Source organism: Adiantum capillus-veneris, chromosome 3 (genome assembly GCF_014529385.1).
Source record: "Adiantum capillus-veneris isolate H3 chromosome 3, ASM1452938v2, whole genome shotgun sequence".
Taxonomy (NCBI): Eukaryota; Viridiplantae; Streptophyta; class Polypodiopsida; order Polypodiales; family Pteridaceae; genus Adiantum; species Adiantum capillus-veneris.
In genome coordinates, this window is record NC_140933.1 from 80,026,946 (window position 1) to 80,099,034 (window position 72,089).

Here is a 72,089-nt window from a genome sequence, read left to right on the forward strand (position 1 = left end):
GCAGTAACCTGACATCAGAGAACTGGTCTACGTGGACGAGGCTGCGAGCTTATTAGGGAAAAAAAAAATTCACCTGATTGACCGAAGATTGTGCAAACATGAAAGTTTAAAGACTCAGATTTTGCATCTAAGTATTGCCCAGCTTATGTAGCATGGTCGCAATGGAAGATTAAACACAGATATTATTGCATTGTCAGAGGGTTTCTATCCATTCAAAAGAACCATAGCCCAACCAAAGATGCCTAAATCTGATTCCTCATGGACACACACTCTCTCTCTCTCCAAAATAGTTTAGCAGAGTGGCTATCCCAACAGGGACAAGGTCAAGGAAGATAAATTGTGACTCTGGCTGCAGCTATTACTGAGCTCAGAGCTAGTCAAGGCCACGCTTTCCTATGCGAAGACCCACAAGAGCTCAAAGCATGCCGGAGACCCGAGGCTGTGCTAGATATCAAGACAGAAAGCGAGAGCCTAAAATCTCTCTATGATGATAGGGATCTCCTAGTTTGATCATACGTATATACCTTGTAGCATGCTAGCAGCATGATCAACTTCACTAGCACGCGCACGCACGCACACAAAAGCAGATAATTTTCTGCTGAAAATATGTTTCCATGTCGCTCCGAGGTTACAAAATGTTGATAATGCCAGAGTTCTGGATGATTGTCCTACCACTTCGTTACTAGAACAATTCCATCCTGAGCAAACATACATCTGCATTCACACGCATGTGCACCAACACATGCCTCACACGTACAGGAGGGAATCAAGCAGTAAATATTTGTGGCCAGGGCACCTTGCGATGAAGCACGCTCACTTCCAAAAACTGAGCACCCAGCTCCGGACTGCTAAATCACAGCTCGTATTTATAAGTGAAGTCTCATCACCACACATTTGTTGTTATAAAGTCCCAATGCTACTCTAGTCGTAGAAAAGAGTCGAAGTTACACAGGCTACAGGACTTCATACCACAGTACCGAAAGCTATGCTAAGCAACATGTCCACTTAAGAACTCGGTGTTAAATCCTAATTGGGCTCTTGCACCCTCTCAAGGTAGTGGCAAAATGGAGCAACATACATCCAGTATGCTGGTACCGTAGGTAGCTCTCTAAGATTTGAAGACTTTGAACCAGCTATGGCATTTTGAGCTGTTCAAGGATCTCTGTTTGGATGCACAGCACCATTCCTCATTCCCTGACAGACACCTTCCACACATCACAATATGAAAACCCCTCCTTGATACGCCTCTTCTCATAGAAATAAGGCCCTGGCCCTGCATTAAAATCAGAATGCCGGAAACTTAAACAGCAAATCTAATAGTGTCTCCAAAGACTACAAAAAGTTTTATCCACAATGTACTGTTGCTTACTCTGCATTGGTTCTGCGCCAGGAGCAAGTGTGATCATGACTTATGCACCTAAACAGTGTACATGAACCACAAGCCACCATATCCCACTAAGCCAATAGGTATCTGACAAAACGCACTGAAGAGTGAAGCTACGTGGCTCTCCCAAGTGTTTCTTTTGATAGTTTCTCCATGCCTCCTAGGGCTCCTGCAAAAGAAAAGTTAGCGAATGAGCCAGCCAAAGTTAAACAAAGACAGCGCGACAAACTAGCAAAGCAAAGTAGCTCTCTCAAACCTGTTCCTTGGTCTTTGGTAGATCACCGTCTTCACTTTCCTGACCTTCAGCTTCTTGCTCTTGGTCTAGGCCACCTTCCTGACGTTTACCTTCTTTTTCACCTTCATCTTCACCTTCTTCTCCAACTTCCTGTTTCCCTCCCTCTTCTCCTTCCTCTTCTCCTTCCTCGTCTCCTTCCTCCTCTTCTTCCTCCTCTTCCTGTTCACAAATTTTTGTGATCATGTACACTATAGACCATAGTTCTAATATCCAAGGCATAGAAAACAAGAAACTACCTCCTTTTCTCCTATGTCAACAGCTCCTGCAATGGCATCCTCAAAATCCTTTTCCTACAATCCACTCCAGCATTAAAACTTCAGATAATGGAAAACAGAGAAACCACTTGTTCCAATTAATTCCTCCCTTGAATTGCTAAAGCAATTACAAAGCCATCCATAAGTGTTGAAGAAGTTGCATTTAAAAAACCATTGATGAAGCTAACAAAGTGCTTAGTAAGTTTCAAAAGCTCACAAGCCTATAAAATGTAAATATAAGCTAAAGCCACATGCCAATCTAATTTTCTAACGCAAAAGAAATATAACTGTATGTGAAAATATGTAACATCACCAATAGGTCAATGTCTTCGCCTATTTAGCTTTGATGCCAGCTGGCAAAGGCTACAGCCAGAAGACATTTTCTATAATATAATCTTACTTTACATGTTGATGTGTTTTGTGCAGGCAAGGCACAAATGTTTTCTTACTACTGGGCTCATCAATGTACTATGTTAAACTTTCCAAGTTACAACGCAAGTACATTGAAAGCGCGAACAAGCTTTTTGTGCCTCCTACACAAACCTAATTGATTCAAAGAGTGGTAGTTTTAACGAGCACAAACCATGGCAGTCTGACTAGCCGCTTCCTTCTCATGAATTTTCTTCAATTGTTCCTTGCTCATTAGCCTTCCAGCCTGTTAGCAGTGTCATAAAACTCTAGAGACATAAGAATGTTACATAAGATAAAACCAAAATCACTGCTGAAGGCAAAGAGTGTTCCAAAGGACTGATAGAAACCATATGCATGCATTCGTTCATGTGTGTGTGTGTGCGCGTATGCACACTCAAAATTGTAATTGTATGGGAATCAACCACAACCACAAAAAGAACAAACCTTACGAAGAGACTCCAAAAGATCTTCATGGGGCTCATGAAAATTTGGTCCCCGATAATCAGCTTTTGCATTTGGATCCTGATAGTAGTTGATTGTCGGGTAGACTGGATCACCACCCCAAACTGAAGAAAACAAAAGAAACAAGTATGGAACACTCTTCAAGCAACTGAATATTCTTGACCAATGCATAGTGATACAAACTCTTACAGCAAACGGAAAATCATCAATACAAGCACTGCAGTATGTTGGTTATCAAGACTACTGTCATACACCAACACCCAATCTCCCTTCGCAATAGCAAGGTCTGAATCAGCACATCGGTGTTTTTGTCCACTCTTTATCCTACTGCTTTCATGGCCTTACCTTTTCTTCTCTCATGGGCAGAGCTCCACCTATGGAATTTCTTACAGAGTAGACGTTGGTGTTGCTCTCGGCTCCTCTCCTACTGCAATTGGATGAGTATCAACATGTGCACATGTATACAGCCAGACCCCTCATGGACCAGATACACCATTCGCATGACATTGGCCAAGTGGCTCTCATAATCCCACATCTCAATACTATTTATTATCTATGTGCATGCTCCATATGTGATGCATGGTAGCACTTCAAGAACCACAGTTCTGAGCAAAATAACCAAATATAACCAATGGAACTTTGAAACAAAGAAAGAAAATAAGAATCTTTCTTCTGTAGCAGACGCAAATGACTCAACTGAATATTTAAAAGTTTTTAAGCAATCAGAACGCAAAACAAACCGTGCAATGGTAAAATGGACATCTTGCAATCACTGCTTTTATCTGTAAGTTAAGCTTTAGCAGGCCAAGTCCCCCATTTATGCATTTACAAAACACAAAACTGTGCACTGTGCTTGCACTAAGATGATCGAAGTTCGTAGTAGCTCCAACAACTTTGGGAATGCATCAGCAGTCAAGCTAACAAGACATGGGGGTCAAAAAAGTATGCCCAAATGCACCAGCATTCGACTGTTATAACCTACCCAGCAGTCAAGGTAAAAAAGCTTTCTAGTGTGTAAGGAAAGAAGAACTCTATGTGGACTCTGGAGAAGCAAAAAACAACCACCAATCATGCTTTCTTCTTTCTATAGAATCTGATCTGATTATGGGAGATTAAACATTGTACCTGATTTTTTTTCCTCTAGGGTCATACGCATGCATAGTGGGTCCCTTTGAATGCGAGGATCAGTTCCCATCATTACACGATACTCTGCCAATGTCTGGTGCTCGAACATCTGCATTAACTGTACAGATTCACCCTCTCCTGTCTCTTCATAGTGTTTTTGCACAGCTTCTTTCGAAGTATCTTTATCCCAAGCTCTCACCCACTCTTTGTAGTATGCCATTGCACCTAACTCTTCTCGTCTTTTTTTCTCCATATCAAGCCTACACGCACCAAAGAAATTAAGAGACGTCCAGAATTACCACTTAGTTCTCGTCGAAAAAAAAACACCTGGAAGCTGTTATGCAAGTTTGACAACAAAGCCATCCAAAATGAAAAAGATCCTACCTTTCTTGCGAGAGAGCTTCTTTCCGAGCACGGGCAAGAACTGTTTCAGTCACAGTAGGTTTGTCACTAAATAGCTTTATTTGTCCCCTCTTTGCAGCTGCCGTCGCCAAGACCTACCAAATTAAGAATGCTTTCTTGAGAATTCAAAATACGCAATGGTGCAACTCCTTAGATTGAACTATGTTATTCATACTGCAAAGGGATCCGTAGGAGGTCTGCTGAATTCATGCCAAGGCTCCTTTTCTGGAGGGATTTTACGCCAATTGAACCACAGCTTGTCATCAGGCAAAGGCTTCAAGTCCTCCTGTGGCTTCTCATCCTTTGGCTTCTCAGGCTCTTTTTCATTGAGGTCCTTGTATGTGACATACTCATTCCTATATTCATCTTCATCATCTTCCTCATTAAAATTATAGACTTGCACACCTTCAAGAAAGCAGGTACCTCAGTTACGTAAGAATAACCATTAAAGTTTCTTAAGAAACTGCTTTGCAGGTACTAGTTTTGAAGTAAGTAGCAAAGATTCCATGATAAGATTATCTATATATGTTGCATTCTCAACGATTTTATATAAAGAAATATATACATACAATGAAATAAAGATGATAATTCTGCGAAAACATCAACAAGCCAAGCTTCAGAACATACTAGAACTGGTAAACTGTCGAAATTCAGCATTCAATACTCTTTTAGGTCTAGGCATACGCAATATTTGAAGGTTGGAATATCATCACATGCGCATGTGGTTCCGCGTGCCATGGTGACTTCAAAGCATCCCAAGGAAAACTAGGCAACTCTAGGGGATCATGTCTGGAAAGTCTACAAGATGATGTCTGGTAACAAAAGTAGAATCTCAGGCACTATCTGTTAAGCCACGGTAGTTTCTGTATGGTCATATGGCTGTGCAGCTGAACATGTGGGGGGCAGTTTAAAAATTGGCTGTTTTCAATCTACTGATGTGGCAGTTTATTGACGTTGGGGACAATTTTTTGACTGTTTTGGGTGCCTTGTTCGCCTTGAGAGCCTTCGCCTCTTGTAGTGTGAAGGCAAAGGGCTTCAAGCGTCTTGGGCGTGCACACACACATTGGGATAAAGCATCTCAAGAGTAAAGCACTCATCCATCTGCTTGGGATGCTCATGCAATCCATGTCAAGCATCCCAAGGAAAGACAAAGTGCTTTGATTGGACTTGCCGCAATTGTGGCAAGACTGCCTAAGCTGCCTCACGCGATTAGAGGACCAACTTGCCAAGTTGCCGGGAAAAATTTCGTCAGGCACTCATGTCCTGAAGAATGTCCAAAAAGCCACTCTTGAAAGAACTCGAAATAATCCCAGGTGCAAGAGGGCCGTGGCGGTTGGCGAGGATGGCAAGCCAAAGTGTGTGTTTCGAGAGCATCAGGAGAATGCTCCAATAGCTACCGGTACTAGTTAATCTCCCAATGCGACCCATGATCCATCCCTCTTCTGTCAAAGGTGTAGCAGAAGGTGAATAGGATGACGGCAGAATCTGCAACCGGTAAGGAAAGACTTGATCAAGGACAGCCAACGAACCTCCAATCTACCACGATTAACCTCCTCTGAATCAGCCTCAAATTGCGGGCAGCCCTTTGTAGCAGAGATGCAAGGCCTAGAGCAGTCCGTCCAGTGTGGATCTGCAAGAGCAACACACAAACAAGAGAGAGAGAGAGAGAGAGAGAGAGAGAGAGAGAGAGAGAGAGAGAGAGAGAATTTTAACGTCTTAGGAAACTATCGATGCATTGCCATAGACACGAGATACAACCCGGGGGGCGGGCGGGGGAGGGGGGGGGGGGGGCTGGGGGGCTATATAGGGACCACCGACTCATGATCGAGTACCCCATAAAAACCCCACAATCCACCAATCCAAGGTGGCATTGAAGGATAAATTTTTAAGTCACCTGAGCTAGCGGTTTGGCGAAGATATCAACAGGGTTATCTGACGTGGAAGAGTACTCGAGCCATATGGTACCATCAAAGGTCCTCTCTTGAAAAAGTGCTACCGTCTCTCTGATTTTTTCCAGGCATGAAATGTCACGAGTCTGTGGCAACTAACTTTACTTGTTGATTTCTTTTCGGGGGAATTTTCTTGGACTTGTTTTAAAGCACCCCTCTGGAAATGCCAATGCCCGAGTTGCATGGTGTGAGGCGGACAGTGAGAGTCTAGGTCGGATGGCCAATGAGCACTAAAGTTGGACAAATGGACTAAGGTTAGCCACGGTAGGGCTATGAGTGTAAATCACCTGATAGCTGGCCGACATTGCATTTTTCGATGTAGTTCTAGTGGTGATTGATGGTCATACGACCCATGTGAGTGCCATGGAAGCATCTCCTAAAATTTAGGAAACTGCTATTTTGGAAAAAAAAAGTGTTCGCGTCATTAGCTCTGGAATGACAAGTTACTCTGCCGCGAAGTCAACTGGGCAACCGGTCGGGAGATTTTTAGGCGGCAACCCCGAAACGGGCAAAAGCTTGTAATTGTGTCAAGTGACACATTTCTATGCACTTTCCTCATGCAAGAGAAGGTAGCGCTGAATTTATAGCTGGGAGGCTCATTTTGGAGTTGTCTGTCACAGGTTAAGAGCTATGGAGTGCTTTCTTTCCCTCTTATGCACAGTGCGGTGCCAGGAGTGATGCCCTGCACGCTACGCACTGCTCTCTCCCCCCCCCAACGAGCAGTTATGTATGCCCCTCAAGTGGACTTCTCGTTTGACCAATGTACAGTTGTGTGGGTTCATGCACGATTGCCGAGGCAAGAGCCTCTTGCACAGGTACTGGATTAGCTAGTGGCTAACCCCTACAGGTACAGGTGAATTCGGAGAGGTTTCACGCGAGAAGTCTCGTCCGATTCAAAGGGCAAGTAGCCCTCTAGGTGCGGGAGCTCGAGGACTTGCTACGGATGCGACCGGCACGCGAAACGGAGCCCAAAACAGGGAATTACAGCCTGCTGTGTATTTTTGCAGGTTTAGGGTTTCGGCCCTAAACAGTCCCTAATACCCCCAGGAGGTTCGGGGACGCGAGGGGACCGCTGTAGAGGTGATCTGGCGCATTTTCGGGGCACGAAACAGAGAATTCAGCGTGCAGCAGATTCTCGCCAGGTTTCGTAAAGTGTCCATATGCGTCAGGAAAGTCATCTATTGCGTGGGGAAACTGACTGTGAAGCGTCCTAGTACAGTTATGCTGTTGAAATCGGGCCAGAACAGATGGATTTCAGCCCGGATTGTGCGGGACAGCTTGTAGGAAATCACAGGTTTTATTCCCTCTGTTAAGAATAAAGAAATACCGAAAGGGGCGCCAACCTTTGGGGCCTACAGGTGTGGATGTCTGCTTGGGAGCATTCTAGCTTCCTGGCCGTGCTTTTGTTTGGAAGTGTAATCCCATTCCCAGTTACAGGTTCCTTTTAAGTAATTGCTTTGTCTCGTTTAGTCAAGTGTTAAGAATCGGGTGAAAGCTAAAGTCCACCGCCCCACGGGCCGGTTTCATGGCTCCATTGCCGGGACAAGATCATTTTTCCTTCAAGAAGTGAGCCTTGGTTGGTTTGCGGCGAAGACACCAACAAAGGGAAGGGCATTATGGAAGAGGGTTCCTCTTCGAAGGACAGGCAGGAAACTCCTATGGTCTTCGAGATTGGCGAGAGCTCACGGCCACGTCAATCTGTACCTCCTGTTGATGTGACTGTCCCTCCAGTAGTACAAGGCTTTATGATTGGGCAACTTGAGGATGATGCATTCAAGACTCAGTTAGTTGCCGCGGTGAATGTGTTTTCACAGCTAGTGCAAAATCCAAGGTTTATGGAGTTCTTGCAAATGCCACCAGTGCAATAGCAAAATAGGCAACCTACACCACATACAGAGCTTGTTGAGGCTCAAGCCCAAGTACTTCATGCGACTCAGCAGGACAGGGAACACTCGCATGTTGAGGAGTCAAGGGCTCCAAAACAGGTTCCTCCCGTGCTTGAACAGGTGGCTAGAACGCCTATTCCACAGGTTATGCCAGTTCAGCCCGCCACCTTTCAAAGCCGCATGCTGTCTTGAATGGACAGGGAACTGGATACCAAGCTATGCACCCACTTTCTCCACCACCCACGGTACATCCTGGGTATTTCGGGGGTGGATCTGTGTTCCAAAGTATGGCTGGTTATGCGCCTGGAAGTCGTACATACCAGGAATAGTGTTTGGGGGTATGCAAGGCATGATGCCAAACCCCATGTATGGTAGTATCGACATGCAGCAAGGTTTTCAATGCAACCAGGGCCAGTTTGAGGTGCCACAGGGTCATTTTGGCATGGCTTGTTTTTCTAGATAGCAGCCAGATATTGCACCTCTGACGCAAAATGTTAATGGCAAAGATGTGCCGATCATGCCTACTACAATGCCCATGTTGCAGACTATTCCTTATGACAATTTGGGGGCACTAGAAAAGCCGAAAGCTTACAAAGAAGGTGGTGCAGCTGTAAAGTTCAGCACTTTTAGTGGCTTCGAGGATAAAGCAAAGGCTCTCACTTTCCTCCAGCAGTTTGATACAGCTTATGCAGGAGGGAATTTTACAAAGGCCTCTAAAGTAAGAAAGCTGCCACTTTCTTAAAGGACAATGCGCTTACATGGTGGACGACACTGCTAATGCAAGGACAGGCACCTGCCACTTGGGTTTACTTCAAGCAAATGTTTGCATCTGCACTTAGGTTTACTTCAAGCAAATGTTTGCAAATGGTTGTTAAATGAATTTGAAGCCGACGTCGTGATAGATTGGGACCAGCTTACTTCGGCTACATGCAAGAGCTTGTTGGAGTACAATAGGAGGTTTTGTAAAGTGTTACTCTCAGTGACCTCCTACAACTTTGTGCCATTGACAGAGCAGATAGAGAAGTATTGTTGTGGGCTGCCTAAGGGCTTCGTGATTACTGTACCAAGAACAGAGTGGCTACCCTCACTCAGCTTATGGAAGTTGCTAACACTGGTCTTGCCTTGTTGAAAGGAGAAGACAGTGGGTTTCCGAGCAACGAGAAAGGAGGGCAGCAAAAGAAAAATTCAGCAAAGCAGCCCTTTACGAAAGCCGCTCCTGAAGCGTTCCAGGGGCCAGCGAAGTTCAATAAAGGCGAGACTTCTAGAGTGCACGCAAAGAAGCAAAAAAGGAAGCCTTTTATGCATAAGACGCCCGAGGAAAAGAAGGTCTTGATGGCTGAAAACAAGTGCTTTATATGCGAGCAGACTGGTCATTTTGCAGCCAACTATCCACAAAAGAAAAGGCCAGCTGACTCAGATGACAAAGAGGACAGGTAAGGAAAGAAGCCTATGCCTTCGGCAGGTTTAGTGCCAGACATGTTGGGCGACAGGCCTAGTACAGATGCCAGTGAGTTATGCAGAGCGTGGGGTAAAGTTAGAGACCAGATGGCACTCATCTTCTTTGATCCAGGTGCCAAAGCAAACTTTATCACGCTAGAATTAGCTATGAAGCTGGGCAACAGAGCTGAAGAGATGGATCATGGGGTACACCGCAGAGGCAAGATTGGCATGCCCTCGCCACTCAGAGTGCGTCACTCCCATCATTGGAAAGCTGCGTCTACATATTCAGTCGTATGTGGACACAGAAGAGTTCTACATCATGCCGTTGGAAGGATGTGATGTCTTGTTGGGGATCCCGTGGATGTTCCGAGTGCAAGGAGTCTTGGATGCCTACAACAAAAAGATCACTGTACAGCATAGGGGCAAAACTCACATCTTGGATGTAAAGCTAAAAGGAGAGTCAGTCCCTATTGTATCTGCTTCTGCTATCACTTCTGTAATAAAGAATCATCTTTCTGCGTACTTGATTTTTGCACGTGATGTTTCAGATAGTTGCCAGTCAAATTTATATGTGTTAGATAAAGACAGGTTAGCATTTTTGCAAACGTTTAATGGCTGCTTTTCTAATTCATTACAGTCTCAAATACCACCGGAGAGGCCCGAGGATCATGCGATTGATTTGGTGCCAAGTTGTAGCCCACCAAATAGGCCACAGTATAGGGTTAGTGAGGCGCAATGGAAAGAGATTATGAGCCAAGTGGAGGAGCTCTTAGAGAAAGGGTTGATTCAGCCTAGCTCGTCACCCTATTGCTCTACAGTGCTCTCAGTACAGAAAAAGGATGGCTCCTGGCGCATGTGTGTTGAATAAGAATACCATCAAGAATAGGTTTCCTATTCCAAGGATTGATGATATTCTTGACCGCCTAGAGGGTGGCAGTTTTCAGCAGGATCGACTTTAAAAGTGGGTACCATCAGATTCAAATTAGGCCTGAGGATGTGCACAAGACTGCATTTAGAACGACATTTGGTCTCTACGAGTTCTTAGTGATGCCATTTGGTCTTACGAATGCTTCTGCTACGTTCAATAGAATGATGGATAGGATCTTCCGTCCATATCAGAACTTTATTGGCACATTCTTTGATGACATGATAGTCTACTCGAAGAATGAAGAGGAGCATAGGCATCACTTAACCATTGTGTTCGAAGAGTTTCACAGGAACAGATTGCTCATCAATGGCAAGAAAAGCGAGTTCTTCTTGGAAGAGATCCACTTTCTCGGGACACATTGTGTCAAAAGATGGTGTCTGAATGGATCCTGCGAAGGTTTAAGCAATCAAGACATGGCCAACTTAAAGGAATGTGCACGATGTCCGTAGCTTCTTAGGGCTATGTTCTTACTACAGAAGATTCATTTGCAACTTTGCAAAGATTGCTTCACCTTTACATGCTTTGCAAAAGAAAGAGGTCACTTTTAGATGGACCCAAAAAGAGATTTCAGCTTTTAATCTCTTAAAGGAAAAGATGACTTCATTGTTTTGCCAGACCTCAGGAAGTCATTTGTGGCCCAGTGTGACGATTGTGGCAGTAGCATTGGTGCACTGCTAATGCAAGATGGCAGGGTAGTAGCCTATGAGAGCAGAATCTTGCAAGGGCCAGAGATGACCATGCAGGTCTATGAAAAAGAGTTATTGGTTGTGATTCATGCGCTCTTAAGTTGGAAACACTACCTGCTAGGTGTTGATTTTGCTATCCAAACGGATCATCAGACCTTGCGATACTTTCTAACACAGTCAAAGCTATCGGAAAAGCATATGCGATGGGCAAACATTCTTTCCATGTTTCACTTCCAGATTGTGCATGTGGAAGGCAAGAAGAATGTTGTGGCTGATGCGTTATCAAGAAAGCCACAAATTTCAGCTGTGTCAATTCCTTATCATCATGAACTTGATGACATGAAGGAACACTATGCGAGTGACGAAGATTTTGCAAGGATCTTCGAACAGTTACAAGGACAACGTCATGAGCACTACCTCCTCAGAGATAGTTTTATGATGATGCATGGCAGACTCTGTGTCACTAGGCCATTGCGACATAAGGTCATGGTAGAGAGTCATGTCCCACCGTATGCAGGGCATCGTGGTATAGATGCTACAGTGAAAGCGGTTGAGACATTCTTTTATTGGCCTACCTTGAGAAGAGATGTGGATGCCTTTGTGCGAGCATGCCTGATTTGCCAAAAGGTCAAGTTTGACAGGCAAAAGGCACCAGTGCTGCCATTGCCGATTCCAGATAAACCATGGGAAAGCATAGCTATGCATTTTATCTTTGATCTTCCCAGAAGACAAACAGGAAATGATGGAATCTGGACCATTATTTGCCGGTTCACCAAGCAAGCTCATTTCATTCCTGTGAGGAAGAAGATAAAACCAGATCAGATGGCACGTCTCTTTATGTGCAATATCTTTAAGTACCATGGTATGCCACAGTTGATTGTCAGTGACCGTGACCCACGGATGACAAGTCTATTCTAGAGAGCATATTTGAGTAAGTTCTCATCGCTGTTTCATCCACAGACAGATGAGCAGTCAGAAGAGGCAAATTCTACTGTCTTGCATCTGCTTAAGTGCTATGTGTCAGAGCACATGGCGAAGTGGGAGCAATATTTACCGTTGGTTGAGTATGCGTACAATAATACAGTGCATTCTTCAACGGGCAAAGCACCTTTTGAAATTGTCGAAGGTCATGTGAAAGTTCCTCCCATTCTACGTACCAAGGAAAAGATCTTTCAAGCAGATCAATATGTACAGAATATAGATGAAATGTACCAAAACATAAAGCATGCCCTTGAAAGGACACGGGCAGAGCAAAAGAAAGTTGTTGATCTCCACCGTCATGAATTGCTGTTTTCACTTGGTGATTGGGTACTGTTGCGGTTTGAAAAGGCACGATTGAAGAAGCGAAAAGGTAAAGAAAGTCTCTTTACAAAGCTTAGTATGCGTTATTATGGGCCTTTTCAAGTAACAGAGAAGATCAGTGACGTCAGTTATAGGCTCAAATTGCCTGAGAACTGGAAGATTCACAATGCCCTTCACGTGAGTCTTCTCAAACCATTTATTGGTGATGTGCCAGAGGATATGCCACTTGAAGAGCAGCAAAAAATTGAAGAGCTTGATGAAATTTTGGTCCCAGAACAGATCATGGCACACAAGGAAAGAAAAATCAAAGGCAAGGTTACAAGGCGATATTTGGTGAAGTTCAAGAACTATCCACCTATGGATGCAAAGTGGATGGAAGAGAGTGAACTGTTCATACATGAGTTAACAAGTGTTGAATACACAAGAGTGTTAACTATGAGCATGTATGTCTCGTACCACGTCGACCAGGTGTGTACACACGAAAAGGTGTTGTACACACTAATGGATTGATATTCATGCAAACGAGGACGTTCACGATTTCAAGAGGGGGGTATGTCACGAGTCTGTGGCAACTAACTTTACTTGTTGATTTCTTTTCGGGGGAATTTTATTGGACTTGTTTTAAAGCACCCCTCTCGAAATGCCAATGCCCGAGTTGCATGGTGTGAGGCGGACAGTGAGAGTCTAGGTCGGATGGCCAATGAGCACTAAAGTTGGACAAATGGACTAAGGTTAGCCACGGTGGGGCTATGAGTGTAAATCACCTGATAGCTGGCTGACATTGCATTTTTCGATGTAGTTCTAGTGGTGATTGATGGTCAGACGACCCATGTGAGTGCCATGGAAGCATCTCCTAAAATTTAGGAAACTGCTATTTTGGAACAAAAAAAGTGTTCACGTCATTAGCTCTGTAATGACAAGTTACTCTGCCGCGAAGTCAACTGGGCAACCGGTCGGGAGATTTTTAGGCGGCAACCCCGAAACGGGCAAAAGCTGCTTGACAAGTTACTCTGCCGCGAAGTCAACTGGGCAACCGGTCGGTAGATTTTTAAGGGGCAACCCCAAAACGGGCAAAAGCTTGTAATTGTGTCAAGTGGCACATTTCTATGCACTTTCCTCATGCAAGAGAAGGTAGCGCTGAATTTATAGAGCAGGGAGGCTCATTTTGGAGTTGTCTGTCACAGGTTAAGAGCTATGGAGCGCTTTCTTTCCCTCTTATGTACAGTGCAGTGCCAGGACTGATGCCCTACACGCTACGCACTGCTCTCTCTCCCCCCTACGAGCAGTTATGTTATGCCCCTCAAGTGGGCTTCTCAATTGACCAATGTACAGTTGTGTGGGTTCATGCGCGATTGCCGAGGCAAGAGCCTCTTGCACAGGTACTGGATTAGCTAGTGGCTAATCCCCCACAGGTACAGGTGAATTCGGAGAGGTTTCACATGATAAGTCTCGTCCGATTCAAAGGGCAAGTAGCCCTCTAGGTGCGGGAGCTCGAGGACTTGCTACGGATGCGACCGGCACGAGAAACGGAGCCCAAAACAGGGAATTACAGCCTGCTGTGTATTTTTGCAGGTTTAGGGTTTCGGCCCTAAACGGTCCCTAATACCCCCAGGAGGTTCGGGGACGCGAGGGGACCGCTGTAGAGGTGATCTGGCGCATTTTCGGGGCACAAAACAGAGAATTCAGCATGCAGCAGATTCTCGCCAGATTTTGCAAAGTGTCCGTATGCGTCCAAAAAGTCATCTATTGCGTGGGGATACTGACTGCGAAGCGTCCTAGTACAGTTATGTTGTCGAAATCGGGCCAGAATAGATGGATTTCAGCCCGGATTGTGCGGGACAGCTTGTAGGAAATCACAGGTTTTATTCCCTCTGTTAAAGAATAAAGAAACACCGAAAGGGGCGCCAACCTTTGGGGCCTACAGGTGTCGCTCACTGCTTGGGAGCATTCTAGTTTCCTAGCCGTGCTTTTGTTTGGAAGTGTAATCCCATTCCCAGTTACATGTGCCTTTTAAGTCATTGCTTTGTGTCGTTTAGTCAAGTGTTAAAGAATCGGGTGAAAGCTTAAGTCCACTGCCCTGCGGGCCGGTTTCATGAAACACCAGAATCTACGCAATAGCTATACGACTCTGATAGTTCGAATAAATTGTGGTTGTCTGCTACATAAACCCAATCTCTGAAAGCAACCTCTATAACCAAACAGACTCACATGTAGCACTACAAGCAGCATGATACTCAACCTCTGTAAAAGACAAGGCAATTGCAGATTGCTTCCTCTTGCTCCATGAAATCGCTCTTGAGCCAAAAGAAAAGGTGTGGCTTGTAGTCAATTATCGTGAATCTCGATCTCCTCTCCAATTAGAATCACTCCCAAATTTTGTACCTCCAACGGCATACCATATGCTCGATGACTTTGATTGCTTCGAGTACCACAAGATCCAAAAGGCCTCTTGAAGATGTGACTTGCCGCGCTTCTGTAGAAACGAACTCAAAAGTCCCACCGGGAACTGATGTTACAGCGAGTGTTCAACAACCAAATATGAGAGCCAACCAGTTTCCAACACTTTGTAACATCAGCTACATCCAAGGGGTCATATGTCACAAATTGCTGATATGTCAAGCAACATGGAGATTCCGGTCAAGGGGCCTAAACCCTAAGAAGAAGAAGCGGCAAAAGTTTTCACCAACTTACAAGTCCTCGCCGAGGGGCCTAAGTTTAAAGAAGAGTTCTCACCAACTTATGGGACCCCGTTCGATGGGGCCCCAAGCCACTAGAGTTAAAATAAACCAAGACACACACACACACACACAGAAGACCTGCCCGATCGGTTGATGGCGTGGCATGATTGTATGGAAAATCCTGTAAATCACGCTGACATGCCACGTGGCAGTTCCCGGTCTTGCACTGACTTGCTAACGTGGCAAGCTGTACGGCAGTCCGCATTTTCCCTAACAATGCTGACGTGGCAGCTATACGGATTACCTGCTTTTGCGTTGGACTACTTTTTGCAGGCCAAATGCTTTTAGAACTCGAAACTTTTCATGTAATCGCTTTTAGAGGCCAAGGGCCTTTAAATATGAGCGATGGGCTCTCACTCTAGCAGTCTACCCACGGGAGATACAGAGTAGAGCCATGGGAGTTGTTCCTTGTTAATGCAATATAAAGAAATACCGTAAGGGGCGCCAAGGTTTGGGGCCAAAGCTCTCTTGGGATGAAACTCCGCCACTCCCCGTCTCGTGTGTCGTGCATCTCTTTCAATTCCGTTGTTATTTTGAAGTGCTTAAAGTCGTTCGATCTGTTCTTTTCTGTTGGCACGTGGTGCTCGTCCCATTACATCATACACGGACAACTTCTGGTTGGTATCCGTCAAAGTAGAGATAGGGTTGCAGTCAAATTTCAATCATACCAAAAGCCTCCAACGTTTCTTGGACATAGCATCGTTGAGAAAGAAAGATGCCCCCCTACCTACCATATCTCCAGTCAAAGAAAATAATGAAGTAAGCCAAAATCTGCTATCTTAAACTCCTTGGTGAAGGTCTCCATCATGCAACCGACATGCTTGTCATGGCTACCTGTGATAACAAGATCATCCACATAGAGGATAACAAGTGTCACCAATCCTCCCTCTTTAAAAATATAAAAATGAGGATCTACACGAAAAGGATGAAAGGAATGTCGTAGGAAGAAAGCATCTATCTTTTGGTTCCACACTCGAGGAGCTTGCTTTAGGCCATAGAGAGCCTTCCACACCCTATAAACCTCGTTGCCTGACCCTAGAAGTGAGGAACTTGGAGGTTGCTCCACATACACCTCCTCCTCTAAGGTTCCGTTGAGAAAGGCTGACTTCATAGCAATTTGAAACACGGGCCAACAATGATGGGCTACTGAAGTAAAAACTGGCCGAATAGTCGTCATATGTGCAATCAGTGAAAAAATCTCGTCATAGTCCACTCCTAGTCGTTGAGAAAAGCCCTTGGATACGAAGCGAGCCTTGTGCTTGTCAGATAAACCATCTGATTTGTACTTGATCTTGTAGTTGTAGACCCACTTAACACCAATGACCTTATGAGGAAGGATACCCGAGTAAAGCAGCTCAATTTATCCACAAGCAACATAAAGTGAGGAGTTTAGCCTAAGGATCAAGGCTACAGTTTGCATAGGTCCCCAAAGATCAGTGTCAACCTAGTCCAAAACTATAGTAACTCTGCATGTATAATGCTTCAGAATAGCCTCTCTATGATGCTTCCCAAAAATGCAAGAAGTGCTTTGTCCTTGACTCCTTGGTTACTCCCAACGTCGAGTAATCCATCAATCATTTAATCGCGAAAAGCAAGACGAAGAGTATCAATATTAAAATGGCGAGACCAATAATGCTAGAGATCACTTGTAGAAGAACCTATAATCAAGAAGAGAGCTTGGAGCTTGTAGAGACTACACCCCACCATGCCCCCTTTGATCTCCTTGCCTAAGCTAAGATCCTAAAGAGCAACTGAATGCTCCATGAAAAGCACCTCCATACTAACTTGCACACCTCGTGCACTAATATAAGATGGAAACCCAATTCCTGAACATAAAGAACCTTGAAGGGATGCCTCCCCTCTTATGGTGTAGAATCAGCTCCTTAGTGTCCTTACTATGAATAAGAATCACGGATCTGTCAACAATAAAGACAAAACTACAATGTCGCTACATGTTGAGCAAGAAGCTCTGTGAAGCATCACTATCAACGATCCAATCTCTCAAGTCTTGAACCACAAAAATTCTCTCAACCTTAGATGTTGCAAGAGAAGTTGTTGGGAAATCATCTCCAAATGGACAAATGTTACAAAACGTGATGACATGGCACCCTCGACAAAAGAGGAGAGAGAGATGATCGCAAATTGCTAACATGGCATTGTTGTACGATGTTGACGTGGCATCCCATAAATCGCAACAGACTTTTAGGGCGTCCAAATCGTTGATGACATGGAGTGGCAAGTACTTGAACCCAGAGTAGTCAATTTTAACAGTTGCTTTTGATAGTGCTAACTTTTTGTATATGTTGCTTTTAAGCTAGGGGCCTTTCAAAAGGTTCCTAGGGGGTGGGTCACTTCTGCCAAATAAGCTTGGAAGCAAGAACTGCACGGTGACTCCCCGACGATTGTACAATGTGATTCATCGATATAAAAATAAGAACTGAAAGGGGTGCCAGACTTTGAGGCCAAACGGCTGGGAAGAAGAACCCAACCGCAATGGAGATTCATATAACAACAGAACAACTGACGAAGAGTGGGATGATCAACTCGACGAATCTCTTATCAAGAATCCATAGCTTGCAAAGCTGCGATGGAATTTGCAAGTGTCGGCACTTGTGTGAAGCACCTTATGAAGTATTCTACAGATCCTAGATATGGGACATTTCTGAAGAAACAACCAATTCCAAACTTTTAAGAGAGGTAGCAGGTCGGCGGTTGCCAATCCTCCTCTCAAGTCGGCAATGAAAGTGAAAGCAAAACCGAAATCAATCAAGAAGACCTCTCTTTCAACATCATAGGAAATAAATCAAGCGATGAAGTGGAAGATCAACAAAAGAAAGACTTTTGCAAGGGACGGAAGTCTGAGTCTTTCCCCGATTATCTTGGCCGGCATTCAACTTTCAAGGATTTAGCAAAGAAGGGGTCTAAAAAGGAACACCGTCAATGTGTTCACTTTGATGACGACTCTAGGTCTCCTCCTCCTCCTCCTAGTTCTAATGCTAGTGAGAAAGACCGGCAGAAGAAACGAAAGTGCCAGAAAAGCTAATCAAGAAGGAGATACAAGAGATGATGTTGTTTAGATACAGAAACTTTTTCTAACAACTCTTAACACCTATATAATCACTCTTGGAAAAAATACGAATCATCTAATTCAGCAACCGAAGTACGAAAACTTAGAACGGAGAAAGGGCATTTTTGGGGCCATAAGACTACCCATAAAGCCTTGTCATTTATTTAGCAATTCAACACCGCTTTCTCCAAAGGAAATTTTACTAAAGGTTCAAAAGGTGGCAGTCCATCTCAAAGTGAATACACAAACATGGTAGTATATGCTTTGATTGCACGGTGAAGCGCCAAGGAACTAGGTCAAATTCAAAAGGTTGTTTTCATCTATTTAGTTGACTCCCTAGTTTGAAGCCAATGTTTTGATTGCTTGGAACCACTTGAGAACTACCCATAAAGCCTTGTCATTCATTTAGCAATTCGACACCGCTTTCTCCAAAGGAAATTTTACTAAAGGGTCAAAAAGTGGCAGTCCATCTCAAAGTGAATACACAAACATGGTAGTCTATGCTTTGATTGTACGGTGAAGCGCCCAGCAACTCGGTCAAATTCAAAAGGTTGTTTTCATCTATTTGGTTGACTCCCCAGTTTGAAGCCGATGTTTTGATTGCTTGGAACCACTTGAGAAATACCCTTTCAACCTACAATTAGAGATATTGAGATATATTCCTACCAGTGGCTTCTTCCACAAAGTGTCATTAAGGGAGCAAATGGACCAAAGAAATCCAAGGTTACTGTCTGAAGCAAAAATCTACAAGTATCCAACAACCTATGGACCATGCTCTAGACACTTTATCTATGATGTCGTGATCACTAACTTATGCCATAGACAAGCAAGTGTACATGGCTACTCAGAGAGAGAAGCAAGGAAAAAAGAAATACAAGATACTAGTGAGGGAAAAGAAGTCCACAACCCCTCAATTGTCTACCCAAAAAAAAGAGGAATACTATAAGCAAGGAAAGTGCTTCAAGTGTCGTGAAACGCGGCATATCTTAGCCCAAGTGCCCTAAGAAAGAGGAGAAATTTGAGGACAAACCCAAAACTTCTTAAGCAGCGGAGCAAAGAGCTAAGAAAGGGAAAACGAACGCCAAAAATCTACCACAATTTAGGGGGATGCTTGAAGACCACAAGGATGCAAATATAGAGCTCTACATGGCATGGGACAAAGTACAAGATTAAAAAGCCCTAATTTTCTTTGATAGTAGAGACAGGGCCAACTTTATTTCACCAGAGATGGCTCTTGCTTGGGAATCAAGCCTGAGGACATGGGACTACAAATGGAAGCAATGTTAGCGACACCAAGACATGAAGCCACTCCTATCATAGACGAGTTGCTTCTGCATTGTCAAGGTTACTTGGGATAGATAACTCCAACATGTCATAGAAACAAGGGAACAGGGAACGGGCCCCTAGGGCCAGCAAACGACCGTTCACGAACGTGGGTGGGTTGGGACGATAGGGAGCGGACTTGGGCCTCAAGCTCTTAGCACACTTGCAAGCTCTTCGGTCTTGACTCTTAGAAGTTAGCTCACTTGGGCCTTTGCTCTTCAAGCATCAAGCTCTCAAGCTCCCTCTACTCTCTCTCAAGCTCCCTCTATCTACTCTCGAGTCTCTATCAAGCTTAAGCTCCTCTCTCTCTCTCTCTCCCCCCCCCCCCCATCTCTCTCTCCAACTCTCAAAAGCTTTGGGCTCCCTCTAGGGTCTAGAGTCTATCTACTCTCTATCCGGATTTCGCATCAATGGCATCCTCTCAAGCCAGCACCTCTTGAAAACAACCCACCGTGCAAAGATGGACATGGTGGGATGAGGTGATTTTCGATGGTCAAGCATAAGGAGGTGGTGCAAGAACTTGGACTTGCAAGCTTTGCTCCTACAAGAGGACCGCAGGCGCCAACAAAGTGCGCACGCACTTTTTGCATGAAGAAGGCCAAGAGGTGAGGATTTGCATACACGTACCACCAAAAAAAGAGCAGAGCTTCTTGAGAAACTCTAGGTGTTTGAGGCCACCAAGCCGGCGATGAGAGGCCGATGTGTTGCCGTTGATCCCTCCACCATGACAAAGAAATCGGCACCAATAGAGATGGAGGGTGGCTCCAAAATTGGGGAACCTTTGAGCTCTCAAGCACATCATCATGCTCCTTCCGCACCGGGTGTCTCCGTTGCCAACAATTCCTATCGCCAATCAACCCTTCATGAAAATTGGAATTTAAAAATTCAAGGATGGGGTGGATAGGTCGGTGGTTCACTTCTTGTGAAACAAATACATTGCCTTTCGTGCGGCTCCATGAGTACAAAATTTCTACTTCTATGCACCATGGCAAGGCCTCTTTGATTGCATACTAATTGGATTCTCTATTTATAATAAGTCTAGAGATTTCAAAGCTATGATTACAAAAATTGGGGAGTATGGGCCCTCTTATGTGCTCCCATCATTGGAGACACCCTCCACTGCTTTGCTTGATAGGGAGAAGCAGAGTGTAGAGCAAGCAACGGAGACAATGAAGGAACTATGGGCTACCAATGGGGTCTCCCTCATTGTCGATGGATGGAGCGACACCCGCAAGAGGCCCATCCATGGAGTGGTGGCCTATTCCCGAGGGGAAATGTACTTCATCGACTCTCATGATGCATCCGGCAATGGAACGGCCACCGATGTGCTTGCGCCGAATGAGTGACGACCATTGAGATCATTGGGCCTGAGAATGTGATGGGCATGGTTGTGAATGAAGAGGCATCAAATAGGGCGGCCATAGCTATCATTGAGCGTGTGTACTCCAACTCACCTTCTCATTTTGCATGACACATTGCCTCAACACCCTTCTCAAGTACACAGGGGCATTGTCAAAAGATTGCACCTACCGTTGAGTAGGCCAACCATTTGGTCACCTTTGTCCTCAACCACCAAAAGTGAGGCATGAGTTCTCAAAGCGAAGCTCTCTCTCCCTCTTGCAATATTCAGAAACCCACTTTGCGTACAACCTTGGCCCCTTGGCCGCTTGTGATGGAGCACTAAGAGGGCTATTTCTCAGTGATGAGTACGACCACATAGCAGTCTTCATCCGCGGTTGGCAGAGAGTGTAGATCTTGAATTGACGATACCGAATGGTGGGAGAAGGTGAAGAGCTTGATGCTATGGTGAAGCCCATTGTCCACCTGCTTCAGGTAATTGATGGCATGCAACCATGCATAGGCAAAGTCTATGAAGCCGTGGATCGGATGATTGAGAAGCTCAACAATCTTGTGGCGGATGAGGATGACCGCGAAGAAATCAAGTCCTTGTGTGTTTCTAGGTGGAATGCCTACTACTCTCCCGTACATGCAACGGCCGTCGTGGTCGACCCTGAATTTCAAGGCAAAAAGCGAGATAGTGATACAGAGGTCATGAATGGGTTCAACCTTGTCTTGAACCGCCTTTGTCCTGACAAAGACCATCGACGCAAGGTTAGGAATCAACTCTCTCTATCGGCAAAAGAAGGGCACCTATGGTTCTACTACTGCACAGCTGGATCGCACGAAGATTGGGGCGTCACTATGGTGGGAGGATTATGGATCATATGGGCCTAAGTTGCAACAATTTGCCGATCGTGTTCTTAAACAATCCATGAGCTCCAAATATCCAAGCAAGTTTGGAGTGTGTACACCAACATTGCCTCTAGGAAGAAGAACCGTCTTGGGATCCAAAGGGCCAATGATTTAGTGTTTCTAAGCGCTAACTTGAGTATGCTTTGCAAAAGACAGACTTAGGAGGTAGATCCTTTCACTCAGTGAGAGATGACACAAAATGAGGCCACTTCAGCCGATGAGCATTCAAAGGACGAGGAAAAGGCGGAGGCGGTCCCTGATCTCAGCCTTGATGACTTCGACTTTCAGCATGTGGAGATTCATATTCCGCCTTCTCATGAGGCAGGCGCTCCCCAGATTTGATGTGCTATTGTGGGCCGCCCCCTCCCTAATTAGGCTTTAGCCTTTATTCACCTCTTTATCACTTGCCAGTTTGAGCCCTTGAGGCATGTACTTATCGACTTATATTCACCATCACGCCGTCAATGTTTTACTGGCGTATTTTGCTCTAAGGTGCAGCGGAATGAATGATGAACTTTGCTCAAGATGAGTGCTCCAAACTGTGCTCAAGGTTCCTTTTACTTATGGAAGAGAGAGCCTTCCGTTCTTAACGAGAGAGTGCAATGGACACAACAAACGTGAATGGACACTGTGCGTGAAGGTGCATGAGACTAAGAGATAGAGAGACAAGAGAATACGACACCAGAGACGTTGTAAAACCCTCCTCCGAAGGCCCCACTCTCTATGGCGAGAGTAGTCTACTATTGATTGCACAAACTTGTACAACTCTGATGCACTTGAAGACTTTGATGCAATGACAACTAAGACGATGTCAACGGTGACGACTTGACTCTTTCTTCGATCGAAAATGGTGATGAAGTAGCCCCTGTCTTGGCTGAATGCTATCACTGCAAAAATCTATCTGTTGGTACTATGAATGCGGCTGAAGACCACGGCGGTACTGCTGTCCAGTAACGCTATGGATGGCTGAAAACTGTTGCTTCAAATGCTGGAATGTCAGCCCCAAAAACGCTGGTTTAGGTTGCAAGAAAAACGCTGAATCAAGCTGTGGGAAAAACGCTGGTTGTGGAGGCTTGCTTGCTGAATTCGCTGGTTATAAGCGAAGCACTGAGGCTGAAAAACGCTGCAGGCTGAGGCTTAAAACGCTGATTTGCTATGGTGAAAAACGCTGATCTGCTGTGGTGTAAAACGCTGATCTGCCGAGGCTTATGGCAATGATGCTAGGTGCTGAAAACGCCACGTGAACTGCTATGTGGAGCGCTTGTCTTGCTAGTGGAAATCGCCACCAAGGGAAAGGAGTCTTGCTTGAGAGAGAGAGGGGGAACCTGCTGCCCTTTGGCCTGTGTTCTCCTTGCTCTTCTTGCTCTTCTACCAAATAGTGCTAGCTTAGGTTTGCTTATATATTAACTTACCCAATTTGCCCTACTCAATTCCCAACAAAAGTCAATAAATAAGTGAAAAATGTCAAAAATAGGGAAAATAAGTTTGCTCCTAATGGAATCTATTGGATTCTGATGGTAATGCTGATGATCATGCTGTGTGCAACCGGAGGATATGCATCTACTCTAAGTGCCTGGGCATGCACGGTCTCCGAACAGACTCAAAAGTGAACACTTCCTAAGCTAGACTGACTGGACTGACTGAACCCTTGTCGTGTTGTAGCTTGTCCGCGGACACATAGGGTTGGATGTGTCACGTGACATCCCCTCCTTTTCAAAGTGAGGTACTGGTACCGAACTGAATGGCGTCAAGGGAGATCGCCAACAACTGCCGGAATCCTCGAAAGGACTCTCCGCCGGCCAACTCTGAGGTGTGGGTCATGCGATACTTGAACTTCATAAAGGTCTGCAGCGCTTGCTTCTTTAGGCCGCGCCGAAAGCGACACAAAGTCATGGGTAGCTCCTTCGATGCTTCAACTTCGTCTAGAGTTATGCTTCTTCCGTCTTCAAGAATCTCCATGGCTGATAATTCCTGAAACCACTTCCAACACAAAACCATGAACATACCTATTCCATGTAAAGTGAGTGGAAAAAATATTGTCTTTTGAACAAACTGTGCATGCAATGTAGATGAACATAGAGACGGAATGCCAAACCGTTCACCACACACACGCAAACAATGAGATCCAATCTTGTCTTGCTAATCTAAATCAATCAACTATGGCAATTCACAACGGAAATGCCCATGCTTGGTGCTCATACTTTCTTGTGCTCTTTCTACAACTGTCGTGCCTAGGAAGAGACATGGAATATGACTTCCTTGAATGCATACTTTTCAGCTTTTCATAAACAATCCACATACATTCGTGCTCATTCATGAGTGAAACGTGCTCAACGTACAATATGTCATGCCTAGGAAAAGGGATCACATGAAGATGCTGACTAAAATACAGGAAACGATCACGAATGGAACACTCGAACACTGCGTGCTGACTAATCATTCGAACACATAGTACGTCATGTGGGGATTCTTGGGACCTAGGCTCAAGAGCCAAGATCGGTTCTTCCTGATCGAACGAATATTCAACGAGGTTAGCTTTGCTAGAAAAAGCATCAACTAAACCATCATCCTTGTGAACAATCACATCATCTTCATACAAATCATCATGCTTGTGAAAAATCACATCTTGATCATCATGCAAATCATCATGCTTGTCCTTAGCATCCAAATCATCATGCTCATCATTATCATTCAATTCATCATGCTTATCATAATCATGCAAATCCTGTGTATCATGCTTTGGAGAAGACGAACCGAGAGTCTCCTTCTCCTGAATCCGTTCAATCTTCGCCTGCACATTAGAAATTAGAGATGGAGAATGAACAACTTGCTCTCCACGAATGACAATGGGAGAGTCACTTTTGGCATTGAAAGTGAACATATTTTCCGCCCAATCAATGAGAGGGTTATGCTCACGAAACCATCGAATGCCTAAAAACATATCATTTCCTGAGAGAGAAGAGACTACCAATTTTCTACGGAAAGCACCTTGTTGAACTGTAAACAACACATCAAGGCACTCCTTCATGATGAGAGAGTCCATACCGGGAGCGAAGCCTAAAACCTCGAGAGGAGATTTCGGACTAACCTCTAGGCGGGCTTTCTCAACAAGAGAGAGACTAATCACATCATGCATACTACCTGGGTCAAACAATATGACAAAACGCTGCCCCGTCATATGACCATAACATTTAATGAGAGACTCATCAATGGGAGGGTCATGAGAGACTTGGGGCACACTCATGTTGTCATTTAATGCATTGACAGAGGAAGTGGGTTCTGTGGATTCTTTAGATTCATTCAATTCAAGCTTAGGCCATGTTCTTTTTATGTGACCCTTAATGTGACAATGAAAACAACGACCTTCCTTAGAATAAGTGCTTTGCTCTTCCGACGTGATATATCCTCCTAAAATTCCTTGTGCTCCCTTTTCATCTGGAGTGGGCTTAGGTTTAGCAACTGTGTTAGCTTTACCCTTAGGTTCACTTTGAGAGTTCTTTTCTGAGAGACTATTCGAAGATTGGTTAGAAGAGTTACCGTTCTTACCATTCTTACCGTTCTGAGGGTTCTACGAAGTCTGAGAGGTACTTGTCGAAGTCTTGCTTTCCTTAGGCTTTCCCTTGTTGTGCTTCATCTCCTGTGCGAGAGCAATCGCTACCGCCTTGTTGAGATCGACTGGATCGAGCACCTCGACATCATACTTGATATACTCGTCCAATCCATAAAGGAATGCCTCCTTACGCTCCGCATCCGATTTGCCTAATTGAGTGCCGAGCTGCAAAACACAATTAGAGAAAGACATAACTGGCATACCATTTTGCTTGAGACCGCGCCAATCGTCCTTCAATCGTGCGAGGTACTGAGGTGGCATAAACCGCGCCTTGAGCTTGTCTTGGAAATCAGTCCAATTGAAGGAAAGGGACGTGAATTCGTCGGCTTCCTCCAGGTGCGCGACTAACTGTGCCTCTTGCCATGCGTGGTACCAATTGATGGCATCACCGGCAAGGTATATAGCTGTCGTCAAAACCTTGCTATTTCCTGTCTTCTTCATTGTCGCAAAATAAGCATTAAATTGATGCAACCAAGAATGAATAACCGTAGCATCCATCTTACCATCATATTTACTGAAAGTCAACTACTCTATGACTGGGTTGTTGGAGTCCGCATCTCGGCTTGCGCCACTTGAGGAACTACCAACATCTTTGGCTCGTTCGGACTTCGAGGCAAGAACCTGTCGAACCAATTCTTGAGTGCGGAGGTCCCGAACCTCTCGATCGGCCTCCAAGGCCGCTCGTCTTGCTTCGGCTGCCTCCTTTCTTTGTGCTTTTCTTTCTTTTCGTGCATTGCGCTCGCGTTCCAAAGAAATGCGAGTCGCTTCTTGTCGTGCCATCATGTCCATCATCGACTTGACCAAAGCCTCCATAGGATTCGCTACAAGTCGTGGCGTAGATGGAGAAGGGGGAGGGTTGGAAAAACCTCCTAGTAGGGAAAATTCTTCGTCGCCTCTCTCATGCTCATCACTTCCAAGCGAAGTATCCATTCCGCTTCGAGTGATCACCATACACTATGATCTTGGGTTCTTAAGTTCATGAGGAACTTGGGTTCTTGTGGGTCTTGGGTTCTTGGCTTCTTAAGTTCACAAGAAACTTGGGTTCTTGGGGGGTCTTGGTTCTTGGGGTTCTTGAGGGTCTTGAGGGTCTTGAGGTTCTTGAGGTTCTTCTGTTGCTTGCAATCTGTGTTAGAGAAGGATCTTCTCTTCACCCGAGTTTTGCTCTTTTCTGGGGCGCACCCCTTGGCGACCTTGCGCTCACACCAAGGTTGCTTTTTCCCACCTCATGTCGATTGGCCGGCCGCTAAGTGCACGGTCCGCTCTCAATGAGTGAAAAGAGGCACAAGGGGAGGCTGGACAAGCCCTTCTTTCTTGGGTTTCTTGTCACTCTTCAAAAACACGATTAGGAATCGACACGCCTAAGTGAACTTGGGTTCGTGCAACCTCAACAAGCAAAAAAAAATTATGTGGTTCTTGTGGTTCTTTCCTTGAGTGATACAGAACACTGCCAAAGCTCTGATACCAATGTAAGGTGCAGCGGAATAAATGATGAACTTTGCTCAAGATGAGTGCTCCGAACTGTGCTCAAGGTTCCTTTTACTTATCGAAGAGAGAGCCTTCCGTTCTTAATGAGAGAGTGCAATGGACACAACAAATGTGAATGGACGCTGTGCGTGAAGGTGCATGAGACTGAGACATAGAGAGAGAAGAGAATACGACACCAGAGACGTTGTAAAACCCTCCTCTGAAGGCCCCACTCTCTATGGCAAAAGTGTTCTACTATTGATTGCACAAACTCGTACAACTCTGATGCACTTGAAGACTTTGATGCAATGGCATCTAAGACAATGTCGACGGTGACGACTTGACTCTTTCTTCGACTGAAAATGGTGATGAAGTAGCCGCTGTCTTGGCTGAATGCTATCACTGCAAAAATCTATATGCTGATACTCTGAATGCAGCTGGAGACCACGGCGGTACTGCTGTCCACTAACGCTATGGATGGCTGAAAACTGTTGCTTCAAACGCTGGAACGTCAGCCCCAGAAACGCTGGTTTAGGTTGCAAGAAAAACGTTGAATCAAGCTGTGGGAAAAACGCTAGTTGTGGAGGCTATATGCTTGCTGAATTCACTGGTTATAAGCGCTGCACTGAGGCTGAAAAACGCTGCAAGCTGAGGCTTAAAACGCTGATTTGCTGTGGTGAAAAACACTGATCTGCTGTGGTGTAAAACGCTGATCTGCCGAGGTTTATGGCAATGATGCTAGGTGCTGAAAACGCCACGTGAACTGCTATGTGGAGCGTTTGTCTTGCTGGTGGAAATCACCACCAAGGGGAAGGAGTCTTGCTTGAGAGAGAGAGGGGGAACCTGCTGCCCTTGGCCTGTGTTCTCCTTGCTCTTCTGCCAAATAGTGCTAGCCTAGGTTTGCTTATATATTACCTTACCCAATTTGCCCTACTCAATTCCCAACAAAAGTCACTTAATAAATAAGTGAAAAATGTCAAAAATAGGGAAAATAGGTTTAATGCATTGGAAAATGCTCCTAATGGATTCTGATGGTAATGCTGATGACCATGCTATGTGCAACCGGAGGATATGCATCTACTCTAAGTGCCTGGGCATGCACGGTCTGCGAACAGACTCAAAAGTGAACACTTCCTAAGCTAGACTGATTGGACTGACTGAACCCTTGTCGTGCTGTAGCTTGTCCACGGACACATAGGGTTGGATGTGTCACGTGACATCTGCTATTATGAGTCATGTTTCTTGTTTATTTTAGTGCAATTCAATGCTTAAAGTATTCTTAGCTCTACGATACATACATGTAGCTCAAAAAAAGAGAGAAAATTTACCGTTCCAAGCACTAACCCTGTTCCCTAACTTTTGTCATCCACGACCCAACTCCATTTCTTGTACCGTGTTTCTATGAACATTATGCCTTTGGAAGGGTGTGATGTACTTTTAGGAATGCCTTGGCACAATCAAAACAGTGGCATGGTGGGGCTCAAAAGATTCAATTTAAAGAATAGTATGAGTCGAGGAGTGGTCATTGATGTAAAGCTCAAAGGCGATTCAGTGCCCCTTGTATCAACTTTGATCATTTCAAAATTACTAAAATCAAGTCTTTTTGTTACTCAATCTTTCTCAATAATGTGAATGACAACAAGGATTCCAATTTGTCAGAGTGAGTCTAAGTGGCAAATGTTTTTTGAAGGTCACGTCTATTGTTTCTCAAAGAGTGTGCCTCACAAGTTACCACCGAAAAGACCAAAGAATCACACCATCGACTTGATCCCTAATAGTATTCCTCCGAACCAACCCCCTTACAAAATGAGTCGTGCTCAACACGAAGAAATCATGAGCCAAGTACAAAATCTTTTAAAAAAAGGTTTGATCAAACACGATACCACACCCTTTTGTTCTTTAGTATTGCTTGTTCAGAAGAAAGGCCGATCTTGGAGGATGTGTATCGATTACAATGCCCTCAATAAGCTTACCATCAAGAACCTTTCCAATACACAAGATCAATGATATACTTGGTAGATTGCAGGGCTCTACTTGCTTCAATAGAATCGCTCTTTAGAGTGGCTATCATTAGATTAGAATTGCTCTTGTAGATGTACACAAGACCGCATGCAGGACATCCTTCGGATTGTATGAGCATTTGGCGATGCCTTGTGGTCTCACAAATGCTCCTGCAACATTCAACAGGATGATGGATCGGATCTTTAGAGTATCGATAATTTGTGAGAACATTTTTCAACAATATCACTATTTATCATAGGACATTGAGAGCATTTCTTGCAAATTCCCCAAGCTTTACAAGAACACAAATAGGTTATCAATGAAAAGAAAAGTGAGTTCTTTCTATTGGAGATACACTTTTTGGGACGTAATGTTTCGTCCAAGGGTGTGATTACGGATCCAGCTAAGGTGGCAGCTATTTGAGTAATCACTTCCGGCGAGGAATCGGACAGAAACACAAAGAGAACTGCAAGAGTTGAGCTTGGGTAAGAGAAAAGCCTTAGGTGCTCAATTGCGCAATTTGGATCACAAGGAGATTTTACTTTTTGATTTGGACAAGTACATCAAATACGACGTGAAAGTCTTACAACCCACTGACTACAATGACGCCGTCAAGATCACTCTCGAGCAAGAAATGAAGGCTGAAGCACAACAAAGGTAAGCCTCAGGAGAACAAGTCAAGTACCCCTTAGAACCAACAGAATAGTAAGAACAATGGTAAGAACAACAACAGTAATTGCTCGTCTTCTCAATCTTCCACTACACCTAGAGCAAAAACTCTTCACCTAACAATGATAATAAAGGAAAGGCTAAACCCAAGAAACCCCTAGATTGAAACTTGATGAAAATTTTGCTCTAGGAATAGTAGGAGACTGCTTAAGCCTTGAAGAACAAACCGAGTATGGAAAGGAAAATGTTTTATAAAGGTCACATGAAAAGAGATTGTCATAAGAAAGAATCCATAGAACTCACATCTTCTGTTAGTGTCATAAACGAACAAACTAATGTGTCCCAAGTTTCTAAGGTCACATACGCACTGCACTTGCACCACGTGGACAAGCTACTGCTACAATCTAGCATTAGTTTTAGTTAGCTTAGGACCTAGCCTGGCACTTTGCGAGCCTCTAGCAAGACGTGCATGAGCGGGCAAGTCATAGTTGCATACCTTCACTTGCACAGTTAAGTCACTTAAGCATATAGGCATATGAACAGTCACTTAAGTCATTTATCAATAAGTGACTTTGACATGATATTTATTACAAGTAGGGCAAATGGCTAAAAGACCTATAAAAGAAGCCCTTTGGACGCTAGAGAAGGCAGAAGAAGCAGAAGACGAAGTAGTATCGACAGCACCCTCTTCTCACGAGTACCCAGCAGCCATCAGCGTTTTCAACCAGCCTTGGCATTTTCTCACAGCCTCTCCCACCAGCTTTTTTCAGCCCTAAACACCCTTGTTAGGTACAACGGAATGAATGTTTGCACTTCAAGGTGGAAAGATACGTAGTGTACGATACGGTTTAGGTACGTACGGAACGTACTTCCGTACTAAACCAACCTTTAGGTACGTGATAGGTACATACCATTTGTAAAAAAAGAAAATTACACTAAATTTAAGTTCACAGATCTTTCAAAAGAGAGTCTTTTGTAATCCTGGTCGATTAAAAAAGCCTAAGGCTCTCTCCCCTTCACCCTATTATCCCAATCTGAAAGCGCCCTTAGCGCGAGTGGTCTGTGGAGAAAACACCCAAAAACAAAACACACCACAAAAAAAAACTTGCCGTACGATACGTACTGTACCGTACGGAATCGTTAGGTACGTACGTACGGATTCCACCTTGTTGCGCTTTGCTCAAGATGAGTGCTCCGAACTGTGCTCAAGGTTCCTTTTTAGTTCTTATGGAAGGGAGAGCCTTCCGTTCTTTATGGAGAGTGCTATGATCACGAACAAAGTGAGTGGATATTGTGCGTGCAAGTGTATGAGACTGAGAGAAGGAGAGAAGAGAGATACGACACCAGAGACGTTGTAAAACCCTCCTCCGAAGGCCCCACTCTCGTCGGCGAGAGTGGTTTACTTATTGATTGCACAAAGTGGTACAATGACGATGCAATGGACTGATGCAACTTGGGACTATGCCGGTGACGACGGCAGGGATGACGACGACGACTCAAAGGCTGAAATCTGCCGTCTTCTATCTGCTGTCCATAAAAACGCTATGGCTGAAAATCCGGGACTGATTTCAATGGCTGAAAATGACTGTTTTGGCTGCGTTTTTGAAGGTTGAAAATCGGGATCTTCTGCAATGTCTAAGGCTGAATTGACTGCTGTCCTTAGCTGCTGAAACCGCTGACTATCTGCTGCAAGAATTTCTGAAAATAGAAAACGCTGCCAAGTTTGGGGATCATTAACAAAAACGCTAGGCAATCTGGGACTGTTGGCGATGATCAGGGCTGAAAACGCCAGGCTAGGGGGGAGGTGCTGATGAAGACCAAAACGCTAGGCTGATGGAGGTTGGAAAACGCCAATGCTTGGACGTCTTGATGGTTCTTGCTGAGAAGATGCCTGTTGAGCGGGGAGCTCCTGCTGCCCCTTCTGCCATTTAGTGCTAACTTGGGTTTGCTTATATATTTTCTTAGCAAAATTGCCCTACCTACTTTTGTTGGGAAGTCACTTAAAAATAATAAGTGAAAAATGTCAAAAATAGGGAAAATAGGCTAAATACACTGGAAAATTTCCCTGACTGAATCTAATGGATTCTGATGGGATTACTGATGATCATGTTGTGTGCAACCAGAGGATATGCATACACTAAGTGACTGGGCATGCGCGGTCTACGAATAGACTCACAAAAGTGCCAGATCACTTCCTATTCTAGACTGACTGGACTGACTAAACCCTGATCATGCTGTAGCTTGTCCACGGACACATAGGGCTGGATGTGTCACGTGACATCCCCTCCTTTTCAAAGTGAGGTACTGGTACCGAACTGTATGGCGTCAAGGGAGATCGCCAATAGCATCCGGAATCCTGGAAGGGACTCTGCGCCGGCCCACTCTGATGTGTGGGTCGTGCGGTACTTGAACTTCATAAAGGTCTGCAACGCTTGCTTCTTTAGGCCGCGCCGAAAGCGACACAAAGTCTTATGTGGCTCCTTCGATGCTTCAACTTCGTCGAGTATCATGCTTCTTTCTTCTTCAAGAATCTCCATGGCTGAAAATTCATGAAACCATCTTCAACACAAAACCATGAACATACCCATTCCATGTAAAGTGAGTGGAAAAAATCGTGTCGTCTTCAAAGACTGTGCATGCAATGTAGATGAACACATAGACGCAGTGCCAAACCGTTCACTACATACACGCAAACAATGAGATCAAATCTTTCTCTTTTGATCTAGAGCAATCAATTGTGGCAATTCACAACGGAAATGCCCATGCTTGGTGCTCATACTTTCATGTGCTCTGTCTACAACTGTGTCATGCCAAGAAAGAGACATGGAATGTGACTTCCGTGAATGCAACCATTTCATCCTTTCATGAATCATCCGCATACATTCATGCTCATCCATGAGAGAAACGTGCTCAACATACGATATGTCATGCCTAATAAAAGGGATCACATAAAGATGCTGACTAAAATACAGGAAACGATCACGAATGAAACACTCGAACAATGTGTGCGTATCAATCATGCGAACACAAAATACTTCCTGTAAGGGTTCTTGAGACCTAGGCTCGAGAGCCAAGATCGATCCTTTGTGATTGATCGAATCTGCAACGAGGTTAGCTTCGCTAGAAAAAGCATCAACTAACTCATCATCCTTGTAAGAAATCACATCTTAATCATGCAAATCATCATGCTCATCATTATCAATCAAATCATCATGCTGCTCACAATCCTGCAAATATTGTGTGTCATGCTTTGGAGAAAAGGAGACTGAGAGAGTCTCCTTCTCCTGAATCCTTTCAAGCTTGTCCTGCATACTAGTAATGAGAGATGCAGAATGAACAATGTCCTCTCCATGAATAACAATGGGAGAATCACTTTTGGCATTGAGAGTGAAAGTGTTAGCCTCAAAATCAATGAGAGGGTTGTTATCACGAAACCATCAAATGCCCAAAATCATATCACATCCTGAGAGAGGAGAAACAACAAATCTTCTAGTGAAGGCAGCTTGTTGAATTGCAAACAACACATCAAGGCACTCCTCCGTGATGAGAGCATCCATACCGGGAAGAAAGCCGGAGACCTCCATAGGAGATCTCGGACTAACTTCGAGGCGGGCTCTCTCAACAAGAGAGGGACTAATCACATCATGCATACTACTTGGGTCAAACAATATGACAAAATGTTGCCCCGACGTACGACCATAACATTTAATGAGAGAATCATGAGGGTCATGAGAAACTTGGGACACACTCGTGTTATCATTAATTGCATTGACAGAGGAAGTGGGTTTTGTGGATTCTTTAGATTCATTCGATTCAAGCTTAGGACATGTTCTTTTTATGTGACCCTTAATGTGACAATAAAAACAACGACCTTCTTTAGAATAAGTGCTTTGCTCTTCCGACGTGATGTATCCTCCTACAATTCCTTGTGCTACCTTTTCATCTGGAGTAAGCTCAGGTTTAGCAATTGTGTTAGCCTTACCCTTACATTCATTGGCAGAATTCTTTTCTGAGAGACTGTTGGAAGATCGGTTAGAAGAGTTGCCATTCTGACCAGTCTTACCGTTCTTACCGTTCTGAGGGTTCTGAGAAGTCTGCGAGGTACTTGTGGAAGTCTTGTTCTCCTTCGGCTTTCCCTTGTTGTGCTTCATCTCTTGTGCGAGAGCAATCTCTACCGCCTTGTCGAGATCGATTGGGTCGAGCACCACGATATCGTACTTGATATACTTGTCCAATCCAAAGAGAAATGCCTCTTTGCGCTCATCGTCCGATTTTCGTAATTGAGTGCCTAGCTGCAAAACACGGTTAGAAAAAGACATGACTGGCATACCATGTTGCTTGAGATTGCGCCAATCCTCTTTCAATCGTGCAAGGTACTGAGGTGGCATAAACCGCGCCTTGAGCTTGTCTTGGAAATCAGCCCAACTAAAAGAGAGGGACGTGAATTCGTCGGCTTCCTCTAGGTGCGCGGTTAGCTATGCCTCTTGCCATGCATGGTACCAATTGATAGCATCACCGGCAAGGTACATAGCTACCGTCAAAACTTTGCTATTTCCTGTTTTCTTAGTTGTCGCAAAATAAGCATTAAATTGATACAACCAAGAATCAATAACCGTGGCATCCATCTTACCGTCATACTTACTGAAAGTCAACTTCTCTGTGACTGGATGGTTGGAATCCGCATCGTGGGTTACACCACTTGAGGAACTCCCACGATCTTTGGGTGGTTCGGTCTTCGAGGCTAGCACTTGTCAAAGCAATTCTTGAGTGCGTAGCTCCCTTTGAGCTTCACGCTCGGCCTCCCTTTCTGCTTTTCGTTCATTTCGTTCATCGCGCTCGCATTCGAAAGCAAGGCGATTGGTTTCTTGTTGTGCCAACGCAACTCGATTCGCTTCTTGTTGTTGTATTACATTTCTTTCAGTGCGCTCCAAAGTAATGCGAGTCGCTTCTTGTTGTTATATTGCATTTCTTTCATTGCATTCCATCGTAATGCGAGTCGCTTCTTGTTGTGCCAGCATCATGTTCATCATTGACTTGACCATCATCTCCATAGGAATTAGTACAACTCGTGGCGTAGATGGCGAAGGGGGAGGGTCGAAAAAATCTCCTAGTGGGAAAAAATCTTCGCCACCTCTCTCATGCTCATCACCTGTATGCGAAGTATCCATTCCGCTTCGGGTGACGACCATGCACTATGATCTTTGGTTCTTAAGTTCACGAGGAACTTGGGTTCTTGAGGGTCTTGGGTTCTTGGGTTCTTGAGGATCTTGAGGTTCTTGAGGTTCTTGAGGTTTTCTTTCGCTTGCAAACCGCGTTTGAGAAGGATCTTCTCTTCACCCGAGTTCTACTCCTTTCTGCGGGCGCACCCCTCGGCGGCCTTGCACTCACACCAAGGTTGCTTTTTCCCACCTCACGTCGATTGGCCGGCCGCTAAGTGCACGGTCCGCTCTCAATGAGTGAAAGAGACACAAGGGGAGGCTAGACAAGCCCTTCTTTCTTGGGATTCCTGTCACTCTTCAAAAAACACGATTAGGAATCGACACGCCCAAGCGAACTTGGGTTCGTGCGACCGCAACAAGCCAAAAAAAAAATATTGTGGTTCTTGTGGTTCTTTCCTTGAGTGATACAGAACACTGCCAAAGCTCTGATACCAATGTTAGGTGCAGCGGAATGAATGTTTGCGCTTTGCTCAAGATGAGTGCTCCGAACTGTGCTCAAGGTTCTTTTTTAGTTCTTATGGAAGAGAGAGCCTTCCGTTCTTTATGGAGAGTGCTATGATCACGAACAAAGTGAGTGGATATTGTGCGTGCAAGTGTATGAGACTGAGAGAAGGAGAGAAGAGAGATACGACACCAGAGACATAAAACCCTCCTCCGAAGGCCCCACTCTCGTCGGCGAGAGCGGTCTACTTATTGATTGCACAAAGTGGTACAATGACGATGCAATGGACTGATGCAACTTGGGACTATGCCGGTGACGACGGCAGGGATGACGACGACGACTCAAAGGCTGAAATCTGCGGTCTTCTATCTGTTGTCCATAAAAACGCTATGGCTGAAAATCTGGGATTGATTTTGGTGGCTGAAAATGACTGTTTTGGCTGCGTTTTTGAAGGCTGAAAATGGGGATGTTCTGCAATGTCTAAGGCTGAATTGACTGCTGTCCTTAGCTGCTGAAAACGCTGACTTCTGCTGCAAGAATTGCTGAAAATAGAAAACGCTGCCAAGTTTGGGGATCGTTAACAAAAACGCTAGGCAATCTGGGACTGTTGGCGATGATCAGGGCTGAAAACACCAAGCTAGGGGGGAGGTGCTGATGAAGACCAAAACGCTAGGCTGATGGAGGTTGGAAAACGCCAATGCTTCGAGGTCTTGATGGTTCCTGCTGAGAAGATGCCTATTGAGCGGGAAGCTCCTGTTGCCTCTTCTGCCATTTAGTGCTAACTTGGGTTTGCTTATATATTTTCTTAGCAAAATTGCCCTACCTACTTTTGTTGGGAAGTCACTTAAAAATAATAAGTGAAAAATGTCAAAAATAGGGAAAATAGGCTAAATGCACTGGAAAATTTCCCTGACTGAATCTAATGGATTCTGATGGGATTACTGATGATCATGTTGTGTGCAACCAGAGGATATGCATCTACACTAAGTGATTGGGCATGCACGGTCTATGAATAGACTCACAAAAGTGCCAGATCACTTCCTATTCTAGACTGATTGGATTGACTGAACCCTGATCATGCTGTAGCTTTGTCCACGGACACATAGGGCTGGATGTGTCAAGTGACAACCCTAAATTATGTGATCAGCCTTACGGATTAGCAGCGTTTCAGATTTCAGCCTCAACATCGTTTCGGTAATCAGCCCTCCGCCGTTCCTGCCGATAGCAAATTAGCCCGCAGCCTCGTCGTCACAAACTGCTGACGTGTCAAGCCACTGAAGACCTAAGCCAACTTGCAGATCCCAACCGAGGGGCTTAAACTCCAAGTGAAGAAGCAAAAGCAGCAGATTGTACGGACACCCGCAATTCACGCTGACATGCTGATGTGGCCGCTATACGGAATTCCGGATTTTCCGTTGACTGCTGACGTGGCAAAATTGTACGGATTTCCGCGTTTTTCGTTGGCTGCTGACGTGGCAAAACTGTACGGATTTCCGTGATTTACGCTGGCTGGTTTTCATTGCCAACTTTTGGGAAGTTGCTTTTGAGTTTGAAGCTTTTCACTGTAACTGCTTTTCAAGCCAAGGGCCTTTAAATATGAGGCTAGGGCTAATTCTCTAACACACTTCTGGGAGAAGGTGCAGAGCGTGGGCTTGTACTGTGTTAATGCAATATAAAGAAATACCGATAGGGACGCCAAGGTTTGGGGCCAATACTCTCTAGGGTAGAATTTCGCCACTCCGTGTCGCGTGTCGTCGCTCTCTCTCTTTCTGTTCAGTTGTTATTGAAGTGCTTAAAGTTGTTCAATCTGTTCTTTTCCGTTGGCACATGGTGCCCGTCTTGTGACAATGGTATCAAAGCATTAGGCGTGTGCTTTTCTAAAAGCATACCGGTCCTACAAAAGAGCAGACAGAGCAAACCAAAGACTACTGGAATTTTATTTGAAGTATCTCCGGGTCCCGACCCCGGACGTATTAGTGACTCCCACCCTTACTTCATCGCGCATCGGGTGCGCTCCCGTCTTCACCGGTCATGTCTTACAGGGCATAAGCCAAAAAGATCACTTGCAAGAGAAGGATCCAAGATTTGTTTCAAGTAAGACCCGGCGTCCCATACCACCCGGCCTCACCTCCTCGAGGTGACCTCGCGCACTCCTAGCCTCGCGGGCTAACCACTGGCACTCTGCCAGTGGGGGTCGATAACTGCAAATGAGGCCTTGGCCTCCTTTTTATAATAATGGCCGGTCACACTGGCCGAGTTCACACTACATCCGCCCGGACATTGGACGCCCATCCTGACGGTGTCTGGGCTAGATCCCCTCTCCTATGAGCGGGACATAACACTTTCAGACTTTGAAAGAGAAATTGACTACAGGACCAGTTTTGCCTTTGCCCGATTTGCAAAACTCATTCGAAGCATATTATGATGCTTGTGGTCGTAGTCTAGGTGCGGTCTTAATGCAAGAAGGCCTTGTGATTGCCTATGAGAGCCGATTATTTTCAAGGCCAGAATTGACAGCACAGATTTATGAGAAAGAGCTTTTGGCCGTTATTCATGCTCTTACTTAGTGGCAACATTACCTACTCAGAGCCGATTTTACCCTCTTCTTTGATCATCATAGCTTACGCTACTTCTTGTCACAGAAGCAGCTTTCGGAAAAGCAGATGCCGTGGGCTAACATCTTGTCACAGTTTCACTTCCAGATTGTCCATGTATAGGGACAGAAGAACTTGGTGGCAGATGCATTGTCCCGGAAGCCGTTAGTTTTGGCTATTTCCGCGATTCATCATAGAAGCTTCGAGGACATGGTCGATCAGTAGGCCACAGATCCAAATTTTTCGGATGTATTCACACATACAGAATGGGGAGGTAGTAGCGGGATATTCCATACGGGATGGCTACTTGATGAAGAAAAAGATGTTGTGCGTTACACAACCGTTGAGCGAAAAGGTTCTACTTGAATGCCATTGTCCACCTTTTATGGGTCACCGCGGCATTGATACCACCTTGAAAGGTGTAGAGCGTTACTTCTTTTGGCCGAGACTCGAGAAGGATGTGGACGATTTTGTACGCAGTTGCTTGGTATGCCAGAAGATCAAATTTGACAAGCATAAAGCACAGGAATTGTTACAGCCTTCACCTATTCCCACCCGCCCCTGGGAAAGTATTGCTATGGATTTCATTTTTGATCTCCCGAAGACACAGAGTGGGCATGATGGCATTTGGACTGTCATCGACAGATTTAGCAAGCAAGCTCACTTTGTTCCAGTGAAGAAAACAGTCAAGCCGATTCATTTAGTGAGACTGTTCCTTTCACAGATTTTCAAATTACATGGCATGCCTGAGACAATAGTCTCTGACAGAGATCCCCGATTCACAAGTTTGTTTTGGAAGGCTATTTAGGAGAACATTGGCACACGGTTGCAGTTCTCGTCATCTTTCCACCCGCAAATAGATGAGCAATCTGAGATTGCAAATTCATTTGTACTGGATTTGTTGAAGTCTTCTTCTTTGGATCAGAAGACTACATGGGAAAAGTATTTGCCCTTGGTGGAATTTGCCTACAACAGCACACGGGAAAGACAACATTTGAAGTGTTCAAGGGTGCTAAGAAGCTACGACAAGATTCTTTTGAAGAAGACGATTTTTGAAACAAAGTCTAGAAGGCATAGAAGGCCATCTAGCCGTTTAGAGGAGGAGAGGTCGTCCTCTTTTGACAATGACTAAATCACCAAGAAAACCAAGGAGTTTAAGAAGGGAGTCAGGCCAGGACACCCATTGAGCCCTTAAGTTGAACAACAGTTTGACGTCGCCTTCTCTGGAGCGTGGTTCTCAAAACATTCCAGGGAGCGAAAGGCGGCATCTTACTTGAAAAGAACGATGAATATGCAAGAGATGTCATCATGCCTTGGCATCACTTGAAAATGATTGAGAAAGATACATTGGATGACTACTGCCAGAGATTTTGGGATACTTGTCGTAGATTCTTTTGAAAGACCAGATTGAGCGGTTTTGCTATGATTTGCTAAAGAGATTCAAGTCTGACTCCATGGGACATGACTAAGCAACGATTTGGAATGCATGCCGGCTCATTGACTTATGTGACTGGCAGGATAGTATCAAAAAGGCAAGAGTCTTCCAATGAAGAGAATGAATCAAGGGAACTAGATCATAGCTCATTACAGGATTCTGGAGAATCAGAGGGTTCTGACGAACTAAGGAAACCAGATGCAAGTTCATCAAAGGATTCCAGAGAAAGAGGAATCAAATGATAGTGCGTCTTAGGGTTTCGATGATTGACTCTGACGTGCCAATGGACAGGGAAGCGAAAGACGCTGCCCGCAGGTCCGAGGGCACAAGGAACGAAAGGAAAAAGGGAATCAACTGGTAGATCAGAACATTCCCCAGACCCAAGATAAGATTTTTAAAGCTGACCGGTACACGCGGGACGTGGACACCGCTATTGTCAAGGTCCGGAAGGCTTTAGATAAATCTCAAGAAAGACATGAGAAGGCAGCAGATCGACATCGTCGCGATTTGAAATTAAAGGAGAACGATTGGGTGCTTAACGTTTTGAGAAGGCACACCTAAGAAAACAAAAAGGAAAGGAGCAACTTTTTCCAAAGCTGGGCATGAGGTATTATGGCCCTTTCCAATAAAAGAAAAGATAAATGATGTCTCCTTTAGACTGAAGGTGCCCGATACTTGGAGAATTCACAATGCTTTCATGTGAGTCTCTTGAAGCCTTTTAAAGGCAATGTGCCCGATGATAGGGAGCCAGATGAGCAACCTGAAGTGGAGGAAAGCAAGGACATACTCGTTCCAGAACCGATGTTGGCACAGAAAGATAGAAAGATTAAAGGTAAAGTGATTAGGCGGTTCTTGGTTAAATTCAACAACTATCCTGCATTGGATGCAAAGTGGATGGAGGAGGAGGACCTAGCAGATACTCCTCAGATTTTGGAACTTTACCTTGAAGCATTCGGTTTAGCATAGTCTACTCCGATAGAACCCCGATTTCAGCATGGGTGAATCTAGTGCAGCGCGCTTGCACAAGACTCCGCTCCTTTGTCAACAGATTACCCCGATTTTCGATATAGTCACTGATGTCCCTTTGGGTTTCAAGGATATTGCTGGACTGACAGTATTCTACTGAATGACTTTATGAATTGGAATTCCCGAAAATGATATTGATTGATTTGTACTTGACTTGTTTGAGTACAGGAACTGAAAGACGAAATGACTGCAACATTTCGGTCTCATAAATCTCTATAGACATGACTGCAATATGGATTAGTCAATCGGGCATCTGTGAGGTCCTGACTATGATGTCCTGTGATGTCAAGTGATGTCCTATGATGTTCGGTGATGTGACCGTAGATTGGTACATGTGCTAGATGTGTTGTTCCTAGTGCGTCGGTACTAACAGTCAGTTTCTGCTAAGACAGTTTATGGCCTCTGTCTGTTTTGCAGACGTAATCGAGGACGATTACAATTCTTTCAAGAGGGGGGTTATGTCACAAACTGATGACGTGGCAGCCTGCAGGACCTTTGAAATGCACCGAAAGGCTGATATGACTGCCCGGAAAAAGCGCCGCAAATTGCGTTGATTGTTTGACACATGGCAGCCCGGAAGTTACGGTGCAGATTGCGTTGAGATGTTGATGACGTGGCATTTCCGTACGGAATTTATAGAAAAAAGCGCTGGCTGATTTTTGGACAGCTTTTGGGCAATGTGCTTTAATTTGAGAAGCTTTTGGGACAGTTGCTTTTGAATTGAAAGCTTTTTGAGTTTAATGATTTTGGGGCTCTGCTTTGGGCATCCCTTGTATCTTTAAATAAGTGGGCAAGGCCTCACTTCTTAGGGCATCTGGACGTAGAGTCTGAGAGTGAGCACCTACCCGCTCTCTTTGTACTTTGAACACAAATTAATACAAAAAGAAATACCGAAAGAGGCGCCAGTCTTTGGGGCCAATACCTCTTGGCACGGAACTACGTCGGGCCCCGTCGCCCTAATTGTGAATTGTGAACTGTTTTGAAGTGAATCTCTGCTGTCTCGTGGTAGAATCTTGACTTGGGGTGTCCAAGTTTGTTACACAAGCTTTCAAGAAAAATTTTGCCCGAAGTTATATGGTTTCTGGTAGCTTCTCGTAGAGTGGGGTATCCTGAAATGCTTGCCACGAAAACCCTAGTAGATTATAACTTGAAATTTCTTGACATCTCTCAGTAGGTGTCTCTTCTCGAATTGATAACCTTGGAGGTTGGTATATCTTGGGGCTACCATCACCACCACACTAAGACTATCTGTCGAGGCTTGTTTCGACTATTCAAGAGTTTATGGACCATGTTGCGGTCCGTTACAACCTGATGAAAGAAATCTAACCCTAATCTTGGTGCAGGTTTCAAGATGGAAAGCCAATCGTCTTTCGAGATTGCTTTTTAAGTTTGAGTTTTGTTTGAGAACTTGTTTGGTGATCTTGTTTGGAATTTGTTTCAAATGGATGGTATCTCTCTTGAACCTGTCTTGGTGCCGATTTGAATTGTTTGACTCTGGTTTTAATATTGGTTTCAATGATTGGTGATTTTACTCCCGGGTGAAGTACTGAGAAATGATGTTTGAGAATGCTTGTTCATACTCATAGCCCGGACCCTTGTGGTTATTTGCAGGGGGAGTATTGAATATTTAAAAAGTGTTGTTTTAACTCATGGCCCGGACCCTTGTGGTAATATTAAGAAGTATGAGCAGTGGTTACGCTTAGCACCTCCAAACGACGCAGGCTGCAGTCTAGGGGGCGTTTGGTTGTAAAAGGCCTCTATATCTCCCGGCCCGGACCTTTTTAGGTTATCCGGGATGAGTGATGAGAGAGTCGTTGAACAGCTCATGGCCCAGGCCTGGATGGTTATTTGCGGGGGGACGTTCATCGGTGACTTTATGTCTCTATGTCTTGTAACATGCATATGTGAGCATTTGTGTTGCATTGTGATGTGCCATGCATAAAATATTCCTTATTGGATCCGATACTTCTGGGAAACCAATGACCAACGATATCAAGAGATCCGACCTGGAATGAGACTCCTTATTGGATGAGATACTTCTAGGAGATCAACGACCTAGGATATCAAGAGCTCAGATTTGGATTGAGAAAATTGATTGTCCCTCGGAATGACTCGGAAATTTTTGAGCTAACTTGAGTTGTTTTGCAGATATACGGTAATTGCAGACGATTACTTTCTTTCAAGAAGAGGGGATGTCACAAACGCCTGACGTGTCAAGCCACTGAAGAACGGAGCCAACTTGCAGATCTTGGCCGAGGAGCCTAAACCTTAAGTAAAGAAGCAGAAGCAGCAGAAGAAGTTTTACCAACTTACAGAGTCTTGTCGAGTAGCCTATTTTAAGAGAAGAGTCCCCTACAACTTATAGGACCCTGTTCGATGGGGCCCAAGGGACCTAAAGCCCTTAAAATAAAGTGGGACCACACACGCACTTAATCTCTTGCGAAAAAGGTGATGATGTGGCAATTGTATAGACGCCCGCAATTGACGCTGATGGCGTGGCAGGCTGTAAGCACTTCCGTATTTTAGGTTGGACTGTTGATGTGACAGTTGTACGGAATTCCCTGTTTTGTGCTGACAGCTTTTTGGCACTAGAGCTTTTGAACACGAGATGCTTTTGAGTTTGATGCTTTTCATGTAACTACTTTTCATAGGCCAGGGGCCTTTAAATATGTGCAGAGGGATCAGTCTCTGGCACTCTTCCGGGTGAAGGTACAGAGCGCGAATACCGGCATTGTATTGAGTTCAAGCAATATAAAGAAATATTGAAAGAGGCGCCAAGGTTTGGGGCTAGTGCTCTCTCAAGGTGGAACTCCGCCACTCTCCATCTCGTGTGTCGTACAATCTCTCTCTCTTTCAGTTCAGTGTTATTTGAAGTGCTAAAAGTGTTAAGTCTGTTCTTTTCCGTTGGCACAGGGAAACCTAGGAGATGACCTCCAAAACTCTTAACATTTATGCAAGGGTGCTGACGAGAATTACAATAAGAAAGAAAATATACCTAGATGAATCCTAGAGGAAAGTGCAAGGTATAGACCCATGATAGTCACCCACAAGATGAATCCTAGAGGAAAGTGCAAGGTATAGACCCATGGTAGTCACCCACAAGACAATAACCATCAGCTCCATCATGCATAGTATTGACTAAATACGACGACATCCCCACTAACGTCGTCAGTGCCCAATAGTGGGTGTAGAACTAGGTACTAACATATGCTCCCAACACAACACACACCACACGTACACACACATAAGCATATGTCAACACAAAGTTAAGCATACTAAGTTTTTGTCATGACTACGGGGATCAAGGGTAGACTCGGCCATAATGAAGCCTAGCACTAAAAGAAGCAATAAGAAAGAAAACCTTGTTTGAAAATTTGCAAGCCTTAAGGTTGTTTCAGCACTGCTTGCACACAATCTGAAAGACTACTTGCACCTTGTGGCCAAAAAAAAGACCCTGTAAAATTATTGAACCAAAAACCTGCATACATATTACAAATGCAATGCCTCATGTGCTTCCTTCAAACCTTGATATGTGCATACACAAGGCCTTATAAGCCCAGTCCATTTTCATCCCTTTCTTAAGCAGGTCCACACATTAAAGTTCTGATTGAAATGGGATAGGTGGCAAGAGATTTTTCAAGCACTAAACGAATGACCCATCTGGCCTCACCCTTAACAAGCTGAGGCAGCCATCATGCACATAGATGAGACAAAGATGTGTGGTTGGTGACTTACTCTGCTGTGTGGAGGGTTCAGGTATAGCTTTTGAGGAAGTTCTACGCCTACTGCCAGGCTTTCCACCTTGCGTGTTGGAAGCAGATTTTTTCGGGCGGGTAGCCCGTGCACGTCTGACAATGCCTGGCATATCCGGAGACCAAAATAACGGGTCCGGCATGGTGTTCCTGTTAGCAGAATATGCAGGTTCTGGTTCACCAGAGATTGGATCATCGAATGTGTGGTACTGAGGAGGCTGTACTGGTTCATTGATTACATCATCTAGAGTGCACTTCACCTTGGGCCACTGACAGGTTGGTTCATTTGCTCGTGTTCTGCATGTAAGCCACCGCTTTCCCTGTAAAGACTTTGTATCTGCGTAACTGCAAGCAAGACGGTCTTGAAAAGGGATGCCCTGCGTTGCAACAGAACGTTCTCAGCGGGCCATATAGGTAACGAAGAGGAGTGAAGATTAATAGAAGCGTACCCTCAGCACTTCGGAATGCAACAGCCAGCTCATGGCAACTCACTGACAAATTATTGAGCTCGACAAATGGATGAAGCTCTGCTCGCTCGCTCTCTGTCTTCAAATTAAACTAGGCCTAGCCTCCCGCCGCCTCTGGCGATTGTCCATCACCTATCCCGCTTTCTTGTAGCGAAACTAGCTATGTGACCCGCGCACTGCTGCGGAGAAGAAAAACATTGCAATTGGATCTCTGTCTCCCTCATAGAATGTCTCCCTCATAGAATGGAACTATAGTCCTTTGAATCACTCTAAAAAGATAATAACGTTGAGGTATTTCTTCTCTCTCTCGTATTAGAAGATAATAATGTTCAGGTATTTCTTCTCTCTCATATTAGATCTCTATATCAAGACTCATCTAGCACATCTTTGATATCTCCTTTTTAGCTTTCTGATTGAAAGAAGCCGTAGAGAAGAGTTGGATTAAACATACTTTCAATGTTTTTAGTGATGATTGAGATCTATTTTAAATGTTATTTTAATTTTAAAATGATAAATAGATCTTTTTATTTCACATTCTGACATGCCTTGATTTTTTTTGCATTCTATTGTTTTAGAATGTTAAAGTGAAGCTTCACCTTGCATAATTCTAGTAAATTCTATAGATACACACACACATATTGATGAATAATTTTTTTTTCACATTTCATTTCACAGTCTCATAGCTTGACTTTTTTTGCATTCTATAAATTAATTCTAGTCAATATTCGAGAAAGTCTATTTTGTCAACAATCAAATTTTCTCCTCACAAAGAAGCGAACCGAAAATACTAGCATAAATTTGTAAGATTTTTCAACTATTTTCTCACATATTTCGCGGTTTTTCTTCCCTTTAACATGGTTTGCAACCGGCTAGTCTTGATTTTTAAACTGGCTCAAAGCTAAGCTGAGGCAATCTTTTTTCGGACACTGATTCAACTCAACCTAAATACTTTATCACTTTCTTATTTTTTTAGAAAGCCACCATGACCCTTTCACTTGTTCCACCTTACTTGTTCCACCTTCTTTTCTCCCTTTCTCAATTCTTTTGAGTTGAAGACTTTTTGGGTAGCGCTCTCTCTCTCTCTCTCTCTCAATGAGCACATGGAGTGCTTTCAATCAACCGGTTGCGATCGACTCATCCTTCACGTGACTTCTAATAAATTTGAGTTGTCCATATTTCCCTGCTCGTCAACCAATGACAATGTACCATATTTCTATCAGCTTGCTACTGCTGCACCATGCTATCAAAACCATGACTTGTCCACTAGACATGCTTTTTATTACGACCCTCAACTGGTTGAAGCAAAAGTGGTTTGGTTGGTGACACACTCTGGGGTCACTTTTGGACAGCTACCAGGCTACCAAGGAAATGTGCTCTCTCTCTCTCTCTCTCTCTCTCTCTCTCTCTCTCTCTCTCTCTCTCACACACACACACACACACACACACAGAGTTCTACTTTGATTTGTCATTTAATATATTATGTATGCCTCAAAAGGATGCCATGGGCATGTTCTACACTCTCTCTCTCTCTCTCTCTCTCTCTCTCTCTCTCTCTCTCTTTCTCTCTCTCTCTCTCTCTCTCTCTCTCTCTCTCTCTCTCTCTCTCGCACACGCATAGTCTATCGAGTTGTAGTTGGAGTTGATCCCACCTAAGCCATTAGCTCTTTACCCTCTCACTACCCGCCCCAACACTCAGTGGCTCGAATAAACCCATTTACACCCGCTACCTTGAGTTTTGCCACTACCAAATGCTCCCCACGAGCGGGTAGTGCATGTCCCCTGTTCGCCTCCGCTTCACAACCGAGTTACTACTATTGAATGTCACGACACCACTACTTGGCCTACCATACCTTTGTGTGATCACCACCAACTACCCTGGTCTTGGTCTTGGTCCTGGTCCTAGTGACCCACCTCACTCTCTCTTTCTCTCTCTACTTTCTAGTGGGAGAGCGTTGTGTGTGTGTGTGTGTGACACAGTGGTGGTGGTGACGCACTCGTACACACACACAATGTGCATGCACGTGCATGCGCACACACACATACACACACAGAGAAGTTGTCATGAACACAATTTTGGCTTGAAAAGACTGGATTTGCACAGTCTACGTGTTAGAGTTAGGGTTGCAGAGAAACGCACACAGCTTGGAGAAGACGAAGGAAGCTCAAGGCACACAATAGAGAGTGTGTTGCTTAGTGTGCAATGGAAATATGGATAGCCCTAGAGTGATGGGCGTATATACAATGCACGAGGGAAAAAACCTCCTAAAGAGGGAAAAAATGCCACGGCGGTCCTAGTGTGTTCACACACATCACTACCACATGTATATGGTAACAAATCCCCCCTGGAGTGATGCGGTGAACGAGAGCTAGCACATGAGTAAAGGGAAGTGCCATGCCCTAAGGACATGATCAGTCCACAAAGGGGAGTAAGCCCAAAGCTTTGCAGAAAGCTTCAAGCTTCTCACGAGACAATGCCTTTGTGAAAAGATCTGCAAGGTTGTCCTGTGTTGGCACATAAGCCAAGCTGATCTCTCCTGTTGAGAGCCTCTCCCTGACATAGTGGTAATGCACCTCAATGTGCTTTGTGTGAGCATGAATAACTGGGTTCCTCGTAACTGCCAATGTGCTCTGACTGTCAGTGTAGATAGTGTTGGCAGTGTCCTTTCCAACACCCAAATAATCCATAAGGCGTCTGAGCCATACACACTCAACCGTAGCTGTGAAGACTGCCCTGTACTCAGCCTCACAACTCGAAGTGGCCACAGTAGGTTGCTTCTTGCTCAACCATGATATACATGAACCGCCAAGCATGAAACAAAAACCACTTGTGGACACTCGCATGTCAAAACAACCAGCCCAATCTGAGTCCGAAAAAGCATGTAAGTCTGGCGGCAATGATCCCCCCTTGGGATAAAACAAGCCAAGATGTAAAGTGCCACTAAGGTAGCAGAAAATCCTCTTGACAGCCTGCCAATGCTTAGACCCTGGGCTATGCATAAATCTGCTGACCTGTGAGACTGCAAACTGAATATCTGGCCTCGTGTTGCATACATAAATGAGGCAGCCAACAGCAGTTTGGTAAAGAGTGACATCAGCAGGATCACCAGCATCATGTAGACTCAACTTCAAACCTGTTTCCATGGGAGTGGCAATAGGTTTGCAATCCTTATGTCCAAACTCACATAGCAATGTCTCTATGTAACTTTTCTGACACAAGGCAATACCACCATCACACTGCTTAAACTGTATGCCCAAATAATGATGCAACAACCCCAAATCTTTCATCTTGAAAGTAGCATTCAAATCAGCCTTAAATTCAGCAATATGTCTCTCATTTGGTCTAGTGATCAGCAAATCATCGACATAAAGAACCACACTGAGAAGTACATCACCGTCACGCTTTACATACAATGTGCTTTTTGTTGGATTGATACGAAAGCCTCGTTTGACCAAATGAGTGTCAGCTTTCTCATACCAAGCACAAGGAGATTGCTTCAACCCATACAAAGCCTTCTTACATCAGCACACTTTGTCCTCTTGTCCTTTTATGACAAAACCGTGAGGCTGCGTTACATAAACTTCCTCAAATATGTCACCATTCAAGAAAGCAGTAACAATGTTTGATTGATGTACATCCCAACCAAAATGAGCTGCCAATGCACATAGACAACGCACAGTAGTCATACGACAAGTGGGAGCAAAAGTCTCTTCATAATCTATGCCTTTTTCCTATGCATAACCCTTTGCAACAAGTCAAGCCTTATGGCGATCGATCTCACCATCCGGCTTGCGTTTCAACTTGTAAACCCACTTCGTACCAATGGCCTTTTTGCCAGGAGGCAAATCACATAAAGCCAAAGCATAACAATCTGATGCATAAGATGCATGGCGAGAGCCTGAACGAGTACGACTAGACAAAGGTGCATCCAATTTACTAACACGCAAAGTGTGCACCGGCCATTTTGGCATACCTTTCACCTGCTCATTTTCAGCCCTTTCCTCATCAAGTACATCATGTACATATGCATCAGTAATAGGCTGATCTGTGTCATAAAATCTAATATCTAACCAACCCAAATGATTTTCTCATATTAAATTGATCACTTAATGTGGGAGAATAAACGGGAACAAGTGTTAAGATATAGATATGTGCTTATAGATCTATCTCAACACGGGGCCAATGGTAAAGGGGCCCAAAAGGGAGATGGTCTATCAAAGAGCAAGGCTAACCAATGGAGCATAAGACCTTAGGGTTAGCTTCATTGAAGACCTCCAATAAATGTGTGTAAAAGTCCTTTGACCTTAAGTAAGCTAGGGCTGAGCTTGAGGTGGGAACCCGGCCCAAGCTCGAGGTGCTTGTCCTGCTTGAGGTGCTTGTCGTGCTTGAGGTGTTTGTCATGCTTGAGGTGCTTGATTAAGATTCTTGAGGTGCTTGACTGGCTCCATGCTTGAGGTGCTTGACTTGCTGCATGATTAAGGTACTTGAGGTGCCTTGAGAAGCTTGCCTGAGATGCTTGTGGGAACACCCCCTAGTTCAAGTGCTTTGTCATGCTTGGTGAGTAAGGTGCTTGATCACCTAAAGTCAAAAGCATTCCTACAAGAGGGGGGGCGAGCCCTTTTCCTAGGGGCTAGAGAGAGAGAACACCCACTCACACACACAAGGGAAGCCCCAACTTGAAGAGGCAGCAAGGACACATGTCAGGCCCCTACCCATGTTACCTTCATGTGTTGCTTGAAGCCTATTGGCTAAGCTTCAAAGGGGTCCAATGATAAATTACTTGAATTATCTAATTGATTTTGCATTTATCAAGTCCTCTCTCTCAAAGGGGAAAGGGGGACACTTGTCCCAAGGCTACCCATGTTGCTTGTAATGGCTCCTGCTTGTGATTGGCTAGGCCAGCTGGAGGGGTCCAATGAGCTTCAAGCATGAGCTACAAGGGGGGGTCGACCCAAGCTAGCTAGGAGCTTGCTTGAGGGGTATACTCACCCACACACACTCACAATCACTCTCATGGTGTGCTATGCAAAGTGCAAGAGCTCCCTCTCCAAGCAAGTAGAGGTTGAGAGCCTACACCAACACTCTTGGCTATGGAGTGCAAATCCAACCAAGAACCATGCTTCAATGCTTGAGCTTGTCATCTCCTTCTTCTTCATTACTATGCTATTATATATGCTAGCAACAAGAGTATGATAAGTGAGGAACTAGTTCTTTCTCCTATGAAATGTTTCTTCTTCCTCTTCCCTACCCTCATTCCCTGCTAGCTCTCTCCACCTTCGATGGCGTTTGAGGTCTTGGGACTGAGGCTTGGGACAATCAAAGCTTTCTTCAAGTTCATGTTATGCTATGATTGTGATGCATGAAGCTTTCCATCTTCATTGCATCACCTAGGTCACAAGGAACACAAAGAATGTATTGTAACAAGTCTCTCTTAATGGGAGAAATCATAATACAAATGCCTATTGGAGGGGGGACCGGCTCCACATAAATCCGGTCCTCAACTGTTGTCATGTTCTCTAAATTCTCTCTCTTGCAAAAGTATTGTTCATGCCAAGTTAACTAATTGCTATGATTATGTTGCTATCTTCAATTATGTCTACCCGCTATGCTCACAAAGTTATTTCTCGCAAGTATTCTCATTAATTTCCGCTATTCTCAAGATTGAATAGGCTAATTCCATTACATTGGTATCAGAGCATTTGGTTTCTCTTTTCTTGCTTAAGAAGAGAGGTCCTTAAGTAGCCTATAAATGGTTGATGTTGTTAATTATAATAGGGTAAGTGGAACTGGGATCTAATATCGGTTTTGTTAAGCCCACTATGTGGGGGATGGTGCACACCTCGGGAGCTTTGGACTTAATAATGGAATCTTTTTAGACTTGCCTACGGCTTTACCATTATTGAGCCATAAGAAGTCCGAAAGGAGCTAGCCCTTGGCAACTCTGCTATGTTAGACCTACTCCTCTAATTAACCACTTTGAGCCGTGGGTGTAGATACTTAAGAGCCAATTTTCAAAGGCTAAGAGGAGTGGCAACTAAGGTTTTGAATTGCCAAAGCATACACTAAGTACATACATAAAATTTTGTTAACATGGCTGACAATAATAAAGAGAGTAGAATGAACATTGATCGCTTTGATTTTGCACATGAAGGTGCTAATGATGATGCTGCCATGTTTGTGAATTATCTTGTGACTAGGTTGCAACAAGCTATGGGCAACCCTACCTTGCAAGCCGAAGTTACTCAACAACTTCGTGCCTATGGAATTTCCCTTCCTCTCCAAGAGGAGAGGGAGCTTAGGAGGCCTCTTGAAGAGACCCCCAAAAGAAGACTCTCTCCCATTCGAGAGGAGGAATCCAAAGAGAAAGAAAGCAATGAAAGTCTAAGTTCTTCTGAAGATGTGGCTCCACGAAGAAGGCGGTCTAGACGATCGCCTACTCCTCCCAAAAGGAAAAGAGCAACCCATAGTCCTTCTCCTCATCACTCTGAAAGGCAAGAGAGGAAACAAAGGAAGAAAAGGGCTAGGAAGAGGTCACCCTCTTCTCCTTCTTCTTCACCTTCCTCCTCTTCCGATGAAAGTTATGGCTATTCTCCTAGAGAATACAAGAGGGGAGGACATCGCAAATCATTTCCTGCATGGTGAAGGTCACAAAAGCTAAAGAAGTTCAAGGAGGGAGGAAAGAGTATCTCTTTTCTCACCTACGATGGCACCTTTGGTGCTACCGACAAAGTCTTGGCCTTCATCCAGCAATTTGACGCGGCCTTTGGGGACGAGGGCTTCACAGAGTCCTCCAAGCTACGTCATGTAGCTATGCACTTCCAAAAATCAGCTCGTCAATGGTGGGATAGCCTTCGTGGCAATGGAGAAGCCCCAAAGACATGGAAAACTCTACGAGTTTCCATCATGAAGCAATTTCTGCCAAGCGATACTAAAGATAAAGTTCTTACCGAATGGCGCGGCTTGAAGCTTCTCTCTCATGAGTCTATCAACAAGTATGTAGACAAGTTTTGGGATTTACATCTCAAAGCTACTGTCTTTCAAAAGATAGACTTTGCTGAGCAAAGACAGCAATTCTGTGCGGGATTACCTGAAGAGATGGCCGAATACATCAACTCTCAACGGCCCGGTACTATAACCGAAGTAATCCACCACACCATGGTTGCTTCACGCATCAATTTCCATCAAGGGGCTAGACGTAATGTCAAGCCCATGGAAAACAAAGATAAAAATGATGCAAAGGGGAAATCCAATGCTCAAAATAATTCCCAAGGCACTTCCAACAACAACAACAACAACAACAATCGGTCCAAGGAGAAGGGAGTTTACAAAGGTAAAAACAAACTCTCTCCTGAAGAGCTTGAAGCTTTTCGCAAGGACCATAAGTGTTTCAAGTGTGGAGAGCAAGGACATGGCTATCGTTCTTGCCCCAAGAAGAATACTCGCAATGAGACTCCTAGAGCTTCCACCATCGAAGTTCCAAAAGAGGATGCTCATTGCAAAGGATCATCACTCTCCTATGCTTGGGGAAAGGTAAGAGAGCATGATGCCTTCATCTTGTTTGACCCTGGATCTACTCTTAACTTCATATCAATAGAGTTGGCCACCAAGTTGGGCATTCAAGCTTTTGAGATGGGAGATATAGTAGTCGCTGATGCAGCTTTCAAGGGACAACAAGCCTCCATTACTCCCTTGATTGGGAAGTTGAGGCTTCATGTCCAAAGCTATGTCGACAAAGAAGACTTCTTCATCTCTCCTCTCCAGCATCAGGATGTTATCCTAGGGGCACCATGGTTTGATCGCATGGCTGCCAACATGAAGTTCCCTGAAAGGAGAATTTACTTCACTTACAAGGGAAAGAACATGTATATAGATGCTAGTGAGCGTGGTCGCACTATTCCACTTGTAAATCCTCTTTCTTTTGATAAATCAATGAAGAGCTCAGTTTCTGCGTACATGATTTATGTCAAAGAGTCTCTAAAAGTTAATAATGCTTCATCAAATGAAAATGATAGGAATCAAGAAGAGTTAGACTTGTCTACTTTTCTAAAAGGATTCCAAGATGTGTTCATCGATGATATCCCTATGGACCTACCTCCAAAACGAGGGGATGATGACCATCGTATTGAGCTCCTTCCAGGAAGCTCACCGCCTAACAAACCTCCTTATCGAGTCTCACAAGCTCAACAAGAGGAGATTATGAGGCAAGTACAGGAATTGGTAGACAAAGGGATGGTGAGGCCTAGTTCCTCTCCCTTTTGTTCTCCAGTCCTTTTAGTGCAAAAGAAAGATGGTACATACCGTATGTGTGTGGACTATCGAGCACTAAACCATATCACTATCAAAAACAGATTTCCCGTACCCCGGGTAGAAGATCTGTTTGATAAGCTACAAGGCTCTACCTACTTCAGTAGGATTGACCTTAAGAGTGGCTATCATCAAATAAGGATAGTGGATGAAGATATCTTAAAGACCGCGTTTCGCACAACGTTTGGTCTTTATGAATATCTAGTCATGCCTTTTGGCTTGACTAATGCACCAGCTACGTTCAATCGTTTGATGGAGAAAATTTTTAGACCATATCGAAAATTCACTGGAGTGTTCTTTGATGATATCATCATCTACTCCAAGTCTTTGGAGGAACATAAGCAGCATCTCCAAGTGATTTTTCAAGCATTGAGGGAGAACAAGCTTTATCTCAACCAAAAGAAAAGCGAATTCTTCCTTCAAGAGATTCAATACTTAGGTCATATTACCTCTAAAGATGGTATCCACATGGATCCATCAAAGTTAGAAGTAATAAAAGCATGGCCTAACCCAAGAAATCTACATGAGCTAAGAAGCTTTATTGGTATGTGTGCATACTATAGACGCTTCATAGCAAAATTCTCTCAAGTAGCAGGACCACTACACGACTTAACTAAGAAGAACGTTAAGTTTGTATGGACTGCTAAGGAGCAAAATGCTTTTGAAAAACTCAAAGAAAAGCTTACTTCCCAACCAGTCCTCGTGCTTCCGGATCTCTCAAAGCCATTTGAGGTCCAATGTGATGCTTGTGGTGATTACCTTGGAGCGGTTTTGCTTCAAGAAGGGCATGCCATAGCATATGAGAGCCGAAGGCTCAATGGTGATGAACGAGTCTTGGGCATTTATGAGAAAGAGCTTTTAGCTGTTCTACATGCCCTAGACACATGGAAGCACTACCTATTGGGGACTCCATTTATCCTAAGAACCGACCACCAAAGTCTCAAGTATTTCATGATGCAAACCAAGCTTTCCGACAAACAAATGAGGTGGGCAAATTTTCTTTCGCAATTTAATTTCCATATTGCTCACATAGCTGGTAAGCACAATCAAGTTGCCGATGCACTTTCACGACGACCAAAAGTTAATGCGGTGTCTATAGCTACTCACAATGATCTATCCTCTATGATAGATGAGTATGCTACTGACGTACCCTGACTTTAGAGACATACTGTCAGCCCTTGCTTTGGGGAAGAAAGAGGAACCATTCACCTTGCAGGATGGTTATCTTCTCCATGGCAATAGGCTATGTGTTACTCATTCCCTTCGTGAGAAGGTTATGTATGAATCCCATGCTCCTCCATATGCAGGGCATAGAGGTATTCAACCTACTCTCCGAGGAGTAGAGACGTATTTCTATTGGCCTACCATGAAAGTGGACATACAAGAGTATGCTTCAAAATGTGTAGTATGCCAAAAGACCAAGTATGATAGAGGGAAGCAACCTGGATTACTCCAGCCATTGCCTATTCCAAATTCACCATGGGAGAGTATATCCATGGATTTCATCTTTGGATTGCCCAAGTCTATCCATGGGAATACAAGAATATGGACAATAGTCGACAGGTTTAGCAAGCAAGCACATTTCATTCCTGTCAAAAAGACTATTAAGGCACACCAAATGGCAACTCTCTTCATATCTCAGATTTTCAAGCACCATGGATTACCCACATCCATCGTGTCAGATAGAGATCCTAGAATGACCAGTAATTTCTGGAAAGGTCTCTTTGAAAATCTAGGAACAAGATTGAATTTCTCTTCGGCCTATCACCCACAAACGGATGGCCAAAGTGAGATAGCCAATCTTACGATACTCGATCTACTCAAAACTTATGTTACCGAAGTAGATCAACGCTCACAATGGGAAAAGTATTTACCGCTAGTAGAGTATGCCTACAATAATACTGTACATACTTCTACGGGGAAAGCACCTTTCGAGATCATAGAGGGAAGACCTAAAAGTCCCTTTCTACTGAAAGTACATGGGAAGATCTTCGCCGCCGATGAGTATAGCCGTGACCTACAAGAATCTTTTCAAAAGATTAGGGAGGCTATAGCCATCTCTCAACAAAGGCAAAAAGCTGCTGCTGATAAGCATAGAAGAGCCTTAATGTTCAAAGAAAATGATTGGGTCTTACTCAAGTTTCCTAAGGCTCGATTAAGGCAAACGACGGGCAAAAATCCTACGGGCCATCAAAAGTATTATGCTAAACTAGCAAAAAGATACTATGGTCCTTTCCAAATCTTGAAGCCTATCAATGAGATGGCTTATCAACTCAAGTTGCCCAACCATTGGCTTATACACAATGCCTTTCATGTAAGCTTACTTAAGCCCTACAAAGGAGAGCCACCAATTGAACCAATTATTGAAGACCCTCCCGAAGTTGAAGACCAAGAAGAGGTGCTACAACCCGAGGCTGTCCTTCGGCATGAAGACAAGGTACTACGACATGGTAAGATAATCCGACGGTATCTTATTAAGTTCAAAAATTATCCTTTTGAAGATGCTAAATGGATGCAAGGAGTACAACTTAAGGATAGTATGAACCTTGTCAATGCTTACAATGCTACATTAGAGTAAGCAAATGTACAAATTTCTTTTAAATGACTCATGTTTTTGTCTTATACGACTAGTCCTCTTTTTAATTGTGCACAAATTGAACTAGTATGCATGCTTAGAATCATGTTTGTGATGACGACGTCTCTCAAACACCAAGTAGAATTTGTCACTCTACTTTGGGAGAATGAAATGGACTAAAGAGCAGACATGCTTGCGGCAGCTATGTCTCCCAAGCACCAAATGGATTAGTCATCCATCTTGGAAAGATGTCGTAGGGTAAAAAGGGATCCTTTACCCGCTAAGTACGATTGACTAATGACTAAGACTTTATCTCTTCTACCTTATAGTCGAGGACGACTATGATTTCAAGAGAGAGGTAATGTCATAAAATCTAATATCTAACCAACCCAAATGATTTTCTCATATTAAATTGATCACTTAATGTGGGAGAATAAACGGGAACAAGTGTTAAGATATAGATATGTGCTTATAGATCTATCTCAACACGGGGCCAATGGTAAAGGGGCCCAAAAGGGAGATGGTCTATCAAAGAGCAAGGCTAACCAATGGAGCATAAGACCTTAGGGTTACCTTCATTGAAGACCTCCAATAAATGTGTGTAAAAGTCCTTTGACCTTAAGTAAGCTAGGGCTGAGCTTTGAGGTGGGAACCCGGCCCAAGCTCGAGGTGCTTGTCCTGCTTGAGGTGCTTGTCGTGCTTGAGGTGTTTGTCATGCTTGAGGTGGTTGATTAAGATGCTTGAGGTGCTTGACTGGCTCCATGCTTGAGGTGCTTGACTTGCTGCATGATTAAGGTACTTGAGGTGCCTTGAGAAGCTTGCCTGAGATGCTTGTGGGAACACCCCCTAGTTCAAGTGCTTTGTCATGCTTGGTGAGTAAGGTGCTTGATCACCTAAAGCCAAAAGCATTCCTACAAGAGGGGGGGCGAGCCCTTTTCCTAGGGGCTAGAGAGAGAGAACACCCACTCACACACACAAGGGAAGCCCCAACTTGAAGAGGCAGCAAGGACACATGTCAGGCCCCTACCCATGTTACCTTCATGTGTTGCTTGAGTTTGACAGGTGCTTCAAGAGGCGGCAAAGAAGCATCCATATCATATTTCTGCAAACGCAGAAATATGATATTTCTGCAAACGCAGCAAACTGGCAAAATTCAGATGATCAAAACGTGCATGCCAAAGTTTTGCATCTGAAATAGCCATTGAATCTGCAACAGCATTTGCAAAATTTTGTCCACACTTGTCATACAAAGTGAGCTTATACAACCCACATCACAAAAGGCCAGATGCAACAATTTCATCACCAAAACTGAGATCATGAACTGTACATTTGTCATCCACAAATTTGACTACAAGTCCAAGTCTAGCAAGTGCGGATACAGACAAGAGATTCTTCTTGATCCTAGGTACATAAAGTGCATCAACAAGTGTGAAAGAACTGCCATTTGCAGCAGTAAGCACAATCTTTCCAACTCCTTGAACCAGATAAGAGGCATTGTTGGCACAAGTGACTGAATTCCCATGAGGGACAGACTCGAGAGAGGTAAACAATTCACGATGTGAGGTAATGTGCTTTGTAGCACCACTGTCGAAATACCACACATGTGAATCTGCAGCAACTGACAAGCATGCATCATGGACAGCAGGATTGTAAGTGCACTCTGCGCTAAAAGCCCATTCTACATCAACATCAGCATCACGGTCTCCTTTCACAGAAGACTCAACAATGGCTACAGTAGTAGTGGAACCAGCATTTGGAGTGGAACCACCCTCTTTCTTCTTATCCCCTTTGGCCTTCAACTTAGGACACGACTTGATCAAGTGATCATTAGCTTTACAATAATGGCAACGCATCTTCTTTTTGCCCTTATCACCAGAATTTACAGATGAATTGCTGCCAGCAGAAGCATTAGGAACAGAATTTTTGCCACTCGCAGCAGAACCATAAGAAGTGGATGCATTGTTGTTACCACCCTTTCTTTGAGAAGCAATAAAAGCTTGTTCAACTGTACGCTGCCTAGTCCTGTTTTTTCTGGAAAGTGACTCTTGCAACAACAATGTGCATAATGCATCAAACTTGACAACTGCAGGATTTCCTTGGGTCATAAGTCTCCAAGTACTAGCAAAAGTCTGGTAAGAATCTGGTAAGGCATCAATAACAATTTGCACAAGGGAACTGTCTGAAATGACTTCACCTGCAGAAATAAGCTGCCCATTGATATCCTTTACACTAGCAAGGAAAGTGTCCATATCATCTTCCTCATGCATAATCTTCGACTTCAGCTCTTTACGCAACAAAGCAATTTTAGCCTCATTGCGACTTGCATAAAGACCTGCTAGAATATCCCAAGCCTATTTTGCAGATTTTGCTGAACGAATGTGAGGAACAATGGTTCGCTTCACAGACAACGCAATCAATGCATGAGCCTGCGCATCCTTTACATCCCAACGAGCTTGTTCTGCAGTAGGCAAAACAACTCTAGTAGCAACAATCCTTGCAGCAAGACCAGCAACATCCTCAACATAGCCTACATCCTCAGAACCAGGACGTACATAAATGCCCTGCACAATATTCCAAACGCCCTTTGACACAAGAACATGTTGCATCATATAAGCGCACATAGGGTAATTATCCCCATCTACCCTGTCCTCAGCAGCAAACATCTTGAACACATCTGTGTTGTTGTTGTCAGCCATGGAAAATGCTTCACCTGATGTGAAAACTGCCCGAAAATAGGAGAAATGGAATGGGAACAACACATGCTATTTAGCACAAACCGTAGAAGACTATAAGACACCTATTATGAGAAAACGGCACTGACAGAAATTCTGCATAAAATGACGAAATTGCCTGTGTAGACCTGCCTGTAGTGGAAATAGAGGCCGAAATGAGCCCGAATCAAGAATCTGAGCAGACTAAGCTCTACGAGCTTACCTGAATTATTTTTCGACCTGCAAACACTCGCCAAAGCTCACTGAAATCGGAGAAAGTGAGCAAGCGTATGCTGGAGCAGCTAGCGACTAAGCCCGGGAGGATGCAACCTGCTCTGATACCAATTGTTGGAATTAGGGTTGCAGAGAAACATACACAGCTTAGAGAAGACGAAGGAAGCTCAAGGCACACAATAGAGAGTGTGTTGCTTAGTGTGCAATGGAAAGATGGATATCCCTAGAGTGATGGGCGTATATACAATGCACGGAGGGAAAAACCTCCTAAAGAGGGAAAAAATGCCCCGGCGGTTCTAGTGTGTTCACACACATCACTACCACATGTATATGGTAACACTACGGGCTCTCTCTCTCTCTCTCTCTCTCTCTCTCTCTCTCTCTCTCTCTCCCCCCCCCCCCCCCCCTCCCCCCCCCACCATAGGATGGGCCACACACTCATAAGCTTTAATTTGAAGGTTAGGATACCCACAACAATTGGAGGAAAAAACCTAGGTTTAGTATAATCCAATGTTATGGATAAGGGATATGTACAATTTTTTCTTTTAAAAAATTTATTTTTAAAACAGTACAAGAACTTTGAAACACATGCACACACCCTATGTACAACGGCCTCACAGATAGGGAGAGAGTCATAATCTATGTGCCTAAGGTCTTGGGTGCAATACCCCCTTGGAAACCTGAAGACATGTTCTAAGTCCTTAGGGGTTGTTCCCATATATGTATAATTATTACTCAAGTTCTCATGATGAGCTATGACCATTTACGGTCGGCCAATGTGTATTCATTTTTCGCATTGAAGAATCTATAAATAAATGCATGCAAGAGGAAATACTCACTCTTGCACGGGGGGAGATTGTACCCAGTGCTCGTGTCTTTCTCCTCTAATATGACTAATTTTTGAACTTCTTAAAGTCGAAAAGAATGTAGTAGGCCATATCTTTCGTTTAGCACGATTTGAAAGATTGTTCAATAGTTTATTAGATAGAGCTTATATGAATGAGTTTAAGATATTAAGAGAGAAAGTATATTCTCTTCTTTTTAAATAATACACTAAAGACATATTTTATAAAGATTAATGAATAACAGATAGTTTGACTATAATAAAAACCGTAGTTAAAATTGAGATTTTTTTTACTATCAATAATTTATATCTATGTGTTTTAGCTTAAAATGCATGGGTAGGCTTAAAATAAGTTGAAAAGTAGTGAAGACAAAAAAATAGGGTTTTTATGACTTGCGACCTAAAAGTTGTGTTTTCAGCCAAAGAAAGACGTTTTCGCAATTCTGTCCATGCTGCCTTGTAGACCAGACCTGTTCCCGTCGTTTTGTGTACTTGGAAGTCTATGTTCTGAGTTCGTTAGACCAAGTTCTGATAGAAACAAATTGCCAGCAGCAACAAGGTAACCTACAAGCAGCAACATGTTAGCTTACAAACAGATATACACAGGTAATATCTCTTTTGTTTGATCCAATCAAGAAGTGATTATACTCTTTTATGATGGTACAAAATGATGTTTTGAATTTGATTATCATGTTGATTTGGTTGCACGAGTATGTTCTTTTGGCTATTTTGTAGACGATGCAGAAACCAATGTGTGAAACATGGTCTATGCAAGGTGTCATCATATTGGGATTGTGATCATGTTGCGATTTCGATTATGATCGTTGTTGCTATCAAGAGATTGAGATTGAGAGTGTGATTGTGATTGAGATTGAGAGTGAGAATGTGATTGAGATTGAGATTGTTCACAAGATTGAGATTGAGAGTGAGAGTGAGAGTGTGATTGAGATAGCTCGGGGGTGGTCGGGAGGTTATGAAACGAGCTATGCTCTTCTTGTAATTATTATCCATACAGACTCTTTACTTCATCAATTTATTCTGCATACTCTGTATTTTTCATTATCAATGTATTTGCTTCTCCCCTGTCGCGTCACAAGTGGTATCAGAGCGGTTTCAATCCTGCGGTAGCGATGGAAGCATACGAGCAGCGGTAGAAGGAATAACCGGAGATTATTCGATGACTCAATGAAGATCTCAAGAGATGCGTGAAAGCGGATAAAGGAAAGAGAATAGCTAGTACAGGAAGACAAAGTGGAGGAGAAGATGGAAGTTAAACATGGAAACCGTCCATCGCCGTCTTCAAGAGGTGAAGGGTCAAAGAAGAAGAAACGAAAGAGGAGCGATGATCAAGACGATGACGATGCGAGAGAAGTTGCGAGATCAATCAAGTTTTCAAGAAGGCTACACTCAACAAATTTTATGGCATAGAAGAGAATTGCAAGTTTGGATTGAAGAGCTCGGAGATTTGGATTATGCTTTTGATATGTAGAGCAAGGCCACCAGACTTTCAAATGCCCGAACAAAGTCATTGACTGTACCAAGATGGTTGAATTGGAGACTATTGACGATGCGGATGATAAAGGTAAGTCATCTAACCCTTCTTTATGATGCTTTATGTCTTTGATGCATCATTTGAAAGCTTATAAAATTTGAGATTTGAAATTGAATTTCTTAATTGATTCGAGGAGTACACATTGATTCTTGCATGTCCTCTAATTTGGCTGAGAAATTAAACCTGAAATTAAACTGAGAAATCAAGAGACTTGTAGACTTAACTATTGAAAATAAAGGTTCACAAAAGAACTAATTAAAAACATGTCTTTTCTTTGAATAATCATAATTATAAGGAAAAATTTATGTCATAAACATGGGTATGCATGATGTAATTATTGGTATCAATTAGATGACTGAAAATCATGTTTTTATTGATTGTGAAGAAAGAAAAATCTCTCTTAAATCATTGGATGAGGATAGTCACACTCTTCATGGGGAAGAAAGAGATTCTAAATCTAGTTTTGACCATTAAATTGATAACGTGACTGAGACAAGAGTGTGAGACTTTTATAACTTTTGACAAATGAGCTAAAAGATAAACCTAGGGGGGGGGGGGGAATAGTGTATGTAGAAAAGCTTTTAGACGAACTCAGGGATGTTTTCCTTGATGACCTTCCATATATGTCTTCTCATAGATCACTAGACCGTGGTATAGGTCTATATCTAGAATCCGAATCGAACTCTTGATCTCCTTATATATTCAACATAGATAAACTTTAGGAACTAAAACTCAAACTTGATAACTTGTTGAAGAAAGGGTTAATCAGGCCTTGTATATCTCCTTGGGACAGCCCTGTTCTTTTCTAGAGGAAGAAGGATGGGACTTTTAGACTATGCATTGACTACATGGGTCTTAATAAACGAACCTTTAATAATAAATATCTCCTTCCGCACATCGATGAGCTGACGAGTCAACTTATCGGTGTACAAGTATTTTCAAAGTTTGACCTTCGATCTGGATATGACCAGATTAGAATTAAGGAAGGAGATAGTTTTAAAACTGCATTTGAAACATTGAAAGCAATGGTGACCGAAAATTATATTTTGGAAATTTCAAAACTTGAAAAACCTTTTTTGGTAACATGTGATGCAAGGGGGGAACAAATGGGATGTGTCTTATGTCAAGAGGGGAGAGTTGTGGCATGTGAATTTAGGAAGTTGAGAAGACATGAAGTAAATAATGAGTTTCTACTCTAGCATTACATCTCTTATCTACATTCTCATGTGGGAGGGATGTTTGAGAGGAAATTTTGTTCACATAAGGGTAACTTGTATTATCATGATTGTTTATGTGTGTCTTTAAATTTCTCTTTGAAATATCAAATTTTGTGAGAATGCCAACAAAATATTATTTTTTAGATAATCTTATTCTAAAGAAAAGATACGAAGGCAGAACTAGAACCAATTTGATTGTAGAGTTAGACAACTTAGAACTAGGATTCTTCTTGAAGTTTTTGTTAAGTGAGAGATATCATGTAAAAGATGCCTCTTGGATTGAATTTGATGTTTTGTATGTTGAGAACCCCTCTTTCCAACTCTGAGGACATAGTTAATTTTGATAAGGGGAGAATGTAATAGGACTAATTTTTGAAGTTCTTAAAGTCGAAAAGAATGTAGTAGGCCATATCTTTCGTTTAGCACGATTTGAAAGATTATTGAATAGTCTATTAGATAGAGCTTATATGAATGAGTGTAAGATATCAAGAAAGAAAATATATTCTCTTCTTCTTAAATAATACACTAAAGACATATTTCATAAAGATTAATGGATAACAGATAGTCTGTCTATGAATGGTATAATAAAAACGTAGTTAAAATTGAGATTTTTTTTTAATATCAATGTTTTATATTTATGTGTTTTAGTTTAAAATACATGGGTAGGCTTAAAATAAGTTGAAAAGTAGTGGAGACAAAAAAATAGGGTTTTTAGAGTCGCGATTTAAAAGTTGCGGTTTTAGCCAAAGAAAGACGTTTTTTGCAATTATCTCCTCGATGCCTTGTAGACCAGACCAGTTCCCGTCGTTTTGAGTACCTAGAAGTCTATGTTTAGAGTTCGTTTGACCACGTTATGACAGAAACAAATTGCCAGCAGCAACAAGATAACCTACAAGCAGCAATAGGTTAGCTTACAAACAGATATACACAGGTAATATCTCTTTCATCCAATCAAGAAGTGATTATACTCTTTTATGATGGTACAAAATGATGTTTTGAATTTGATGATCATGTTGATTTGGTTGCACGAGTATGTTCTTTGGCTATTTTGTAGACGATGCAAAAACCAATGTGTGAAACAGGATCTGTGTAAGGTGTCATGATATTGGGATTGTGATCGTGTTGCAATTTCGATTATGATCGTTGTTGCCATCAAGAGATTGAGATTGAGAGTGTGATTGTGATTGAGATTGAGAGTGAGAGTGTGATTGAGATTGAGATTGTGCACAAGATTGAGATTGAGAGTGAGAGTGAGAGTGTGATTGAGATAGCTCGGGGGTGGTCGGGAGGTTATGAAACGAGCTATGCTCTTCTTGTAATTATTATCCATACAGACTCTTTACTTTATCAATTTATTCTACGTACTCTGTATTTTTCATTATCAATGTATTTGCCTCTCCCCTGTCCCGTCACATCTCCTCTCCCCTCCTCTCTTCTTTCTCACGGTGTTGGTGTAGCACTCCCCTTTATTTGATGCACTGGCATGTGCCTGTGTGTTATGTCTTGCTCTCTATCTCTTTCAGTTTATGGCTACTCTCGATTATGTGCTCGTACAATTTGTGCGATTTGTGACGTATGCATATTTGGGGTGTTTTATCGCTTTTATCATGCTATTTGAGGTATTTTGTAGGGATGTTGCACATTCGTTTGTATCAGTGGTATCAGAGCCAACGAAAATGCTCCTAGTACTATGTAAATGTGGCAACAAGGACATTCATGACCAATCAAACCCCACAGCTAAGTTTACATTACTTATTAGATTAGCATGATGCTGGGTTTGATATTTTTTATTTTTATTTTTTGGTTCATGGAATTGTTATGTAATTCAATTATCATAAGATTAAGTTGATTAAGCGATTAATTAAGATAAATTAGCATATAGCAAAGAAGAGGGGCAAAAGAGAGCTCTTAGTGTTAAGAGAAAGAGACTATTAAGGCACACCAAATGGCAACTCTCTTCATATCATAAATTTTCAAACACCATGGATTACCAACATCCATCGTGTCAGATAGAGATCCTAGAATGACCACAAATTTTTGGAAACATCTCTTTGAAAATCTAGGAACAAGATTGAATTTCTCTTCAGCCTATCACTCACAAATGGATGGCCAAAGTGAGATAGCCAATCTTACAATACTCGATCTACTAAAGACTTATGTTACAGAAGTAGATCAACACTCACAATGGGAAAAGTACTTACCTCTTGTAGAATATGCCTACAACAATAATGTACATACTTTTACGTGAAAAGAACCTTTTGAGATCATTGAGGGAAGACCTAAAAGTCCCTTACTACTCAAAGTACATGGGAAGGTCTTTGCTGCTGATGAGTATAGTCGTGACCTACAATAATCTTTTCAAATGATTAAGGAGGCTATATCCATCCCTCAACAAAGGCAAAAAGTTGTTGCTAACATTCAAAGAAAATGATTGGGTCTTACTTAAGTTTCCTAAGGCTTGATTAAGGTAAATGACGGGAAAAAATCCTACGGGCCATCAAAAGTATTATGCTAAGCTAGCAAAGAGATACTATGGTCCTTTCCAAATCTTGAAGCTTATCAATGAGACGGCTTACCAACTCAAGTTGCCCAACCATTGGCTCATACACAATGCTTTTCATGTGAGCCTACTCAAGCCCTACAAAGGAGAGCCACCAAGTCAACCAATTATTGAAGACCCTCCCAAAGTTGAAGACCAAGATGAGGTGCTACAACACGAAGCTATTCTTCGGCATGAAGACAAGGTACTACGACATGGTAGGATTATCCGACGGTATCTTACTAAGTCTAAAAACTATCCTTTTGAAGATGCTCGATGGATGCAAGGAATACAGTTTAAGGATAGTATGAACCTTGTCAATGCTTACAATGCTACATTAGAGTAAGCACATGTACAAATTTCTTTTAAATGACTAATGCTTTTGTCTTATAAGACTAGTTCTCTTTTTATTGTGCACAAATTTAAATACTATGCATGCTTAGAATCGTGTTTATGATGCCGACATCTCTCAAACACCAAGTAGAATTTGTCACTCTACTTGGGAGAATAAAATGGACTAAAGAGCAGACATGCTTGCGGCAGCTATGTCTCCCAAGCACCAAATGGATTAGTCATCCATCTTGGAAAGATGTCGTAGGGTAAAAAGGGATCCTCTACCCGTTAAGTAAGATTGACTAATGACTAAGTCTTATCTCTTCTACCTCATAGTCGAGGACGACTATGATTTCAAGAGAGAGGTAATGTCATAAAATCTAACATCTAACCAACCCAAATGATTTTCTCATATTAAACTGATCATTTAATGTGGGAGAATAAACGGGAACCAGGGTTAGGATATAGACATGTGCTTGTAGATCTATCTCAACGCGGGACCAATGGTAAAGGGGCCCAAATGAGAGATGGTCTATCAAAGAGCAAGGCTAACCAATGGAGCATAAAGACCTTAGGGTTAGCTTCATTGAAGACCTTCAGTTAGTGTTAAAAGTTCTTTGACCTTAGATAAGCTAGGGATGTGCTTGAGGTGGGAACCCGTCACAAGCTTGAGGTACTTGTCATGCCTGATGACTCAGATGCTTGAGATGCTTGAAGTGCTTGATGATTGAGATGCTTCAGGTGCTTGTCATGCTTGAGATGCTAGGGTTGTACTTGAGGTGGGAACCCAACCCAAGCTTGAGGGGCTTAAGGACCAAGCTTGTGGTGAGAACTAGGCCCAAGGTTGAGGGGCTTGAGGTGGCACAAAAGTCAAAGAAAATCCCTACAAGGAAGGGGTGAGCCATGAAAGAAGGGGGGGTGGTTTCTTGACCACTCTCTCTCCCAAAGGGCACCCCTTGCCCAAGAGGCAAGTAGGACACATGTCAAGCCCCTAGCTAGGTTACCCTCATGGTGTGCCTAAAGCCTATTGGTTGGCCACCCAAGGGGTCCAACGATAATTTAGTGGATTTAATTAATTAATTTAGCATTTATCAAGCCATCTCTCTCAAAGGGGAAAGGGGGATACTTGTCCCAAGGCTACCCTTGTTGCTTGGTATGACTCTTGCTTGTGATTGGCCAGGCCTGGAGGGGTCCAATGAGCTTCGAGCATGAGCTACAAGGGGGGGGGGGGGGGGGGGTCAAGCCATCTCTCTCAAAAGGGAAAGGGGGACACTTGTCCCAAGGCTACCCTTGTTGCTTGGTATGACTCTTGCTTGTGATTGGCCAGGCCTGGAGGGGTCCAATGAGCTTCGAGCATGAGCTACAAGGGGGGGGAGGGGGGGGGGGGGGGGTCAACCAAAGTGAGTAGGGCCCCTGTTTGAGGGGTATTTTCTCGCACACACACACTCACACACACTCTGATTGTGTGAAGTGCAAAGTGCAAAGTGCAAGATCTCCCTCTCCTTCTCCGAGCAAGTAGAGAGGTTGAGAGTCTACACCAACACTCTTGGCTATGGAATGAAAATCCAACCAAGAGCCATGATTCAATGCTTAAGCTTTCCATCGTTTCCATCTTCATTACTATGCTATTATGTATGCTAGCAAGAAGAGTGATGATAAGTGAGGAACTAGTTCTTTCTTCTATGAGATGTTTCTCCTTCTTATTCCTTGCTCTCATTCCCTGCTAGCTCTCTCCACCTTCAAAGGTGTTCGAGGTCTTGGGACTGAGGCTTGGGATAGTTAATGCTTTCCGCAAAGTTTATGTTATGCTCGTGATGCATGAAACTTTCCATCTTCATTGCATCACCTAGGTCACAAGGAACACAAAGATTGTATTGTAACAAGTCTCTCTTGATGGGAGAAACTATAATACAAATGCCTATTGGAGGGGGGATTGGATCCACATAAATCCGGTTCTCAATTGTTGTCATGTTTTCTAAATATTCTCTCTCACAAAAGTATTGTTCATGCCAAGTTAACTAAATGCTATGTTTACGTTGCTACCTTCAATTATGTTCACTCGCTATGATCACAAAGTAATTTCACAAAAGTATTCTCATTAATTTCCGCTATTCTCAAGATTGAATAGGCTAATTCCATTACATTGGTATCAGAGCATTTGGTTTCTCTTTTCTTGCTTAAGAAGAGAGGTCCTTAAGTAGCCTATAAATGGTTGATGTTGTTAATTATAATAGGGTAAGTGGAACTGGGATCTAATATCGGTTTTGTTAAGTCCACTATGTGGGATATGGTGCACACCTCGAGAGCTTTGGAATTAATAATGGAGTCTTTTTAGACTTGCCTATGGCTTTACCATTATTGAGCAATAAGAATTCCAAAAGGAGTTAGCCCTCGGAAATTCTGCAATATTAGACCCACTCCACAATTAACCACTTCGAGCTGTGGGTGTAGAAACTTAAGAGCCAATATTCAAAGGCTAAGAGGAGTGGCAACTAAGGTTTTGAATTGCCAAAGCATACACTAAGTACGTACACAAATTTGTTTAACATGGTTGACAATAACCAAGAGAGTAGGGGGGAAATTGATAGCTTTGATTTTGCACATGAAGGTGCTAATGATGATGCTCCCATGTTTGTCAATTATCTCGTTATTAGGTTGCAGCAAGCTATGGGCAACCCTGCTTTGCAAGCCGAAGTTACTCAACAACTTCGTGCTTATGGGATTTCCCTTCCTCTCCAAGAGGAGAGAGAGCTTAGGAGGCCTCTTGAAGAGACCCCCAAAAGAAGACTCTCTCCCATACGAGAGGAGGAATCCAAAGAGGAAGAAAGCAATGAAACTTTTAGTTCCTCTGAAGATGTGGCTCCACGAAGACAGTGGTCTAAATGATCGCCAACTCCTTCCAAGAGGAAAAGATCAACACATAGTCCTTCTCCTCGTCATTCCGAAAGGGAAGAGAGGAAACAAAGGAAGAAAAGGGCAAGAAAGAGGTCACCCTCTTCTCTTTCTTCTTCACCTTCCTCCTCTTCCGACGAAAGCTATGGCTATTCTCCTAGAGAATACAAGAGGGAAGGACATCGTAAATCATACACTGCATGGCGAAGGTCACAAAAGCTAAAGAAGTTCAAGGAGGGAGGAAAGAGTATCTCTTTTCTCACCTATGATGGCACCTTTGGTGCTACTGACAAAGTTTGGCCTTCATCCAGCAATTTGATGCGGCCTTTGGACACAAGGGCTTTACGAAGTCCTCCTAGCTACACCATTAGCTATGCATTTCCAAAAATTGTCTCGTCAATGGTGGGCTAGCCTTCGTGGCAACTGTGAAGCTCCAAAGACTTGGAAAACTCTACGATTTTTCATCATTAAGCAATTCCTTGCTAGCGATGAAAAGGACAAAGTGCTCACCGAATGGCACAGTTTGAAGCTTCTCTCCCATGAGTCTATCCACAAATATGTAGACAAGTTTTGGGATTTACATCTTAAGGCTACTGTCTTTCAAAAGATAGACTTTGCCGAGCAAAAGCAACAATTTTGTGTGGGAATTACCTGAAGAGATGGCCGAACACGTTAACTCTCAACGGTCTGGTTCTATCACCGAAGTAATCCATCACACCATGGTTGCTTCACACATCAATTTCCAACAAGGGGCTAGACGGAATGTCAAGCCCATGGAAAACAAAGAGAAAAATGATTCAAAGGGGAAAACCAATGCCCAAAATTATTCCTAAGGCACTTCCAACAACAAAAACAACAATCAGTCCAAGGAGAAGGGAGTTTACAAAGGAAAAAACAAACTCTCTCATGAAGAGCTTGAAGCCTTTCACAAGGACCATAAGTGTTTTAAGTGTGGGGAGCAAGGAAGTGGCTATCGTTCTTGCCCCAAGAAAAATGTTTGCAATGAGACTCCTAGGGCTTCCACTATAGAAGCTCCAAAAGAGGATGCTCATTACAAAAGGATCATCTCTCTCCTATGCTTGGGGAAAGGTAAGGGATCATGATGCCTTCATCTTGTTTGACCCTGGCTCTACTCACAACTTCATATCAATGGAGTTGTCCACCAAGTTGGGCATTCAAGCCTTTGAGGTGGGAGATATTGTAACGACTGACACAGCTTTCAAAGGACAACAAGCCTTCATACTCCCTTGATTGGGAAGTTGAGGCTTCATGTACAAGGCTATGTCGACAAAGAAGACTTTTTCATCTCTCCTCTCCACCATGAGGATGCTATCCTAGGGGTGCCATGGTTTGATCGCATGGCTGCCAGCATGAAGTTCCTTGAAAGGAGAATCTACTTCACCTACAGGGGAAAGAACATGTATATAGATGCTAGTGAGTGTGGTCGTACTATACCATTTGTAAATCCTCCTGATTTTGATAAATCAATGAAGAGCTCTGTTTTTGCGTACATGATTTTTGTCAAAGAGTCTCTAAAAGATCCTAATGTTTCATCAAATGTAAATGGTAGGAATCAAGAAGACTTAGACTTGTCTAATTTTCTAAAAGGATTCCAAAATGTGTTCATCGATGATATCCCTATGGACTTACCTCCAAAACAAGGGGATGATGACCATCGCATTGAGCTCCTTCCAAGAAGCTCACCGCCTAACAAGCCTCCCTATCGAGTTTCTCAAGGTCAACAAGAAGAGATCATGAGGCATGTACAAGTATTGGTTAACAAAGGGATGGTAGTTCCTCTCCCTTTTGTTCTCCAATCCTTTTAGTACAAAAGAAAGATGGTACATGCCATATATGTGTGGACTATCGAGCACAAAATCATATCACTATCAAAAGGAGATTTCATGTGCCTCAGGTAGAAGATCTGTTTGATAAGCTAGAAGGCACTACCTACTTCAGTAGGATTGACCTTTAAAGTGGCTATCATCAAATAAGGATAGTGGATGAAGATATCTTAAAGACCACATTTTGCACAACGTTTGGTTTTTATAAATATCTAGTCATGCCTTTTGGATTGACTAATTCACCCGCCATGTTCAATCGTCTAATGGAGAAAATTTTTAGACCCTATCGTAAATTCACTGGAGTGTTCTTTGATGATATCATCATCTACTCCAAGAATTTGGAGGAACATAAGCAATGTAAGGTCTCTGACCCGATCACAAGAGCACCCTTGTACCACGAAATGAATACAATGGAATAAATTACTATTTTTAGCAGTTTTCCAGATTTCGTCAGTGCCATGATGTTTAGAATGTTATAAAGCTTCAAAATGTGAATTAAAATAATTTTTGTGAAAAATTTCTAAAAATAGTAAGTTTTTGGTCACCCGACCCGTCCAGTCTCGACCGTCTCGAAAATTTGCACTCCTACCCCGAATTTGAAAAAAATGCATTTTCGGATCCCGGGGGGGGGGGGGGGGGGTGCTAAATATGGCAGGTACTCAGACCCGTACGTCTTAGTTAGAGCTTAGTATAGCAATTTACGGCATCAAAATCCGACTCGTATGGCCCGTTTTAGCTTAAAACCAATTTTTCACAAAATTGTCCGGGAGGCACCGGGGGCCCGAGGCTGTGTGGGAACAGGTCCCAGCCCACTCCAGACCTGCTTTAGCAGCTAGGGGGCGCCCTCTTGCTTTGTGGGAGTCTTGGGGAAGCTGCCAAGCCTGCAACTCAGTGTGAGAGTCAGTTTACTGAGCCAACTGGACACTTGGTGGGTAGGCAACTGGACTTGCCATGCAAGGACTGAGTGCTCATCCAGATGCATTTAGCAACACAAATCGATTTTCAGCCTGTAGGAGCTTATTTAAAGGCCTACACACACACACACAGACAGATATGCTCACACACACACATTGCATACTCACACACCTACACACTGGGAAGGTGCTGCCGGCACACACACAGCTTTTGAAGGAGAAGCAAGGAGGGAGGTGCTGCCGAAATTCCCATCTTGAGGATTCATTGCATCAGAAATTTAAGAGGATTCTCAGCCCCTAATCACGGTAATTATGGTTTAATTACTGCTCTTCTTAATCTCATCATTACCCACTCATAATTCTTGTCTACTATGCCTACTTTTAGCTATAATTCTCTATAGCTGCTCTCTAAGTTTTCATAGCTATACTTCATTACATAATTATCATTCATTTAGTTAATTTATTCAGCCATTCATCATCCTTAATCAAGGATTAATGCATGATTAGGAAAGATTCTCTCTCTAGGCGATATAGTCAATAAATTGTCAGCTAGTAATAGTGTAGATTTGTCAGAATTCAATCTTTCACTACTCAATAGAGTTGTAATTAAATTATACTTAATCTTCTCCCACATTTAGATGCGATTAAGGCTGAAAATTAATCCGTCATTAGTCCAATAAGAAGAAGGTTTTTTCCCTCACACATGCCTGCGGTCACTCTGCACCTTCGTATTGCTCTAGGAAAATGAATGAGCTTGCTTACTTCATATCTTTCGTGAATCAATTAGAAAAACTCTGAATTTCTTAATCATCTAAGCCAAGTAATTAACTTTAGAGTCGTTTCCCATAGGATGGATACACAATTACCCTTAAAAATTGCTAGGGCAAAAAGGGAAAAATCTAACCTTGTGCATAAGGAGGAGTCTTTAATAAATCTAATCTGCCGATTGGTTTGTCATGTTACTCTCGGACCTTAGTTCTTTTTTTTTTCAAGTCTATCATTTAAGTAGTGAGAAAAATGGCCCCGGTTAAGAGAACTCGCTTCGGTGGAGCCCACGACCGCGAGGCGGGAAGAAGCAATGTCAACGGAAAAGGAAAGGCTCCCATGGATGAGCAAATACCGGCCATCTCACGGGCTATTGATGAAGAAATGGAAGAGGTAGGTCCCAATTTCTATTCAAGTTGTTTAATTAACATTGCATACGATTAGTTAGGAATGAACATATCCCCGAACATGTTGGAGAAATCCGACAGAAACCTTGGCATTGAATGCATAGTACATTTAAGTATAAAGTAGGAAAGAAATGATTGATGGGTATGCTGTTTGCAAGAGGAAAGAATGTTTGCTAGGGAAAATTTAGCTCGGCATGTTCATTTTATTTCCAATGTTGAATCAATCCTGACCCCCCTACTGATCACAGGGGGCAGAGTTCCTCGTTAGGGCTCTTGAATCCACGACTTGCTTTTTATGCGGTGGATACCCACGACTTGCTTTCTATGCGGTGGGAACCCACGTCTTGCTTTCTATGCGGTGGGAGTGTCCATGACG

General features: G+C 43.4%; 1 protein-coding gene across 2 annotated transcripts; it reads right to left on the reverse strand.

Moving 5' to 3' along the window:
• Window positions 1-816: 816 nt before the first annotated feature.
• PTAC12 (plastid transcriptionally active 12) lies at window positions 817-44,837 on the reverse strand. 2 transcript variants are annotated; one of them, XM_086508796.1, is made up of 11 exons: window positions 44,567-44,837; window positions 44,101-44,494; window positions 4,509-4,738; window positions 4,316-4,428; window positions 3,932-4,191; window positions 2,789-2,910; window positions 2,517-2,588; window positions 1,916-1,969; window positions 1,641-1,838; window positions 1,370-1,544; window positions 817-1,273 (listed from the first exon to the last, which is right to left on the reverse strand). In XM_086508796.1, the coding sequence occupies exons 1-10, from the start codon at window positions 44,597-44,599 to the stop codon at window positions 1,410-1,412; spliced, it is 1,611 nt and encodes a 536-aa protein (XP_086364922.1). In that variant the 5' UTR covers window positions 44,600-44,837; the 3' UTR covers window positions 817-1,273; window positions 1,370-1,409. The 2 variants fall into 2 exon arrangements, with proteins under 2 accessions (XP_086364922.1, XP_086364923.1); XM_086508797.1 differs by lacking the exon at window positions 817-1,273 and having other exon boundaries at window positions 1,401-1,553; window positions 44,567-44,835.
• Between the last annotated feature and the right edge of the window lie 27,252 nt (window positions 44,838-72,089).

Coding starts and splice junctions, on each gene's coding strand:
- PTAC12 (XM_086508796.1), bottom strand. CDS start 44,599: ATGAGCTGGCTGTTGCATTCCGAAGTGCTGAGG. Junction 4,192..4,315: donor GAAGCTCTCTCGCAAGAAAG/GTAGGATCTTTT, acceptor TGGTGCGTGTAG/GCTTGATATGGAGAAAAAAA. Junction 1,839..1,915: donor TTGACATAGGAGAAAAGGAG/GTAGTTTCTTGT, acceptor ATTTGTGAACAG/GAAGAGGAGGAAGAAGAGGA.